The sequence below is a fragment of the Hordeum vulgare genome, chromosome 4H (assembly GCF_904849725.1).
Source record: "Hordeum vulgare subsp. vulgare chromosome 4H, MorexV3_pseudomolecules_assembly, whole genome shotgun sequence".
In the NCBI taxonomy this organism is placed as follows: Eukaryota; Viridiplantae; Streptophyta; class Magnoliopsida; order Poales; family Poaceae; genus Hordeum; species Hordeum vulgare.
In genome coordinates this window covers 20,109,801-20,181,889 of record NC_058521.1, presented here as the reverse complement: position 1 = coordinate 20,181,889, position 72,089 = coordinate 20,109,801, and the positions used below count along the sequence as shown (strand labels likewise).

General features: G+C 43.7%; 1 protein-coding gene and 2 pseudogenes across 1 annotated transcript; all 3 read right to left on the bottom strand.

Moving 5' to 3' along the window:
* Positions 1-35,533: 35,533 nt before the first annotated feature.
* On the bottom strand, positions 35,534-37,135 carry LOC123450203 (annotated as a pseudogene).
* Positions 37,136-43,149: 6,014 nt separating this feature from the next.
* On the bottom strand, positions 43,150-49,984 carry LOC123446348 (annotated as a pseudogene).
* Positions 49,985-67,719: 17,735 nt separating this feature from the next.
* Positions 67,720-70,303, bottom strand: LOC123447531 (actin-1). Its single transcript, XM_045124140.1, has 5 exons — positions 70,210-70,303; positions 69,572-69,638; positions 69,077-69,470; positions 68,212-68,825; positions 67,720-68,121 (listed from the first exon to the last, which is right to left on the bottom strand). The coding sequence occupies exons 2-5, from the start codon at positions 69,629-69,631 to the stop codon at positions 68,056-68,058; spliced, it is 1,134 nt and encodes a 377-aa protein (XP_044980075.1). The 5' UTR covers positions 69,632-69,638; positions 70,210-70,303; the 3' UTR covers positions 67,720-68,055.
* Between the last annotated feature and the right edge of the window lie 1,786 nt (positions 70,304-72,089).

Below are 72,089 nucleotides of genomic sequence, written 5' to 3'. Positions count from 1 at the left end.
AATGTGTCTTTTCATTGAATGAACCTCGCTGAAAAGACTAGAATAAATGTACAAAATACGTATAGAGGTGTGAAGTCCAGGACTTATACCTGATGGTCTGATTACACCATAAAAAACCTAACCGTGTGAGTTACGCTTAGTTTGTGAACGGTTTTATTTTTGATGTACTATTTAATGTTGTTTTTTAGAAGGCTAATATATTTTTCATTCCCAAATCATATTTGCTGGAACTATACCTTCGTTAAGTCCAAAACTATATGATTTATACCCTAAAGTTAATAAAACGGGGCTAATGTAGCCCTTGAGTGGTTTTGCGTCACCGTTAGGGTGGTTTTGCACCTGAGTTTTTGACTTGTAAAAATATCCCTACGTTGTCATTCGTCCATATGGCGCTTGCCATTCCAGCTCACTGAGTATATTGAAGATCTCCGCTCACCTTTCTCCGCTCTCTTTCTTTCTCCCTGCATTGCCTCACGTGCAGCTTCGCCAAACATAGAACGCACACTCATGACACCAAGCCACGCGAGTGCAGGACAAGCCATAGGCTTAGCAATCCTAGCCATCCCCGAGCGCATAGGCCGGTAATAGTAACATAATTAGCTCACCTTCCTCCGTTCTCACTAGTAGAAAAAGGGGCTTCCGTCCCAGCTCAATTTACACATTAGTCCCGGTTCCATTATGAACCGGGACTAATGATAGCATTAGTCCCGGTTCGAACGGCAAGGGTGCCGGTCGGTCATTAGTTTCGGTTCAAAAAAGACCTTTAGTCCCGGTTCGTGTCTCGAACCGGGACTAAAGGGTTTGGAGGCTTTAGTCCTGGTTCGTGTCTTGAACCAGGACTAAAGGGTAGACCTTTAGTCCCGGTTCGAGACACGAACCGGGACTAAAGGGGTTTTGTATTTTTTTTCCTGTTTTTAAATTTTATTTCTGTTTGTAGTTTCTGTTTTAAATTGCTTATATCTTTTAGGATATTTAATTTTCTTTGAGTGATTCTTTTTGCATTAGATTCAAAATTTTGTCTAGTTTCTGTTTGTGCAATTAGTTTTTAAATTTGAATGGTTTAAATTTGAATTTGTTCAAATTTTCTTCAAACCCAAATTATGAATAACTTGAGTTTACAAATAGTTTTTAATTTAATTCTTTTTCTCCTAGTCATCTGTTAGATTGTTATCACAGTAAGATTTATTTGGTTATTTTTAGAATAATTTAAATTTGGATTTTAATTAAAACAATATTGTTTTGCTTATATAGTTGTTTTAGTCATTTAATTGTTGTTTTTTATTATTTTTAGTTAGTACTTTCTGTAGATTTTGTTATAGTATGGTGCATATTGAATGCATAAAAAGTCTGGAATTAAAATCATTTTAATAAAATGCCTTTGTAGCAGATGGGTTTTCGTCTGAAACCTTGATACTTCGAAGGATGATCCAGTTTGTACACGAAGTGCATCCAGTTTTTATCGCAACTCTCTCAACTTTTTAGCACATGCCATGTGGGTGAAACTATGATACCATGCCAACTTTCAACCTTTTCAGAGTTCATTTGTAGTGCTTTTCAATTTCAGGGTCAATTAGCTCAAAAAAGTAAGTAAATGCATGAAAAATACCAAATGAAGTCAGAAAATATTGAAAATTTATGATGTGGCTTTAAATGGTGTATTTTAAACACACAAAAAGTATGGAGTTCAAATAAGTTCAAAAAATGAAATCCCTTTGCAATAGACGAGTTTTCGTTCGAAACCCTGATACTTCGAAAGAGATTGTTCATTTAGTACACGAAGTGCATCCAGTTTTTGACGTAACCCTCTCAACTTTTTAGCACATGCTATGTGGGAGAAATGATGATACGATGCCAAGTTTCAACCTTTTCATAGTTCATTTGTCAGGCTTTTCAATTTCAAGGTCATTTAGCAAATGAAGTTATAAAGGGTCGAAATTTAGGATGTGGTTTTGAATGGTTTATATTGAATGCACAAAATGCATAAAATGTCTGAAGTTGAAATAAGTAAAAAAATAAAATATCTTTCTAGCAGATGGGTTTTTGTCCGAAACCGTGATACTTTGAAGGAGATGGTCCAGTTTGTACACGAAGTGCATCCAGTTTTTGTCGTAACCCTCTCAACTTTTTAGCACAAGCTATGTGGATGAAATGATGATACCATGCCAAGTTTCAACATTTTCAGAGTTCATTATAGTTCTTTTCAATTTCAGGGTCATTTAGCTCAACATAGCAAATAAAGTTAGAAATGGTTAACTCTAGCTTGGTTAACCTTAGTTGTGATTCTGGCGGGGACGGTGCTAGCAAATGTAGTCGACGGGTATGATTGGACTCTTGGCTAAAGGGGGATTCTGAAATTTTCAAACTCTACCCTCCCAGGACCGTCTTTTTTAGTTTTGTACTCCCTCCGTCCCAAAATAAGTGTCTCAAGTTTGTACTAGCTCTAGTACAAAATTGTACTAAGCTTGAGACAGTTATTTTGGGACGAAGGGAGTAAAAAATAAACAAAAATGCTAAAATCTTCAAAAAATAAAATCCTTTGAGATGTAGTTAGGTTTTAGTGCCTAGTTGGTATACAAATTTTGAGATATGAATTTTGTCCGTTTTTTCAAAAAAGGGAAAAATGTAAAACGGCCATAACTTTTACATATGACGTCAAAAAAAAAGTTTAATATATCAAAAAAAACTAGAGAAAATTGGGAATCGATTTCACCGGGGCTTGCCCGGTGAAGTTTTCTCACATGCTCAAAATTCCAAATGTAAAAAAAGTTATGGCAAAAAGAAGTTTTTTCTACAAAAATAAGAAAAAATAATTTATTTGAAATCTTTAGGTTGTTTTCATTAAAATTCACTATTATTATTACTTATTTTGTTTATTTTAATAATTGTTTGAATTCAAAAAAATAAATCATGTGACATGACATCAAACCGTAGGTTGTTTAGGATTGATAGCTTACTATTGTCAGGAGAAAAACAAGTGCAGACTTGGCAACTAGGGGCGATAGAACGAGGAAGTTAAGTTAGACGATTTGAAATGAGTAATCTACGCTAGAGGAGTGAGGATGGGTGATTAGAGATTAAATTGTCAAATAAATCAAAGATTTAAAAATTTAAATAAAACATAAAAACAAATCAAAGAATATTCAAAAATAAAATTTGAAAAGTACATAAAAAAGGTACATTTTTGGGTCAAACAAACAAAATAAACACACGGATCCTTTAGTCCCGGTCCGTATTAAGACCTGGGACTAAAGGGCCTGCCCGTGAGGGCGCTCCGAGGCGCCCACGTGGAGCACCTTTGGTCCCGGCTTGGAACAGGGCCGGGACTAAAGGTTAGGCCTTTAGTCCCGCCCCTTTAGTCTCGGTTGGTGAACCGGGACTAAAGCCCCTTACGGGCCGGGACTATAGGCCGTGTCCCCACTAGTGTCTCTTTTTTTCTCCCTGTGTTAGCCTCACGTGCAGCTTCACCAAACATAGGACGCACATTCGTGACTAGGGATGAAAATGGAGCGGAAACGAACGAAACTAAGTGTTATCACATTTATTTTCGTATTGCTTTGTAGAAGTGGAAACAAATACAAAAATCCGAAAATGAATACGGAAACAGATATTATCAAAAACACACACGGAACAAATACAGAACGGATACAGAAACAGAACTGGGCATTGACCGAAACTTGAAAACTCCTTGAATCATAAAGTAATACACACAACAAAAAAATTAATCAATTGTTAACATGGCTACAAAATATATTGATCATGTTAGCAACATATTCTAGTATTGTAGTAGTACGTGACAATTATGTATAGGGTCTAGTTAAGTATTGTATATGATAGCATAAGTTGGGCCTCAAATGATCCATTATCCTCATTGTGTTATTGTGTCTTATTTGATGGTTGAAATACAAAGTAGCCATAGTCCTATAATAAAAAAATAGGAAATTCCATATTCATGGAAACGGGAAGTTTCATTTTTACGTATGTTCCACCGAAAAACACTCTTTCATTTTTGTGTCCGTTTTTACATTAAAATTTTCATTTCCTTCTCCGTTTTGCAAATTTTCATTTCCGCTTTCATATTTTCTCTCCATTTCCATTTTTCCTCCGGAAAAGCGAAAAGTTTCCACTCCATTTCATACCTAACTCGTGACACCACGTCACGCGAGCACACGACAAGCCATAGGCTTAGAGCATCTCCAACGAGACCTGTCAAACCCTCCTCAAACATCCGGGCAGGCCGCTTAATCACTGACCGGTCATGAAAAAGCGATCCAAACGGACCCTTTAAATCGGCGTCAAACGCCCAGGCTGACCGGCGCCCCTCATTTTCAGCCCAAATATGGGACGAATATGGGGAGCCCGGGTGCGCCCACGCATGCCCGCCTAGCCCGCACTAGCTCACGGTGGCCCGCGTCTACCGCATATATATTCGTCCCCATCCGCTTGTCGGACAAAACCCTAGCCACTTCACTTCACTCCCATCCACTCCCCTACGCCACCCAAGCTCACCTCCGGCATGGCGGGCAGCGGATCTAAGTCCTTCACCTCCAGATCCATCGACCACGAGCTCGTCCCACGCGGCCCCGAGGAGGAGATGGACGTCCGGCTTGCGTTCCGCCTCACTCGGAAGGCGGCCACACGACGACAGTGCTCGTACTCGCAATACTGGGAATCCATTGCGTCCGCAAAACCGATGCTTGGATCCGGCATTGTTGCCTAACCGGAGGGGGTGCGGTCCGTCTGGCGTCCGAACGCCGTGGCGGAAGCGCAACCCCTCCGTTAGCGTGCTGAGCATGAAGCGCAACCCCTCCGTTAGCGTGCTGAGCATGAAGCGCAACCTCATCGGGCACGGGATGTTGTGGAGGCCCTTGCGACGATGGATGTTGGAGAGGCAGAGTCACATTCTCTCGTGCCCCGTAGGGTGCACCAGTTCGGGCGAGGCAACCGCGTCGTGGTGGACGTCGGCTCCTCCTAGGAAGGGTCCGTCATCGACCTCACGTAGACTGACACCGTCCGGGATACGTGCTCCGACGAGGAAGAGTAGGGCATGTGAGACGGCGGGAGCTCGACTCCCGTGAGCCGTCTAGTGTCCCATGTCCTACTCTACCTCACCGACGACCGGACCGACAATGTGAGGGGCGCAACCAGCCGCCGGACATGGGCACGACGGAGCCGTACGAGCTCCGCTTTTTTATTATGTTGCATGTAATAGTATGGATTTGAGGTATTCGGATGTAGAATGCATTATTTGAGACATGACCGGTTAGTGTCCGCGGACGCATTTGAGGGGCTCGATTTGCAAGGTCCGGGTGTAGATGCTCTTCGCAATCCTAGCCATCCCCAAGCACATCTCACCCCCCCCCCTCTTGAGCTTTCCCGTCTCTCTATTACTCCTCTCGAGTCAACCTGACAGTCGGGTCGGCCCTACCCATGGGTCTCAAATTGGACCCATGCCCAAACCCGATGGGTCAGCCGACCCAATCAGGCACCCATCGGGCACACACGCAATAGCACACGAACAACGACCTAGTCAATTTATAAGGAGCTCCTATTCGCCGCTCGTTGTGGCGAAAGGTGCAGGCTTCGTACAGGGTCGACGAACGGCTGGGCCGGCCCACTAAGTTATACAGCGGGATGAAAAATGAAAGCTAGAAGTGAAGGATAGCACGATGCCAGGATTCGAAGGCGAGACGTGTTGCTTACGACTGTGACCTCATATTCACTACACCAGACTAATTTTACTGTATCGCAGCGCGTGACCTAAAAGTATTAACATAGAGAGTTTGAACAGATATTGTGGCCAACCAGAATTAAATACTATGGTGATATTTTTATTTCCAAAAATAGTGTACTTTTTTGAAGTCTATATTTGTAAAATCTGCAAGCGTTTTTAAAATTTCTGAAAAAAATCGGCAACAAAATATTTTTTGGAAAACAACAACAAAAGTGAAAACATGAAAGTATTTTTCGAAATTATGAACAATTTTTACAAAATTAAGAAAATATAAATTTCCCGCCGACATGATTTGTGTACAAATGTTTAGAAAATATTTTTCTTAAGTTCCCAAACATTTTAAATTTCTGAAAAAAATTTAAAAATGCAAACATTTTTCGAATTGGTAAACATATTTTGAAACACGTAAATTTTCTGAATGCGTGAACTATTTTTGAAAAACGGGATTTGTTTTTTGAAATCCTTGAGCAGTTTTTATAAAATGGGATTGATTTTCGAAAAAGGGCACAGTTTTTTAAATCCTTGATTTTTTTTGTAAAACAGGCACAATTTTTGAAAAACGGGAACATTTTTTTGAAATCCTTCACCATTTTTTTAAAACGGGAATGATTCTTGGAAAAGGGAACAATTTTTGAAATCCTAGAAAACTTATAAAACAAGGAACATTTTTTTAAATCCTTGATTGTTTTTTGAAAATCCAGAACATTTTTTGAATTTACGAAAAAAGTTTGACAAACAAAACACATTTTTGAAATTGGAACGGTTTTTGAAAATTAAGAGCAGTTTTTGAACACAAACTTAGCTTAAAATCTGAACAAAACTGTGATATTCTGGATATTTTTTTAAAATAGCAAAAAATTCTTCAAAATACCGAACATTTTTTGGAACTCTCAAACATTTTTTGAAGTTATGAATGGTTTTGAAAAACGGCAACTATTTGAAATTTGAAATATTTGTTTAAAAAGGAAAACCATATCTCGAATTTGAATAACAATTTTAGAAAATCCAGAACATTTTTTGAAAATCCCGAACCCTTTGTGAGACTCCAGAACATTTTTAAAGTAAAAGCATTTTTCAAATTTGACGAACAATTTAATAAAATCCCGAACAATTTTTGTAAATTTAGAATATTTTTTGACAAAGCAGAAACATTTTTAAAATTTGAAGAACAATTTATGAAAATCCTTTTTTAAACCCAGATTATTTTATGAAAATCCAAAATATTTTTTGAAAAAAGGAAAAACATTTTTAGCATTTGAAGAACGTTTTTTTGAAAAACCTAAACATGTTTTAAAAATCCAGAACATTTTTTGAAACAAAAGTAAAAAATAAAAAAAGAAACAGAAAAGCAAAAAGGAAAAAGAAAGCAAAAAATCGGTTCAGAGAACCTTCAAAAAAAAATTCCAAAACCGAAAAAGCAACCGAGATCCTTTAGGAGGTTCCTAAAACCCGAATCACTACAACCCGATAAATGGGTCAGCCCATTTAAAATTGCTCCCCTCTGCGTCACCGCTTTGTACAAAGCAGCGAATAGGAAATTCCCAATTTATAGCCTTTGCTCCTGATAAATCGCGAGTGGACATGCAACCACGCGAGGTCAGAATCACGCCAGCCCGTTCCCACGTGATTCATGCAATTCAAATACATCAAGCCTGTATAATGAGTTCCATCGACAGTATACAAGTTGTATAGCTTGTTTATTATCTATGAACACGTCACGAGATGACACCACAAGGCATGGTCGTGCATTGAAACAAGATGCGCATTGAGTACATGTCAGTCCTAGTGGCTATCTGCACCACACTCCCCTCACTCGGTTTAAAGTCCAGTTTGCTTTTTTCTCTTGCACAACCATTCTTGTTCGTGCTCACTCTCCATTCCTCGGTCTGTCCGGAGTTCACAAGCATCTGTTCATACATGTCCCAGCGCAACGCCACACCACCTCCATCAGTGTGAAAGCCACGAGCTTGGCCGGTGCTTATGGATAGCTGGATGTCATGCTGTAAGTTCTACATCGATTTTCTCTCATCCATCCCGTGTACACATTCCGACTAATTAAGAAAAGTTCGGTGCATGTAGGAGGATGAGTTCAACTTCTCCTTCAACATTACGAATTAATCAAGTTTTCCAGTAATATCTAACCATGATAATCTCCTGACAAAGACTAGTTGCACACATAAAACATCGAAAGCACATAAATATATAGCCATGATAAACTCCTGACAAATTAATCAAGATTCATCCATGATACAATTCCCACATGTTGCCGACATTCCTTGAAATGTTTGCCACCCCCGTCGTAAATGCATGGCACGCAATCAAGGAACCCTGGAATGATTAAATCATCATTTATCATAGATGAACCTCCATCTCCCACGATCCCCTAGAACAGTCTAAACGAGAATATCCACTAAAACCTCTCACATGCCAATACCACAAATCAAAAGAAAGAAACTTAACTCAACACTAATGCCATGCCAAAGGATCTAAATTAAAGGATCGAATTGAGTTTGAAGCTTTGTACTTACGTTCCCGCTGAACCCATCTCGCTTGGTGTCGAGCCTACCTGAATAGCCAGGAAGAACCTTCGAATCAGGGAAAACAGACAACTCTAACGTTCCCCTTGAGCACCCCAATGCCGGACTCCCCTTAAAAATTTCTGACATGCTAAGGGCTGGACAAGATCAACGTGTTCAGTCCTAACAAAATAAACAAAGGACTCTAGATAGAGTATAGTGTCGATACGTTAGCCTGTTAATCTTCATTTCTACTGAAGCCATCTCCTCTTGTTCCTTTGCTTTTCCACATGGCACAGCTTGAAGAAAAAAATAGAGTCCACACCACGAGCGAGGCCGGTGCTTATGGATGATTGCACATGTCGAGAGCAGTTATAATATACCCGACCTATGAGAGGAGCCGCTACCAGTGAGTGGCGAATCTTGGAAGCAAATGAAGGAGAGCCTGTCGAAGCCCCCCTCCTAGATTCGCCGCTGCTACCAGCCAAGCCGGTATTCATACGAATATAAATGGCGTCTGGCCCACTCATGTGAGGTATTCCACAACATATTTCCGTGCGACCATGAATAATGCGTCAGGTATTGAGCAATGCCCTATATTAAATAATAATCACGATGTGCTTGCAGACGTTCGGGATTTCGGTAGCGCATTACCATCATGTCTCAAAAATCCGTGTCCCTCTTGCTCCTCCCTTCCTTGCTACCTTGGCGAGGTGGTACTAATTCATTATGTGAATGCACCAGCGCATATGTAGCTAGTCTTATTTGCATGGGCCGACAGAAAAGGAGCAGCAAGGGCTTGCTACTGCTACCGCTACTGCTAGCGTGCTAGCGTCTTGCACAGGGCCGGCCCACACGGCGGGGCAACGGGGCGACCGTCCTGGGCCCGTGGGAGGTAGGGGCCCCGACCCAAGTATTAGTACAGTCCATCATGTAGGTAGATCGATCTCCTCCAGTTCGGCTCCTCTCCAGTCTCCTCGCCTCCTCTCCCAATTTCTCCAATCCGAAAGAAAAATGTCGTCGCTTTCGTGCACTTCCTCGAGGCAGAGAAAAGCACCGTTGTTCCTGTGCATCCTTTAATGGAGATCAACGATGCTATTCCTTTCCCCAATAATCTCTCTTTTCGTCCTCAATGTTCCCCATCAAGTAGACATTGGAGCCTTGGAGGAATCACCGCATCATACTCCCTCCTCCCCCTAATCGATTAGTACTCTTTTGATTCACTGTTAAATAGCCCGGCTCCCCAGCTCTGGTTTCTCCTTGCAGCGCTCCTTTGAACTCTTCTGTTTGCCCATATTCAGGAGCAACCAGCGCAGGTACATCTTCACGCTCCTGTGTTTGCCTGTTCTTCAAAGTCTTCAAAGCTCCATTGGCAGGATCGAGGGATGAGAAGGGGGAACGGGGAATGAGTGTGCAGCCTTGCAGATCTGGGAAGCTACATCAACAATTCCACGGCAGTTCAAGCCATATGCCCATATTCAGGTGCTGTCGTTATCTGTATTGACTGTTTTTCTGCATTTGTTTGGTGACATGTCTTCTAAAAAAAGTTTTCCTGTTTTGCAGGTGAGATGGTCTTTTTGTGCCACTTAGAAGAGCGGTCTTTTGTAGAACTATAATGTTTTCATACAACGATGATGTAGTTCTGTTGACCATTACGAATAAATAATTCGTGGCTTGTGTTTTTTTTGTAAACATCAATCTATGTTATGTACTGATTTACTTTTGAAATATAATATATTTAAAAAAAAAAAATTGTTTATAAGGACCCAATTTTGTTGTCTCGCCCCAGGGCCTCCAATGTGTACGGACCGGCCCTGGTCTTGCAGTACTATTTGGTTCTGTGATCTAGTAAATCAAAGTCGACTGTGTATTGAGTGGCTAGAAAACGGCAGCAGCGAGTGAACCATATTTGTCTAAAGAAAGCAGTGAGCCTTATGTAGTATACAGAAATAATTTAGCAGTGCAACACCAGATCACATAGTTTAGGGTCTTGTTATACCGAGACCCACATGTCCACATGTCAATTAATCGGGCAACCCATTGAACGACCCACAGGCAGGACTTTATGCCCATACCCAATTCATGATTAATCAGGTTATCCATCGGGCTTATCCATGGGTAAAGATAACGACCCATACCTTATCCATTCGGGTCTGATGCCTATGGACAGCCGACCGAGTTGACTCTTGAGCCCTTCGCTGTTCCAATTTGACCCGAGGGCCGCGCTCATGGGTCGGATTGCCGGGTTGACTCTTGAACCCTTCGCTATTCCAGTTTGACCCGAGGCCTCTTCCTTCGCCATCTCCAATGGAAAATATTGTTGTAGCCGCCACCGATGTTATCGAACCCCTCGCGCGTGTACGCGCTCGTGCATGTAGCTCCTCCTATGCCCTTATAACCTACTTCATGCTTCAATTGCAGGAGAGGTGGTCAATATCGCGTTTGATAGGTGCCATGAAGACTGCCGCGTCGTCCGCATAAAGCGAGGTTCGTAGAAGAACCCCATGGCCACGAAATTTATGAAATAGCCCTCTACTAGCCGCCACCTCGAGAATTCTTTGGAGTGGGTCGATTGCGATCACAAATAGCAAGGGGGACAGAGGATCCCCCTGCCGAAAGCCCTGGTCATGGAAGATGCGGCTGCTAACGACGTCGTTAAGAAGTATCCGCGAGGAAGAGGAGCAAAGTAGGGCAGATATCCAATCTCGAAAAATGCTGAGGAATCCCCTACGGCGAAGGAGGTCGATGATATACTCCCACTTGACTGAATCAAATGCCTTACGAATATCCAACTCAAAGAGAAGCGAATGTGTTTTGCACTTGCGGAGCCTCCGTGCGAGGTTCCTCACATACATCCTTCCTCTTTTCGGCGATGTCACTGGTCTAGCCACCAACTTTCACAAGAGCTCGATGGTCCCGATCCATTGTGGGCGCATCAACCTGTCGTACATCCTTCAAAACCTTCTGGCGGCGCGTGGATCCTTCCCCATAAAATACTTAGGCCTTCCGCTCTCTGTGTGGCAGCTCACGAAGGTGCACTTTCATTTCCTTGAGGATAAGGCGGTGACAAAGTTGGTCCCTTTGGACGGGAAAAACATCACGTCTATTGGATTCAGCGCCTTGGTCAAGTCGTTGCTTGCCTCCCAAGCCATCTACTTCATCACTACCCTTGTCGTCCCTCCAAGCAATCTTGAAAATCTCAACAAGCTTGAGCGAGCGTTCCTTTGGGAAGGAACGAACAAGACCACGGGGGCCAAATGCAAGGTTCATTGGGACACCATTTGCCCCCAATCACCAATGGGGGTCTTGGTGTGCTAAACACACAGAAATTTGCTAGGGCGCTTAGGCTTCATTGGATTTGATTTGAGTTGAAGGAGCCAACTAAGCTGTGGGTTGGCATGGGAAACCCATGTGGTGATGCAGACTACAACTTCTTCTATGACTCATCAACTATTATCGTGGGCAATGGTGCACGCACTCCGTTTTGGGACTCTCCGTGGGTGCACAACCGCAAACCCATGGATTGCCCCCCCCCCATCTATGCGACGTCAACGGGGAAGAATTGGAAGGTGCATGAAGCACTAAAGGATGGTGCTTGGGTTAAAAAGATCAAGATGCCGTCCAACTTCTCCATAGAGCACTTCAGGCAATTTCTCGAGCTTTGGGCCATGATACGTCTCCAACGTATCTATAATTTTTGATGGTTTCATGCTATTATCTTGTCAAACTTTGGATGTTTTGCATGCCTTTTATATATTTTTTGGGACTAACTTATTAACTCGGTGCCAAGTGCCAGTTCCTGTTTTTCCATGTTTTTGACCCCTTCCAGAGGAGGATTTTGAACGGAGTCCAAACGGAAGGAAACTGCCAAAAAGATTTTTTCCGGAACAGAAAAAGATCGGAGAGCTGGAGAATCAGGGCAGGGGCCCACCAGGGACCCCACAAGCCCTCATGGCGCGGCCAGGGGGGAGGCCGCGGCCCCCTGGCTTGTGGGCTCCCTGAGGCCCCTTTGCCCTAGGTTTTGCGCCTATATATCCCCAAAAATTCCACAAAAAATCGGGAGATCATCGAAAGTACTTTTTTGCCGCTGCAAGCTTCTGTCTCCACAAGATCCCGTCTAGGGCACGTTCTGGTGCCCTGCCGGAGGGGGGATTTGGACACGGAAGGCTTCTTCATCAACACCATGACCTCTCTGATGATGAGTGAGTAGTTCACCATAGACCTACGAGTCCATAGCTAGTAACTAGATGGCTTCTTCTCTCTCTTGGATCTTCAATACAAAGTTCTCCATGATCTTCATGGAGATCTATCCGATGTAATCTTCTTTTGCGGTCTGTTTGTCGAGATCCGATGAATTGTGGATTTATGATCAGATTATCTATGAATCTTATTTGAGTTTCTTCTGATCTCTCTTATGCATGATTTCATATCCTTGTATTTCTCTTCGAGTTGTGGGTTTTGTTTGGCCAACTAGATCTATGATTCTTGCAATGGGAGAAGTGCTTGGTTTTGGGTTCATACCGTGCGGTGACCTCACCTAGTGACAGAAGGGGTAGCGAGGCACGCATCATGTTGTTGCCATCAAGGGTAAAAAGATGGGGTTTTCATCATTGGTTTGATATTATCCCTCTACATCATGTCATCTTGCTTAAGGCGTTACTCTGTTCGTTATGAACTCAATACACTAGATGCATGCTGGATAGCGGTCGATGTGTGGAGTAATAGTAGTAGATCCAGAAAGTATCAGATTACTTGTCTCGGACGTGATGCCTATATGTATGATCATTGCCTTAGATATCGTCATGATTTTGCGTGTTTTTATCAATTGCTCGACAGTAATTTGTTCACCCACCGTGATATTTGCTATTCTAAGAGAAGCCTCTAGTGAACACTATGGACCCCGGGTCTACTCCACACCATATTTTCAGCCTTACACTTTTTACTTCGTTGCACTTTCCGCCTTCAGATCTCACTTTGCAAACAATCTTGAAGGGATTGACAACCCCTTTGAAGCGTTGGTGCAAGATCGTTTGTGTTTGCGTAGGTACTCTGGACTTGGCGAGACCCTCCTACTCGATCGATACCTTGGTTCTCAAACTGAGGGAAATACTTTTGTTGCCGTAGCAGGCCACCATTAGGGATTTCCACCTACAAGAGGATATTGACGATGTCATTGTTAGGAAGCAGTCTGCTAGTGGCCTCTACACGGCGGAGTCTGCCTACAAAGCGCAATTTCTTGGCCTAGTTCACTCTCCCTTGGAGCATGCAGTGTGGAAAATCTGGGCTCCACCCAAGGTAAAGTTCTTTACTCTGCTGGCCATCCAAAATAGAATCTGGACTGCCGATCGATTGGCCAAGCGTGGTTGGCCAAACTCTGGCCCTTGCCCTTTATGCATGCGTGAGAATGAATCGGTTGACCATCTCTTCTTCAAATGCCGGTTCACCATTCGAATATGGGTCTTGATCAAGGTGTGGCTACAACTCATTCACATTGATACCTCCACTTGGCCCTTGAGGCATTCCACCTTAGATTGGTGGCTTGGATTGATTGATGCTTCCATCCCTAACTGGAAGGCCATGGCCTCGCTCACCATGCTCACTACGTGGACAATCTGGAACAAGATAAACACACGGGTCTTCCGCAACAAGGCTTCTCCACCCACGGTTATTCTTAGCAGCATCAAAAGGGAGGCATCACTTTGGGTCGTCGCCAGAGCAAAATAACTAGGGTCCATCATGCTGATATGTCCCAGACGTATCTATAATTTCTGCTTGTTCCATGATCTTTTGGGTGACATTGTTATATGTTTTGCTACACTTTTATATCATTTTACACATATTTGGACTAACCTACTAAATCAGTGCATACCGTGCCAGTTTCTGCCTGCTCATGTCTATTTTGCAGGGGCTTTTACCCAATTTTACGAAGACCGAAAAAATCCAGACAAATATATATAAAAATCAGCGAAATAGAAGCTTTGGGATCACCGAAGGAGCGCCACACGGAGTCCAGGGGCCTCCCAGGCGGCCTGCTGGCACGGCCAGGACCAAGGCCATGCCAGGAGGTCGCCTGGGTGGGTCCCACCTCCTCCGGTGCCCTCCTTTGGCCTATATTTAGAGATCCGTGATGAAACCCTCGCAGACTTTCTCGAATCATGAATTTCTCCATCGTTCCGCCGCCGCAGCGCTTCCAAGATCGGGAGCGTCAGGAGACCTCTTCCCGACGCCATGCCGGAGGGACGATTGACCTCCGGGAGCTTCTCCACCGCCATGGACGCTTCCCGGACGTGCCGTGATTAGTCCTCCTTGGACCATGAGTCCATGACCAGTAGCTATGTGATGTATTCTCTCCAATCTTGTGCTTCAATGGTTAGTCCTTGTGAGCTGCCCTACATGATCAAGGCTTCTATGTAATTCTCTTGCTTTTGCTATGCTCGGTTTGTTGGGATCCGATGGGTTATGACATTATGTTCAGATTGTTATGAGTTATATATTTGATTATCCTTTTATATTATGTTCCTTAGTTATTCTTGCATGTTCTCCGTTGCTTTTTATTGCTTTGGCCAAGTAGTAGATCGTAACTCCAAGAGGGAGTGTTATGCATGATTGTTGGTTCGGACACATCGATTCTAGCTTGAGTGACAAAAACATGAGACTAGGGGATGTGCTTGTTGCCACCAAGGAGAAAACAACGGTGCTTGTGACCAAGGTTGGAAGGATTGTTTACCTTACGCATAGTTCGTTAACGTAGTTGTCCGTTGCTTTGAGTTTACACTTTGGGTGGGGCTCACAACTTAATACCGGAGAGATGTTCTGGATAGATATCTCAAGGTGGATGATTAGTAAGTAGATGCTGATGAATAAACGATCTACTTGTCTTGGTGTACTGCCCATTACTATTGAACCTCATACTATCAAGGAGCATAATTAGCATTGCAGTGCGATCATAATTCTGTCAATTGCCCAACTGTGATTTGTTTACCCTAGCATAGTTGTTTATCGTATTTTGGGAGAGAGACATCACTAGTGAACATCATGTGACTCCGGTCCATATCACCATCATTGTTTACACCTCCATCATTTACCGCTTTCATTTACTTTTCCGTTGCAATCACTATTACCTTCCCACTTGTGTTTTGATCCTTTGCAAACTACAAGGCCGGAGAGATTGACAACCTCTCTGTACTCGTTGGGAGCAAAGTTATTTGTTGTGTGTGCAGGTCCACGTCTTCGGCTAGCGCCAGGGTGGAAGACACCTACTTGTTGAGCCTAGGAGTCCTCCTGGTTCGATAAACCTTACAGTCTCCGTGTAAGGCAAATTTGCTGCTGACTACAAATCCACCTTCCACTTGGGGTATCCAACGAGGGGCGAGAAGTATATACATCATCTCGTCATCAAGCGAATTTCGGGCGCCGTTGCCGGGGACTCCAGTCTTCAAGATATGGGACTTGCACGCTATCCTTTACCTTTGCTTTTTAGTCTTGTTAGTTTGCTTTCTAGTTTTTGCTTGAGAGTCTTATACCAAAAACCACAAAAAAAATTAGTTGCTTTGTTCTTGCTTGTTGTTGCTACTATGGGTTCCACTGAGAACACTAAGTTGTTTGACATCACTAGTTAGGCTTAAGGAAAACTGCACTCTTAGTTCGCTGCTTGGGGAAGGCCGCTCTACCACACCCGTGGTAGAGAAGTCTCCTCCACCTACTGAATGTATCCCATTAAAAATACCACTTGGGATAATTGAAATAATTAAGAATGATTGTTATGCAGGAGATGGAATAGTCAATCCTAGTATTCATTTGTTGAAACTTACAGAACTTTGTGAGTTGTTTAAGATTTCAGGTTTGACAAGAGATGGAGTCATGAGGAAATTATTTGCCTTGTCACTCAAAGGAAAAAACATTGGAATGGTATAGGCTACTAGATGATTCTCACCTACGGGATTGGACAGAGATTCAGTCTCTCTTTTACGCCAAGTTTTATCCTCTTCATGAAGTCCATGTGGATCATGGTAACAATGCTTTATGTGATACTTATATTGTTGAGTTTATTCATGATCCCACTGAAAATTATTATGATAAGGGAACATATGCTTATAGATATTTCAATAATATCAAGTTTCCTCTCTTTATGTTGCAGGTTTTGAAGATGCACTTGTTTTGCCTTCCTATGTTTATTGCTTTGTGCTTTAATGAATTGTTCTATTGCAGTATTCCTATGCATAGGAAGAATGTTAGACTTAAATGTGTTTGGTATTTCCTTCTTGATGCTCACTTTTTTTCTACAACTCTTATTCCTATGAGAGCATCATTAAAATCTTAAGCCTATCTTTATGGCTATAAAGAAAGAGCTCTAGGGAGACAACCCTTGTTATCTTTCCTTTGAGTTTTTACTTTCAGTTTTAGTGGTCTTGACGTGTGCTACTACTGTAGCAACATCATTGTATCTTTATTTTGAAGCTTTGTGCCAAGTTATAGCCTCCGATTGGAAGAAAGTTTAAAAATTGTGACATGCTGTCCAGAAACAGATTATGTGTGCTTGACGGAAAAAATTCCAAAAATCACCAGATTATCTTTTTGATCTGAATTTTTTTGACAGCATGATCTATATAATTTTATTTCTGGCGTCTGTTCTGAGTTTTTGATTTGAGTTACAGAAGTGCCCCGAATAAATTATTTACTACATGTTGTTCTGTTTTTCACAGATTCTGCCATGTTTTGTGTTTTCATTGTTTTACGAATCCTAAGCTTGTTTTTTATTTTCAAAAACCTTTTGGCAATCATGAGAAGCAGTAGATTTTCATGAAAATCATTATTTCCAGCACGTATTGAATTATTTTATTAAGGGAACTAACCACTCTAATCAACTTATGATGAGTTTTGTATGAAGGGAGTTTTCAAGTATGCGATGGGAGAGATGATGAAAGAAGATACATGAGTGTCAAATGCTCAATCCTGATGCCCCATGCATCCCAAGAAATATTCAAGGATACTCAAGCGTCTAAGCTTAGGGATGCCTCCGTGCATTCCCTTCTCTATCAACAATCATAAGTTCGTCCATCTCTATGCTATATTTTTATCACTTCATATGATATGTGCTATGCTTGGAGCGTCCCGCTATTTGCTTCTTAGTTTGTTTTAGTTTTTCTTGCTATTCATAACAAGTCGAAACCTAGCCTACCTTGTTTGGGAGAGAGACACACTCCATTCCACTCTAGAAAACAACATAGCTTTTCATGCTTATCTTTTTATGTGTTCTTCATCTTTTCGTAGCTACTGTCATGCTTAGCTCTTAGTTTTCATGCTTATATTTTTAAGAGCTATTATTTAGGTTTATTTTGGAACTCTCTTGAATTATCATGCTTATATTGTTTAGAGATTTGTCTTGTTGCACTGAGTTGTGTGTCTTGCATGAGTAGGTAATTGAGATTGCTATTTAAGTGTAGTAGTAACCTGCAATAGTTTTGATGTATTGATTTGAGTAATGTTTGGACTATTGGTGCCAAGAGCTTGAGCCTATTAGTGATAGGTGTCGTATTTTGGGAAATCCATGTGTTTCTCAAAAACTAAAAATTAGTTGAGAACTCTAGCTACTAAATTTATCGCTAACCTCTGGAGGGGTTGGAATATATAGAGTACCCTCATGTTACCATGAGTCGAGGATGCGCAAGGATAACCAAACCCCCAAACACTCCTCCTCGGGGTACTTGTATCTTTGTGAATTTCCTAACTAGATAGAGAGTTACCGATAATAAGTGTATGAGTTCTTCGGACTAATGTGAGTATTCGATTGTTGGCACTTCCACCATCCATATTTTGCTAGCCTCTTCGGTACCGTGCATTGCCCTTTCTCACATTGAGAGTTGGTGCAAACTCCGCGAGTGCATCCAAACCCATGACATGATGCACTGCGTCATACATAAGCATCATTATATATTTCCTCAAAACAGCCACCATACCTACCTATTAAGGCATTCTCATAGCTTTTCCGAGATACATTGCCATGCAACATCCACCATCTCATGACTTGATCTTCATATCATACATGCTTTTGCTTGATCATAGAGCCTCATTATAGTTGAGCCTTGCACTTATTACTGCTACATGACGCACTAGTATCATTGCATATCCTGCTACACTCGCAGAGGCATACACTTGCATACATCATCATAGTTTTCACTTGTCTTTATGTTGAGTACTTCTTATAAAGTGTGATGATTTTTCTTTCTATTCATGTAAAACATAGAGTGTTGCCCTTAAGAGAAGAAAAGATCCCAAAGTGGACAAAACAAAAGATCCCAGATAGGACAAATGGGAGATAAAAATAAAGAGCCAAAGAGGCAACAAAAATAAAAAAAGAAAAAAAGAGAGAGAGAAGGGGGCAACACTACTATTCCCTTGAAAGATCCACACTCGTACTCCATTACTATATTGGTACTACATAGAGATTATAATATATGCATAACTATGTGGGGACCCTTACACTATAGAACTTGGTTTGCATATTCCAATGATGAGCCTCCTCAAATGAGTTCTAGGTCTTCATGAGCAAACAGGTTGGATGCACCCCCACTAGTTCCATTGGAGATCTTACCTTAGCTCATATGTGCATTCGTTACATGGCAATCCCTACTCCTCACATCATATCTATCATTTGGCTTTCTGTCGCCTATGGTTGTCCACATTGATGTGAGCCTTTCACACCTTTTTGTTTTCCTTCCCCATCATTATTCTATTTGCCATCCTAAGTGCCAACATATCTTGCTTACGCTCATCCATTGCATGAGTGCTCAAAATCGAAAGGGAGAGGATCATTTTGACTTGTGCCTGACAAGTGGTCTGGGGATGAGTCAAAATAAGATTCCGAAGGAGACTAAGTGTGAGGTTTAGTAGATCGAGTTCTCAATTAAAAAATATATTTTATCTCTGAACCCATCTCCCACTTCTTGCACGCAAACACCATTGGGAGACATTCGAGTCACGGACAGCGAGAGCTCTTGCACCTTTATGTTCTTACCTTGCTAAATTCAATACTAGATATAGACTCTTGCTTGTTATTGTCTTGACTTGAATTTCATATCTCACTTTCTTTACTTTGAACTTCTTATATGTGTGTTAGCATGTCACCATAGAAATTATTGTGTTATCATTTATCTACTCAAGGACGAGTAGAAATTAAGCTTGGGGATGTTGATACGTCCCAAACGTATCTATAATTTCTGCCTGTTCCATGATCTTTTGGGTGACATTATTATATGTTTTGCTACACTTTTATATCATTTTACACATATTTGGACTAACCTACTAAACCAGTGCATACAGTGCCAGTTTCTGCCTGCTCATGTCTATTTTGTAGGGGCTTTTACCCAATTTTACGAAGCCCGAAAAAATCCAGAAAAATATATATATAAATCAGCGAAATAGAAGCTTCAGTATCACCGAAGGAGCGCCAGAGGGGGGTCCAGGGGCCTCCCAGGCGGCCTGCTGGCACGGCCAGGCCCAAGGCCATGCCACGAGGTCGTCTGGGTGGGTCCCACGTCCTCCGGTGCCCTCCTTTGGCCTATATTTAGAGATCCGTGAGGAAACCCTCGCAGACTTTCTCGAATCATGAATTTCTCCATCGTTCCGCCGCCGCAGCGCTTCCAAGATCGGGAGCGTCAGGAGACCTCTTCCCGACACCATGCCAGAGGGACGATTGACCTCCGGGAGCTTCTCCACCGCGATGGACGCTTCCCGGACGTGTCGTGATTAGTCCTCCTTGGACCATGAGTCCATGACCAGTAGCTATGTGATGTCTTCTTTCCAATCTTGTTCTTCAATGGTTAGTCCTTGTGAGCTGCCCTACATGATCAAGGCATCTATGAAATTCTCTTGCTTTCGCTATGCTCGGTTTGTTGGGATCCGATGGATTATGACATTATGTTCTGTTATGAGTTATACATTTGATTATCCTTTTATATTATGTTCCTTAGTGATTCTTGCATGTTCCCTGTTGCTTTTTATTGCTTTGGCCAAGTAGTAGATCGTAACTCCAAGAGGGAGTGTTATGCATGATTGTGGGTTCGGACACCTCGATGTCTAGCTTGAGTGACAGAAACATGAGACTAGGGGATGTGCTTGTTGCCACCAGGGAGAAAACAACGGTGCTTGTGACCAAGGTTGGAAGGATTGTTTACCTTACGCATAGTTCGTTAATGCAGTTGTCCGTTGCTTTGAGTTTACACTTTGGGTGGGGCTCGCAACTTAATACCGGAGAGATGTTCTGGATAGATATCTCAAGGTGGATGATTAGTAAGTAGATGCTGATGAATAAACGGTCTACTTGTCTTGGCGTACTACCCATTACTATTGAACCTCATACTATCAAGGAGCATAATTAGCATTGCGGTGCGATCATAATATTCTGTCAGTTGCCCAACTGTGATTTGTTTACCCTAGCATAGTTGTTTATCGTCTTTTGGGAGAGAGACATCACTAGTGAACATCATGTGACTCCGGTCCATATCACCATCATTGTTTACACCTCCATCATTTACCACTTTCATTTACTTTTCCGTTGCAATCACTATTACCTTCCCGCTTGTGTTTTGATCCTTTGCAAACAGAAGGCCGGAGAGATTGACTACCTCTCTGTACTCGTTGGGAGCAAAGTTATTTGTTGTGTGTGCAGGTCCACGTCTTCTGCTAGCGCCAGAGTGGAAGACACCTACTTGTTGAGCCTAGGAGTCCTCCTGGTTCGATAAACCTTACACTCTCCGTGTAAGGGAAATTTGCTGCTGACTACATCTTCACCTTCCACTTGGGGTATCCAACGAGGGGCGAGAAGTATATACATCATCTCTTCATCACATGCCGAGAGAGTGATTCTTCCTTGTATTTCAAGTGGTGTTTGTAACACAAAATCTATTCTCTCTTAATTAATATACGTGGAAAATCTTTTGCCTGTTTTAAAAAAAAATGCAAGAGATACCGTCGTCTGTATGGATCCATCAAACAGGAACTGCAGGTAAAATGTATACTCCTCCTAATGTAAGTCTCTGTGGCCCACATTTAACCTTCGTGGGTCTTGACAAGTTGCTCGAACATGCCTCTCTCTCAAGTGGTTTGAATGACCCCACAAAAAATTGATTTGAATGAAGTTGCCGGTCAAGTGGTGATGGGTTCACATATAAATCACTAGGGCGAGACTGCGAGGGAAATTTTAAACCTATTGTGACGGTCTCTCGGCTAGGGGTTCTCTCATCATGCCGTCTTCCGGTCAGGTGAACTGGGCCAGGGACCCACATGTCTTTTCTACAGTGGGCCATGCCGAGGCGGCTCATGATGTATGAAAGGAAGGCTCTCGAAGAATTGACTTACACTCCAAGATATTAGAAGACATCTACAACATGTTCTCTTATACATAGCCAATTAGGATGTAGCCCTAGTCTCGAGGTATCTATATAAACCTAGGGATTTGGCTTATAGGCGACACACAATAATCTCGAGGTAGATCATCTATACTATGTACTCCACCCAAAAGCAATGAAATACAAGCATGAGGTAGGGTTTTGTCTATAAGGAGAGCCCAAACTTGGGTAAAAAAAACCTGCACGTGTTACCATCATGTCAAGACCCATAGTTCAGGACCCCCTACCCAAGATCTGTCGGATTAGACTCCGTCATTGGTGGGCCATATAGGTCACACTAAGCAGTCGTAGTGATTCAATGGGTATCAAGATTGCCGAGCATATCAACATCGGCATGACTTTCGTGTCAGTCCACGTCTCTATCTTTGGCCTCATCACCCTCTTCATCGATTCTGCTCGCCGCCTAGTTCATGTCAAAACCTTTGCTCTAGGATGAATCGTCAGATTGAACAGCCTAGAATACATCATGGACTCCCGCTTGGAGATGTTCTTCCAAAGCTGGGTGTTAGACCAGACGAAGGACCAACATAAGGCACGTGTTCCGATGCCGATGTCAAATATGTTTTTTTAAACGGTCACCGGGGGGAGAGGATCTCCACCTGAATATATTGCTCAATGAGGTGTAGACGCCAAGAGTCACCCCTTGAGCTTTGGTTGATCCAGTTTATAAGGGAAACCAAAACCTAAACAAGTTGACCCCGTTTATGAGGGAAACCGGGACGAAAACCGTATAGATAACAAGGTTACAGAAGATGAGAAAAAAAATCAAATCGAGGAGGAGACAAGACCTAGCTAGCAGGATGTGGGGTGTTGACGAAGGATGACAATACTAAGACTCTGCGAACAAACCTAACGCACCGCACCGGCGTGCGTACTGAGCCCCACGACACAATAGAGGATCAACTAAAACATCGAGTGCCAAACATAACACGAACCTTGACTAGGAGATTCTCCACGGACGGTCAAAACAATTAGTAGGTTGAGGGAGGCATCATTGCTTCGTCATTGAGCAAAGGTGAACCAAGACAACTCCAAGAGCCCGAGGCTCACCGCAGCACAACAACAACCATGGGAGGGTCTTGAGCATGCCAACATGACAAAAGCCACGCGAAGGACAGTCGAAGACAAAGAAGAACCGAGATAACGCCAAGAACACAAAAATTGCCACAACAAAATGGCAGCCATGGGATGTCTTGGCACAACAATAGGTACGACACCAAAGAACACCACCATAAACAAAACAAACCACCGTCGACCCATCTGGTTGCACCACCTCCACCAACAAACCGCAACAAGCACCAATGACACCTCACCCAAGCAGACCCCAAGATGATGCCTTCAAGAAGGGGCACGACGCCATCTGCGCTGCCATCTTCCGAACGAGGAGGACCTGGGATAGGGGTTTCCCCCGGGGTCTCAACTTCCGTCATCATCTGACCAAGAAAGGTGAGCCTTGAACGTTGTCCGTCTGGTCGCCACCCAACAACACCCCAAAAAGGGAAGAGGTATCGTACAGGAACGAGGTGGTCCAGAGAGGATCAAACTCCGCTAAGCCGGCTTCAGATGGAAGAACCAGAACCACTCGAAGGAGTGACTGAGCCAAGATGACACCACTGTCAACCCCCAACCAACTGCATCAAGACCATCAACAAACCCACCAACATCCCCTCAATGAGCAGCTACCCAACACGATAGCCGAATTGACTTCTCGATGGTGCCTTCGGGAAGGGTTGCAACGCATATTGCACCGCCATCATTCATTTCGGGCAACCCTGGAACCAAGGTTTCCCCCAAAGTCATGGAAAGATTGGCAAAGCAACAACCTACAACGACGCCTTCGAGAAGGTTCGCAGCGCCCCCAGGCATCACCATCATTGGCTCTATTCACAGCATGACTTTAGCCGAGTTGAGCATGCACAACCAAACTCCAAAGCATCGATTGAACTGGGTAAAGTGCTCACCTGAACCTTGTGACATAGAAGGCCATGGCATCCACTCCGCCACCCACGGTTTCACCGACGAGCCACAGCACGAAACACCACACCACCGCCACCACCAGCCGGAATGACAGTAGTCACACCACCACCACCAGCACCCTCGCCGGCCGGAGCACTACACGGTCCAGATCTGATCGCGTGAACGGCCACCAGCATAGAGCTAAGAACCCCGAGGAGCACCAAGCGATAAGAGACGAAGTGGGAGCTCCTGAAAGGTGCCGCCGGCCAACAAGCCGCCTCGCCGCCCGCACGCGCAGGCCCAGATCGGGCCTACACCATAGCACCGCAGAGGCAGGCCACTCGCTCAACCCCCAACTCTTCCTCGAGCCACAACCAGCGCCTTGAGCTGCCACCTCCGCGCCAGAGGAGTAGCCACCGTCGTTTCCAACCGACGACCGACTAGATCCAACACGCCAGTCACCCTCCTCTAGCAACAAGAGTACCGCGAGGAGCAGTAGGTGCACTCCGCCGCCACCTTCCCTGGAGGCGTGTGGCCTTCGCCGGCGTCCCTCAAGTGGCGGCGAGATCGAGAGGAGGTGGTAAGGGGGAGCGCGGTGATATGTCTCGAACGTATCTATAATTTTTTTATTGTTCCATGCTATTATATTATCTATTTTGGATGTTTTATATGCATTAATCTATTGTTTTATATTATTTTTGGGACTAACCTATTAATCTAGAGCCTAGTGCCAGTTTTTGGTTTTTCCATGTTTTTGAATATTGCACATAAGGAATATTAAACGGAGTCCAAACGGAACAAAATCTTCGGAAAGATATTTCTTGGACCAGAAGACACCCAGGAGACTTGGAGTAGGGGCAAGGCACTTGCCGGGAGGCCACAAGCCTTGAGGGCACGCCCTGTGGGGGTGGCTACCCTTGGCTTGTGGGCCCCTGTAGGTCTTCTAACCCTATTTCTTGGCCTATAAATTCCCAAATATTCCCGTAACGCCAAAAAGAGAGACGTAAATACTTTTCTGCCGCCGGGAGCCTCTTTTCCCGAGAGATCCAATCTGGGAGCCTTTTCAGATAATCTGCCGGAGAGGGAATTGATCACACAGGGCATCTACATCAACTCCATTGCCCATCCGATGATGTGTGAGTAGTTCACCACAAACCTACGGGTCCATAGCTACTAGCTAGATGGCTTCTTCTATCTCTTTGATCTTCAATGTCATGTTCTTCATGATCTTCATGGAGATCTATTCGATGTAATACTCTTTTGCGGTGTGTTTGTCAAGATCCGTTGAATTGTGAGTTTTTGTTAAGATTATCTATGAATATTATTTGAGTCTCTTCTGAATTCTTATATGCATGATTTCATATCTTTGCAGGTCTCTTCGAATTATTGGTTTGGTTTGGCCAACTAGATTGGTAATTCTTGCAATGGGAGAAATGCTTAGTTTTGGGTTCAATATTGCGATGTCCTCACCGAGTGAAAAAGTAGGGGTAGCGAGGCACGTATTGTATTATTGCCATCGAGGATAAAAATATGGGGTTTTCCTCATATTTCTTGAGTTTATCCCTCTACATCATGTAATCTTACTTAATGCGTTACTCTGTTCTTATGAACTTAATACTCTAGATGCAGGCAGGAGTGGTCGATGCATCGAGTAATAGTAGTAGATGCAGAATCGTTTCGGTCTACTTGATACAGACGTGATGCCTATATGCATAATAATTGCCTTAGATATCTTCATAATTATTCTCTTTTCTATCAATTGCTCGATAGTAATTTGTTCACCCACTATATTATTTTCCTTTATGAGAGAAGCCTCTAGTGAAACCTATGCCCGCGGGTCTATTTTCCATATTGTATTTTCAGATCTATAAACCATAAATACCAAAAATACTTTGCTGCAATTTATTTGCTTTTGTTTCCACAACCTTTTATATCGATCTCTATCAGATCTCATCCTTGCAAATAACTTTGAAGGGATTGACAAGCCCTTTATAGCGTTGGGTGCAAGTGTTTGATTATTTGTGTAGGTACTACTATTGGAGCCTTGCTTGTTCCTCCTACTGGATTGATACCTTGGTTCTCAACAAACTGAGGGAAATACTTATCTACTTCGCTGCATCACCCTTTTCTCTTCAAGGGAAAACCAACGCAAGCTCAAGAGGTAGCAAGAAGGATTTCTGGCGCCGTTGCCGGGGAGGATACATAGCAAGATCAAGCCTACCAAGTACCCATCACAAACTCATCTCTTGCATTTACATTATTTCCTTTTGCCTCTCGTTTTCCTCTCCCCCACTTCACCAATTTGTCGTTTTATTCGCCTTTTTTCTCGGCAGATCTCTTTTTGTTTGCTTGTGTTGCCATGTGCCCTCTATTTGCTTGCATCTTTGCTTGCTAAAAATCTATTGATATGGATCCTCATCCACTTGCTAATCTTTTCAAAAGTCCAAATGATGATGAACCAATTGCTAGTGAGTTGAGTGCAATTGGTTATCTCTATGAAGTTGTGTTTGAAAATCATGAATCTGAAAATTTTGATGAAGTGTTGAAAGAAGAAATTTATAAAGTGATTCATGATATCTCCTTGATTGAAAAACATGATTTCAATGATGTTACTTTCAATTATGTTAATGATATGCAAAACTACAAGCTTGGGGATGATAATTTTGTCATGTCCACTACTCATTGTAACGATCATGATTGGGGTGATGCTTCTTATGATCTTGAAAACTTATTTAATCCTCATGATGAATATGTTATTGATAATAAGGTTTGCAATAGTATAGAAAGTGAGTTTGGAAGAGTGTCAACATTAGGTAAAAAGAATTCCACATATTTGGGGAGTGCTCAATCTTATGAATTTTTTGATAAAAGTGGGTCTCGAGAGGTCATGACTTTAGTTAATGTTAATCCCACTACCTTGGAAGATTGTAAGACTTTTATGCATGTGGATCATGAAAATAATGCTTTATGTGATAATTATATTGTTGAATTCCTTCATGATGCTACTGAAATTTATTATGAGGGAGGAACATATGCTTGTAGGGATTGCAATAATATCAAGCTTCCTCTCTATGTGTTTAAAGTTTCAAAGTTATGCTTGTTTTGCCTTCCTATGCTAGTTGATTCTTGTTCCCATAAATTTTTTGCTCACAAAATCCCTATGCATAGGAAGTGGGTTATACATAAATGTGTTTTTCATGCTATTCACGATGCACTTTTGCATATCTCAATTACTACTTTTTATGCGAACATCATTGAAATCATCATGCCTAGCTAGGGGCGTTAAACAATAGCGCTTGTTGGGAGGCAACCCAATTTTATTTTTATGTTTTTATTTTTGCTTCTGTTTTTTAGTTCTGCACAAATTATTACCTTTGTAATAATTGTGTTTTCTTGTTTCAATTAGTGTTTGAGCCAAGTAAGACCTTTGGGATGGTCTATGGTGTTTGCAAGTTGATTTTGCTGAAAAACAGAAACTTTCGCTCTCAGTTCAGGAATTTTGTAAATTCACTCGAACATGATTTTGATCTAAATTTTGTACACAAGATTTACATACAAATTTCCCAGAGTTTCCTAATTTTTAAGAATTTTCGGAGTTACAGAAGTATTCGAAGTAAACAGATTTCTACAGACTGTTCTGTTTTTGACATATTTTGTTTCTTTGTGTTGTTTGCTTATTTTGATGAATCTATGGGTTGTATCAGGGGGTATCAACCATGGAGAAGTTGGTGTACATTAAATATTACATGAATATAAATAAATAATGAGGTCACAACATTATCTAAAGTGGTGATTTATTTTTCTTATACTAACAGATCTCATGAGTTTCCTGTTGAGTTTTGTGTTGTGAAGTTTTCAAGTTTTGGGTAAAAATTTGATGGACTATGGAATAAGGAGTGGCACGAGCCTAAGCTTGGGAATGTCCAAGGCACCCCAAGCCATATTCAAGGATACCAAAGATCCTAAGCTTGGGATGCCCCGAAAGGCATCCCCTCTTTCGTCTTCAATCCATCGGTAAATTTACTTGAGACTATATTTTTATTCACCACATGATATGTGTTTTGCTTGAAGCGTCTTGTATGATATGAGTCTTTACTATTTATTTTGCCACAATCATCCTTGCTCCACACATCTTTTGAGAGAGAGACACACTGACTCTTGAATTTATTAGAATACTCTTTGTGCTTCACTTATATCTTTTGAGCTAGGCAATGTTGCTCTAGTACTTCACTTATATCTTTTAGAGCACGGTGGTGTTGTGTTTTATAGAAATTATTAAACTCTCGTACCTCACTTATATTATTTTGAGAGTTCTTTAAACAACATGTTAATTGGTTTAGGTTATGAATTTAGTCCTAATATAATAGGCATCCAAGAGGGATACAATAAAAACTTCCATATTAAGTGCATTGAATATGATGAGAAGTTTGATTCCTTGCATATAGTTTTGAGATGTGAAGATGGTAATATGAGAGTCATGCTAGTAAGTAATTGTGAATTAGAAGAAATACTTGTGTTAAAGCTTGTGATTCCAGTAGCATGCACGTGTGGTGAACCGTTATGTGATGAAGTCGGAGCATGATTTGTTTAATGATTATCAACCTTTGTGTGGAGGTCGGGATCACGCGATGGTTAACTCCTACCAACCCTTCCCCTAGGAGCATGCGTCTAATACTTTGCTTCGATAGTTAATAGTCTTTTGCAATAAGTATGTGAGTTCTTTATGACTAATGTTGAGTTCATGGATTATACGCACTCTCACCCTTCCACCTTTGCTAGGCTCTCTAGTATCGTGCAACTCTTGCCGGTACATTAAATCCACCTTCCTCAAAACAAACACCATATATTTTCCTCAAAACAGCCACCATATCTACCAATTATGGCATTTTCATAGCCATTCCGAGATATATTGTCATGCAACACCACCGTCTCATTTTTATGACATGCACCATCACTTCCATATTGCTTATAGAGTCATACTTTGTTCTAGATATCGAGTTGTAATCTTTGAGTTGTAAGTAAATAAAAATATGATGATTTTGCATTATTAGAGCATTGTACCATGTGAGAAAAGGATGATGGAAGCTATGATTCCCTCGCAAGTTGGGATGAGTCTCCGGACTTTACAAAAAATAAAAGAGGCTAGCGAATCCCATGAAAAAAATAAAAGAGGCCGAAGAAGCCCATCCAAAAAATAGGAAAAAAAGAAAAAAAGGAAAGAAAAAAATGAGAGAAAGAGAGAAGGGACAATGTTACTATCTTTTTCCACATCCGTGCTTCAAAATAGTACCATGTTCTTCATAGAGAGTCTCCTATTTTGTCACTTTCATATAACTAGTGGGATTACATCTTTTGCACAACCACTTAGTTTTCTTTTTGAGCTTTCATACACTTATAGCTCTAGTGCATTTGTTGCATGGCAATCCCTACTCACTCACATTGATATTTATTGATGGGCATCTCCATAGCCCGTTGATAAGCCTAGTTAATGTGAGACTTTCTTCTTCCTTTCTTTTTCCAACCTCCACCACACTCTATTCCACCTATAGTGCTATATCCATGGTTCACGCTCATGTATTGCATGAGAGTTGAAAAGGTTTGAGAACATAAAAAGTGTGAAATAATTGCTTGATTTTCATCGGGGATGTTCATGATTTAGATACGTTGTGTGGTGAAGATGGAGCATAGCCAGACCATATGATTTTGTATGGATTACTTTCTAAGACCATGTTATTTTAAAAGGAAGCAATTGCCTTATTAGTGTGCTTGAAATATTATTGTTTTTATGTAAATATTAGACTTTTGTTTTGAGTCTTATGGATACGAATATTCATGCCATAATAAAGAATATTACATGGTAAATATGTTAGGTAGCATTCCACATCGAAAATTCTGTTTTTATCATTTACCTACTCTAGGATGAGCAGGAATTAAGCTTGGGGATGCTCATACGTCTCCAACGTATCTATAATTTTTTATTGTTCCATGCTATTATATTATCTGTATTGGATGTTTTATATGCATTAATATGTTGTTTTATATTATTTTTGGGACCAACTTATTAATCTAGAGCCTAGTGCCAATTTCTGTTTTTTCCACGTTTTTGAATATTGCAGATAAGGAATATTAAACGGAGTCCAAACGGAACAAAATCTCTGGAAAGATTTTTCTTGGACCATAAGACACCCATGAGACTTGGAGTAGGGGCAAGGCACTTGCGTGGAGGCCACAAGCCTGCAAGGGGCGCACTGGGGGGGTCGCGCCCCCTGGCTTGTGGCCCCCCTGCAGGTCTCCTAACCCAATTTTTGGCCTATAAATTCCCAAATATTCCTGTATCACCAAAAAGAGAGACGCAAATACTTTTCTGCCACCGGGAGCCTCTGTTCCCGACAGATCCAATCTGGGAGCCTTTTCCGGTAATCTACCGGAGAGGGAATTGATCACGGAGGGTATCTACATCAACTCCATGCCCCTACGATGAAGCGTGAGTAGTTCACCACAAACCTACGTGTCCATAGCTAGTAGCTAGATGGCTTCTTCTCTCTCTCCGATCTTCAATACCATGTTCTTCATGATCTTCATTGAGATCTATCTGATGCAATACTCTTTTGCGGTGTGTTTGTCGAGATCCGATGAATTGTGAGTTTATGTTCAGATTGTCCATGAATATTGTTTGAGTGTTTTCCGAATTCTTATATGCATGATTTCATATCTTTGCAAGTCTCTTCGAGTTATTGATTTCGTTTGGCCAACTAGATTGGTAATTCTTGCAATGGGAGAAATGCTTAGTTTTGGGTTCAATCTTGCAGTGTCCTCACCGAGTGACATAGTAGGGGTAGCAGGCACGTACCGTATTATTGCCATCGAGGATAAAAAGATGGGGTTTTCATCATATTGCTTGAGTTTATCCCTCTACATCATGTCATCTTACTTAATGCGTTACTTTGTTCTTCATGAACTTAATACTCTAGATGCAGGCAGGAGTCCGTCAGTGTGTGGAGTAATAGTAGTAGATGTAGAATCATTTCGATTTACTTGGTACGGACGTGATGCCTATGTGCATTATCATTGCCTTAGATATCTTCATAATTATTCGCTTTTCTATCAATTGCTCGATAGTAATTTGTTCACCCACCGTATTATTTTCCTTTATGAGAGAAGCCTCTAGTGAAACCTATGGCCCCTCGGTCTATTTTCCATATTATATTTTTAGATCTATAAACCAAAAATACCAAAAATACTTTGCTACAATTTATTTTACTTTTGTTTCCGCAATCTTTTATATCTATCTCTATGAGATCTCATCATTGCAAATAACTCTGAAGGGATTGACAACCCCTTTATAGCGTTGGGTGCAAGTGTTTGATTATTTGTGTAGGTACTCTTGGAGCCTTGCTTGTTCCTCCTACTGGATTGATACCTTGGTTCTCAACAAACTGAGGGAAATACTTATCTACTTCTCTGCATCACCCTTTCCTCTTCAAGGGAAAACCAACGCAAGCTCAAGAGGTAGCACATGGCGGTGTGATGAGGAGGAGTTTTCCGAGTCGCCATAGGGGGGCGACGCGGGAGGCAGGGCTTGTCTGGATGAATTGGCTTTGATAATGGTCTCTAACCCCTGCTGATGTCAAATGTGGCTCGGGACGACTGCGAGAGGTTTTTTTGACAAATCAAATCTTTATTTCTCAGATAATGGCGAGATCGTTTACAATATGATGAGAAATAAAATCTGGGATAGCATCTTCCCAAGTATCAGAGGACCTACTAGGAAGAGATGATTTCGCTATGCACTCAACTACACAATTTGCTTCTCTAGGGCACTTATGAACTTCATAATGTGCATAATCTAGACTCATCTCTTTGCTTTCCAGGAGAATAGCCGCTTCCTGCCATTTTTTTTCCAGTGTTGAGTGCTTCAACAACATTAGAGCTATCAGACTCAATTTGCAAGCTGTTACAACCAATCTTAGCTGCTAGATAGAGACCATTCTGAATAGAAGTTGTCTTTGCCACATCTGCTGACACTAGATGCGGTATGAACCAGCCAGCAGCAGCTATAAACTCACCAAGATCTTCTCTTGCCACAACTCCTGTACCTGCAGATATATTATCCGCGCTAAAGGATGCATCAACATTAATCTTCACCACTCCTCTCCTTGGCTTGAGCCACATATGATCACGCTTCACCACCGGTTGGTTCGGTGTTAGTGAACAGATGAAATTAGTCGCTAGGACTCGTATCGGTATAGCAGTTTGATTCGGCTTTCGGATAGTCTCACCTTTAACAATTTGCATTCGCTGCCACCAAATATACCAGCTTCCAACCGCAATTAGTTCACCCACCAATAGCGTGTCTTTTGTCCCATGCCGCTCCATAAGAGCAGCCATTGTGAAAGAGCCCGACCGGTCCTCTGCAACCACTTTCTGAATATCTTCCTCAAGCCCCAATTCTTTCCAGATATCCTTCGCTCATGACAAGGAAGTACTCCTCTTAAAACTTTCCACACGAAGTACTTCACCTTCCCAGGAATTCGAAGTTCCCAAATACGCTTCCAGATATCATTCGGTCGGCTCCCTTGAGCAGTATTTTGATTTTCCATACGTCCAAATTGGTGCTGGAATTGAACATAATAGGCCGATCGAACAATGAAGACACCCGATCGGTTATGATGCCAGGCCACAAAGTCTTCCATCACTTGCACCCGGAGAGGGATTTGAAGGATCCTATGAACATCAACTGGCCAAGAAACAACCCGTAATAGGTTCTCATCCCACTGACGGGTATATGGGTCCATTAATTCCTCCACCTTGGCCAACATAGTTGCTCCCCGTGGAGTAATAACTTTCCTTGTTTCACTAGAAGGAATCCACGGGTCATTCCAGATATTAATATGTGAACCCGTACCCACTCGCCAATTACATCCTCGCTTGAGTTACTCATCCGACCTAGCCACGGATCTGACAAAACCTCTCAGATACTATATTGGGCCAGGGAAGAATGCAAGGTAGCTCCTGAAACGAGATGTTAGATTGGATTTATAGATCCGCGATATGAAACGACTGGGTCTCGGTCTATAATCGGATCCGGGAGTGATCGGCGGAGGACGGATATTTTGGCCCACCCATCACCCATCTCGTCTCCACCATCGAGTTGATCAACGATGGTTCTGCCGATGAGTACAGTAAGGAATGTGTGCATCCAGTGAAAATCTGATCACAGGGCTGGTGTCGAGCCTAACAAACTGGGTCCTGAACATTACCCACGCATGGCACACCCCGACATGACCGAACGGTGGCCAGACTAGATCCGAGCACACCAAAGGACATGGTCCTCACAACGAGTACTGTCATGAGAGAACCAGTCTCTTAGAACCAATGACAGGAATGCAACACTCGTCATGAAAGCCCAAACCAAGGCCTTGGCGGCCAAGGAACTATCCGAGCTGCGAGCAAAGGTTGACAAAGACGGTGTCATCCTCTCCAAATGCTCGAAGTCCACGTCCTTCAACCCAGGTGATAAGGACGTCAAATTCCGGGTCCACCCTTAGGACCCATCTAAAACGACCTCCATCGGGACAAGCCTAGATGCCACACTAGAAGGCGCGTTATGTGACTTCCTTCGCAAAAACTAGGATATCTTGGTCTGGCATCCTTTGGACATGTTTGGTATTCCATGGAATCTCGCGAAGCATAGCTTAAAAATTATAACCGGGTCAAAGTGGGTTCGGAAGACATTGTGCATGTTCTCTAAATCTAAGCGTCAAGCCATAACCGAGAAACTCCACATGTTGCCGGAGGCTTGTTTCATTTGAGAAGTTAAACATCACAACTGCCTGACAAACCTAGTGATGGTGCCCAAGAAATAAAAATCATGGTGTCTTTGTGTCGACTTTAAGGGCATGTACAAAGTAGGCCCCAAGGACCCTTCACATTGCCATGTATCGACTAGATAGTCGACGCTGACAATGTCCTATGTTTTTCTGGATGCATACTATGAGACCATTAGATCAAGATGAAGGAATCCGACAAGGAGTTGACTACGTTCATCACCCACTATCGTCCTTTCTTCTTCATCACTTTGCCCATGCTCCCCACATTGGATCGAACCATTTACAACGCACCTGAGGCGAGCACATCATTCAACTCGCAACACACAAGAATGGACCCCCCCCCCTTCCCTCTTCAGCGCTTATAGCGTCAAATGCATAAATGGACGCAAGCCCGCATGGGCCCGGCTCGCTCACCACCAACCTGCTTTTATCCGCTCGTATTTGCTACATCTGGTGTGGCGTACTTCAAAAAACGCTCTTCACTAAAAACAACTTGTTTTTATTAAAAAAACTTAAACTTGGTAAACCTCATAAAGTTCCAAAAAATTTAACAAAACATGAATTTAAGAGAGAGAAAAAATTAATATGAATTTTTAGGTGCATTTTATAATAAAAATACAGAAAAAAGTTAATAAACAAAAACTGAACAAAAAAAAAATAACCTGGTTGGATGCTCATAGAAGCTTCACAAACCAGTCGAAAGCTCTTATGTGAGGGAGATGCCGAGATGGGCGAGCCGACTTAGAAACAGATGGGTGTGGCCCATCTACCGGGAGCAACTAAGCAAGAAGTATTCCTTCGGGAGCTACGCCACAAGTCCTGCTCACTCACCGTCGTGTCTCTCGGCCACCTCCATGTGTCATGCTCTGGACGCTCCCTTTGAATTTTATTTTGTTTTGTTTTTCTCCATGCGCTTGTTTTTTCGTTTTTTTGGATTTTTGATTTTCCTAGGGTTTTCTTAGGTTTTAGATCTAAAGGGAATTCATTTTTTTTCCTTCCACGAAAGACACGAATTTACTTTTTGTGGAGGGACGGATTTGCTTAAGTGAGAGGCACGACGGTGCATCTCGTAAAAATACACGTTTTTCAACCACGAGAGCCACGGATTTACTTCTTGTGGAGGCACAGAATTTCTTTTGCAAGAGGCATGGTCGTGCCTCATAAAAAGGGAGAAGCGTGCTCCTGGTTTGGGGTTTTTTCGTTCGATTTCTTCATGAAAAAAAGTTCGCTAAAACCTATCAAAACTAGGTACCAGGGCGCGCCTGGTGCCTAGTGGGCACCAAGGGTCCCCCTGTGATGGTTCTTTGCTTCAATATTTCTCCTTTTTCCAAAAGAATCATTAAAAAGTTTTGTTTAATTTTGAAATTTTTTATTTCTGCACAAAAAACAACATCCCGATAGTTCTGCTGAAAACAACGACAGTTCGGTTAATTCCATGCAAATCATATCAAAATCATTTAAATTGTTGTAAACATGATATAAATACTTTATAAATTATAGATACGTTAGAGACGTGTGAACTGTTCGCTGTGACTTCATTCAAGATACTGCAAACAGCAAGGGCTTGAGAGAAAAAGGGTTAGCCTAAGACGAGAATGCATACTCAAATCAAGTGAGATATATAGCAGAAGAAATCTTTGTTAAAGATGCAGCCATACCTATCCTACATGGGCACATGAGCGTCCATTGGGGCGACCTATTGTGGTAGCCGCGAGAGTCCTCCTCGAGTCGTTGCCCGATGGGCTTGGACAAGGCATGGGATCGGCAGTGAAGTACAAGCAGCAGCTCTCCTGCGGCGAGCTCTCGGTCACCGCCTTTGCCTTCATCTTGGCGGTAGGATTTTCTTCGTGCGACCTGGGGATGGGATTTGGGACAGGGAAACGTTGATGTAGGAGACGAACGACGAGAAGTATCTCCCCTAATAATAAAGCACGAAGTGCTCCCGTCGTCCGTCGCGGCGTTTTTGTAAAAACATCCCTGTCGTTTCAGGTAATTAACCAACAGTCCTTCTATAAGTTGAGTCGAACCGTTTTTTTTCTTTTTTATGAAAACCCCCATTTATTTAATCCGGACTAACCCGCGGTCCTCCCGTGGTCAAGGTAAGCAGGGAGCTCGCCCTCCTTCGATCCAAATCGAGGCGGCGGGGATGTGGACGACGTGGAGATTTGACGAGGCGAGCAGCTGCAGCCCGGCCGCGGCGGCCAGCAGCTTGACCTCCAGGCCGGGGCCGTCGACGAACCCACAACACTGCAGGATGGAGGCGGCGGAGGAGACGAGGACGGCGAGGTGGAGGAGGAGGCGCGACAGGCGCGGAGGATGCGAGGACGGCGAGCCCGGTGCGGGTGAAAGCTGAAGAACCGTAGGATTCCGTGGTGGTGCCATCGGTCATCGTCGCGCCGGCGCTGTACGCCGCGAGGTGCGCGAACGGGTTGCCCGGCGTGGCGATCTGCTCCTCCCCCTCCAGCATCCGCACCACGTTGCCCATGAACGGTCTGTCCTCCGGCCGGAACTGCACGCACCACAGGGCCGCCTTGCACATCCTTGCCGCCTTCTCTGTGTCGTCCAGGTCCCCCGCGGCCATTGCGCGCGCCAGCACGACGTCCATCTCGCCGGCCTCGAACCGGTGCCACACCCATCGCGGGTACCACACCTCGCCCTCGCGGCTGTGCAGCCCGAGCTCCAGGTTCCTCCGCCGCCCGAGCATCTCGAACAGCAGCATCCCGTAGCTCTACACGTCGCACTTTTGGGTGACCGGCAACGGCATCCACAGCTCCGGTGCCGCATACCCGGGCGTGCCCCGGGCGCCAGTGATGGTGAGGTGGGTGTCCTCCCTGTCGCACAGCTTGGCGAGCCCGAAGTCGGACACCTTGGGCGCCATGTCGGCCCCGAGCAGCACGTTCTCCGGCTTGATGTCGTAGTGGATGATGCAGTGCTGGCACTCCTCGTGCAGGTACCGCACGGCCTTTGCCGTCCCGACGGCGATCTCGTGGAGCTTGTCGAACTCGATGACACGGCCATCGGGCACCGGCGTGCCGAACAGGTGCCGGTCCAGCGAGCCGTTCACCATGTACTCGTACACGAGCGCCTTCACCGCGGCGTCGAAGCAGAAGGCGTAGAGGCGGACGAGGTTGATGTGGTAGGTCCTCCCAATGGTGCCCATCTCCGCCATGAACTGCTCCTCCGCGCGCCTCCCGAGCGTGCTGTTGAGGACCTTCACGGCCACCGGCGTGCCGTCGGGGAACCTGCCCATGTACACGACGCCGAAGCCGTCGGAGCCGACCTTGTGCGCGAAGCCCTGGGTGAAGCCCCGCAGCTGCTGCGAGCTGAAGCGGACGGGCCGCTCGTTCTAGACGCCCTCGATGAAGAAGCTCATGCTCCCCATCTCGACGTCTTCGGCCTCGTTCTGGGCGGCTCTCGGCGTGCTGCCGGCGGCTGCTCCGTTGCCGAGCCACGCGTCCCGGTGACCGCCCAGCTTGTCTTCCTTGTGCAGATACATCTGCACGGCGACCTTGGCGCACAGGTAGATCGCGATCGTGGCCACCACTGTCACTATACCGGCCACCAGCACTCCAACTGCAATATGTAAACCCAAAAGCACCTGAGAATCGAGAACAAATCAACGAATTAATCTAGCTAACAGCTGAGTATATCACACTTACTGATTGACAAGGCGAGGATGCCACTGCTAAGCGCCATGGCGATCGAGAAGCAAGTGTGGGGGACGGCAGGAAGCAAGGATCGATTATGTGTCCGGGTATGAACGTGTTGTTTCCTTTACTTGCAGCTGTATGCATCATTAATTCGACATTTCTGATATATCTCGGTTGTCAACTCTATGGGTGATCTGACACGTACGTCTTGAAAGTGTGTAGACAATGGCAATGCCTCTCTCGAATAAAACAATCGTCTGTGTCAATCCGTTCTAGAAATTTTTAGTCTTGATGACAAGGAGGGAAAAATTGGATTACCAAGGCTAAAGGTAAATTTACAATTCCTGTGAGAGGAACCCAGTTCATACATGGAACAAATCAATACCTGGATCAAATATCTCAGGTTTCCTTTATTATATTATAAATTACCCAAACTAAAGGTAACTTTAGATTGCTTAAAACATCAAAGTAAACGAGTAGTTTCTAGAGAGTGTGTACATAAAAGTAGAACTTAACACATACAGATTCTAGACGCATCAATGCTTAATAGGAATATGCAAAACACAAATAACGGCTAAAGTTCAATGGACTGCATTAGCTTCCACAACTAAAAAACCTCTACCATTGCTCAATATCATTCGAAACATATGTTTCTCTGTTTGTCCAGATGGTACCAGATATTGCATTTGGCTCTTGCACTAGAGTTGTTCTGGATGTTGGCTGAGAATCGGCTCATACAGCAAAGCTTGAAACAACCAACATTGAACAAAAAGTCGCTTCATACAGCAAAAGCTTGAAACAGCCAACATTGAAGAAAAATACAAGGTTTTTACTCAAATCATGCCTCAAGCTCTCACATTGATGACTGATGTTTTTGGATATTATGTTGTTCACAAGGTATTGAACTATTGACAGCAATTATTTGTCCCGGTGCTATAAACATCCTGGCCTTACCATAAACTTTTGAACCAGTGTTTTGAGCATGTGAGCACGGCTCAGATAAAGGAGCTAGATGATCAGCTAATCGGGCAAGTCTTAGCACTCAGCCTTCAAATGTATGGCTGCCGAGCTATACATAAGGTTCTTGATGTCTTCTAAAGTACAATAGCGGACCATATTATCATCTTAAAAACAATTACAAGTAATCATATGGTTTTAGCTGGGATATCGTTCCTCCGTGAAAAAATCATTTTAGTTCGATATTGCCAAACTGTGTTTTTCCGTAATTACTTAGCCAAGCCAATATAATTCCTTTTCCCTTTATTGGCTCATGTCTATATTTTTTGCATTAAGATCTGCACGTGATGTGAATGCTAAACAAGTTGTGCATACTATGTATGCTTAGTTAGTGATGAAATATTTTTGATATGTGTGCAGAAAAGCGACTTGGGCTCCAACCGGCTTGTGTGCTGCGTGAAGACTAAACATCTCTAGCTGTATAATCTGTTTGCATGTTGGCATCTCTGTTTTTCCATCTACAAGGCACCGGGGCTATGCATGCCCTTTCCATCAAAAATAAAAAGAGTAATAGGAGCCGTAGAGAATGTTGATTATGTAGCTAGCCAAGTAAAGATGTGGAGAATGGGTAATTACAGGCTTCTTGTTACTCTGTTGTAGAAATTTAGAACTAGAGAGAGGGTGGACACAGAAAGTTCTTAGTTGTAATCTATTTAAGACTGAAAGCCGTTAGAGTTTTTGTTGTTGGCAGATGTAATGGCATGTTGTAGCATAACATATACACATGATGATGGTAGTACTTAATCTGGTTTTGTGCAATGCTGGAGCTATTTATCTAAGCTTTGTTTTTTATTTTATTCGCTGATTGTTTGCACTCTTTTAATAACAACATAATTAATTCTGCATGGTCATCATAATATGAAAAGTTTTAGATATATATGAAATTAGGAATAAAAATGTTCTGTCTCCAGAGAAAATTAGAGAAATAAGAGATTCATATTGTTCTCTCGCTTTACTAGAATGCATGTTAGTTTTAAGCAGTTGCAACTTTCATCTTACAACGCCAAATATCCTATGTGCAAATTACCTTGAAAATATATTCTTACAAAAGACAAAATATATACGCTTGCTTTACTCTACAAATAGCCTTGAAAATATATTCTACAAAAGACAAAAATACTTTGTGCATGAATTAAATATCCAAGTTAAAAATATCTTAGCAGAAAGGGGAAAATATATAAGGTACTTTACGAAATGAATCGAGAACCTTGATTATAGTTATCCGTTTTCCGTCACGTTGTTGGAATATTCTGAATTTTCCAGATTTTAGACTTTCCCTTTATTAATTATATGTTATTTCTATATTTTCTCCTGTTATATGATTATTAGTTTATTTCAAAAATATATGTATTCGGACAAGTTTGACATTTTAGCAAAATATTTATTTATGATTTTCCCTATTTTTTGAAGTTTATAAATTTACTATTTAATATTTCGTGCGGTGCAAGGCACGGGCAATTATACTAAAAATATTTATTTATAATTATTCATATTTTTTGAAGTACATAAATTTACTATCTAATATTTCGCCCGGTGCAACGCACGGGCATTTGTACTATATAACTAAAAAATGGATATGAGTAGGAATAGGAAAGAATCAGAATAGGTAGAACCTTATGTGTTTTTCAGTAAATAAAGATATTACTAAGTAAATTGATCGCGATTGATCGTGATTGATTCTTTCACATAGATAAAATACTGAAAATTGCACCTGCATGTAAATTTTTGATTCGTTTAGATTTTTTTTCTCATTATGTGGTAGGTCAAGCGGAAAAAAAGAGCGGGGGTAGTGAGGGGGATGGTGGTAAGTGATTTGTTTCAATTGCACCTGCATGGATTTTTTTTTTCAAATTCATTATTCATTTCTTTAAAACCCTTATTTTGTTTCCTAAAGTAAATTGCATTGATGACTGAGATCGGTTGGTTTGGGTAAGTTAGGAAAGTTATATCTATGATATTTTGTATCTTTGGAAATTGTTGGTTACAAGAAAATAGTGAAGAGAAAAATTAACCGGTGGCAGGGGGTAATGAGAGGGGATGGTGGTAAGTGCGACGAAAAAATCTCAACAAAAATAATCCTGGAACGAAAGCTAACAACAGAGAAAGGTGAGAGGAGAAAGAGAGAAAGAAAAATCTATAACAGAATGTTAATTAATGTAATTTAGTGATGTATGAAAATATTAATTAATATGATTGAGCAATTTATGGTAAAGTTAATTAATTCAGATTTTGTCTTTAAAGATTCATTAGAAATTTATCTTCATTGATTATTTCACATAAATACATTATTAAATATAAGATGATGGGAGGAGGGACAAAAAAACCAGACAAAAAAACCGACAAAGGAGGAAGGTAAGACAAAAAAACCGGAACGGATACTACCAAGTCCCCCTTTAGGAGTAGAGATTAGATGTAGTTTTGAAAATCTCGACGTAACGAATCCAACGATGAAAACGATTCGTGATTTGAACGCACTGATTTAGAAATATAATGTTTTGAATGAACAGAACTACAAAAAAGGATAAGCTTATATGTTGCGACAAGTATCGCGTTGCATGTATGCCATTTATCGCTATCTAAAAAAGTGGAAGTGACTTTTATTAAAAGTACTCCTTACTCACTGATTTCGCCATCTACCATCAAGCCCTCGAGGCATGACTTTGGGCCGACTCATGTGGTGGTGGGGTGCCCCTGTTTTATTTTTCTTTTCGTTTTTTGTTTCTTTTTTTTTTGCTTCATTAAAAATGTCTTGGGATTTAAAATAAATTCGAAATTCGAAATCCTCATGTGTATCAAAAAATGTTCTCAGATAAAAAATAATCATAAGTTTGAGAAAAACTGTTCCCGAATTTAAAAAATGTTTGTGAATTAAGAAACTATTTACGATTCAAAAAATGTTTGCAAATCAGAAAAAAAATCACAAATTCAAAATATATTTATGGGTTTGATAAAATGTTCTCAAATTGACCAAAGTAATCTAATTTTTGCTAAAATGGTTAAGATTTCAGATTTGGTATGGATGAAGCACTTTTGAATTAGATGGTCATTTTATGATTTAAATTATAATTTTCAAGTAATGATGACCATTACTTTATTATTATGTTTGATAAACATTTTTTGAATTTGGTGATATTTTTAGATTTCTGATTTTTTTATTTCAATTAACGAAAGAATGTTCACAACTTTCACGGAAATGAAAAATAAAAAATGAAGGAAAATAAAATAAAGAAGGAAAGAGAAAATTACATGAAATAAAGAAAATAAAATGTGTCTACGAAAGGTTCTAGAACTTCTGCAAAACCAGAAGTGTGATCGCGCTAATTAGTCAGGCCCAGTTAACGTAGCTACAATATTTCCTTGGTTTGGTTATTTAAATAAATTAGATTTTATGTTTACCGCTAAAAAAGGTTTTATTGCTGTTTATATTTTGGAAAAAATAGAAATACATATATATGTCAAAAAACTTAAAAGTTGCATAAATGTTCACCACAAATTATATAAATGTAATACAATTCAATTCTTTTGTTAGTGTAATCTAAACAATTGGTGATAGTATGAAAAAATATTCATGACATTAAAAAAATCAAGCATTTTAAAAAGTGGATCTGGCATTTATGAAATATAGAAAAAAGTTCGTGTATAACAAAAAATGTTTGATGGCATTAAAAATAGACATTACATGTAAAAAAAATGTTATCATGTTTTGAACACACATGTATAAATTTTTTTATATATGTATACCAAAAATGTACAATGTGTTGATAAAAATAGACATTTAAGCAAATATTTATAAAAATGATAATCATGTATTTGAAAATGTTATTTTTGAAAATGTTTCTAATGTATACAAAATATGTAGACATGTATTAAAAAACTGAAAGACCGAGAAAGAAAGAAAAGGGCAAATAAAACCGCATCGAAGAATGAAATATCTGTAAAGAAGAGAGAAAAAACTCATGCTGCAGCCACAGTAATGGGCCGGCCAAGTAGCGCACTTGCCTTACGCAAAGCGCTTTTCAGCACGAAATTTAAAGCCATAGACCTAAAATGACTCGACTTGTATATTGCGGCCCATAAAATTAAATCTAAATAACATGTGGGATAGCCCATGGAGTCAGGCGCCGACAGCAGCCCCCCAACTCGAAGCACCTCTTTCCTTTGGCGATCAACTGGAAATCTGAAGATATTGGCACAGGACATAAGCTTAAGGTAGGTTTGCATGTCCACATCCAATTATCAATGACCTACTACTATGATGCAACATGAAAGAACCGCGCCTACCAACCAAGGTCTTCACCTGTGTCTATTCGGACAAGAATGTGTAGGCAAATAGAAGTGGGTTGTTTAGCTGCTAAGGGCCTCAGCCAACACAAAGGATGAATAATAGAAGACAAAGGCCTGTCTCTATGTGCAGGAGGTTGAAGAAGCCCTTCAAAGCTACCCAACCACATGTTGTCGTGAGGATCAATAGAAGCCGCATATTTTGAGCGCAACTTTGACATGGTTTAGCTAATGGGGCAGCACCACATTGAGCGCACTGGCTAGCTAGCTACATTGTAGGTGTTCACTCGACTAGTACTACTATGTATCCATAAAACCAAATGTGTTGTACATTTCCCAGGGCTGAGAATTCCCTAAGAAACTAAAACATAATACAAATAAAGTGGATCTCTATCGCTTCACATCCACAAGGATTTGGATGTCACAATCATCTAAATTATCTGCATATGGACCAGTTGGAGGAAAGAGATAACGGAAAGGGTTGCGCATTGCCAAGCAAACAAACATACCCAAGCTTGGCGTACGTAGCCGTGTTGAAGTAAAAGAAGCAGGAGACGACAAACTTACAACAGCGGGAAAGTACGACACAATAATAGAATACCTAACGCTATCAAGCAAATCACCAGTCCTTAACGTTATATCAACGAATTATCTTACTAGTTAAAGGTGGCAGCACGACAGTTCATTATTTCCATGTGTTTATGTGGGCATGTTTGTAAAACTTGGGACGGCAAGATGAAATTCCCGGCATACCTTTCTACACTACTTAAGCGCCTTCAAGAGCTTCAATGCACCAGTAGCAGTAGTGATGAAGCGCCTTGTGGGTTGATTATTTCTAATAATTAGTGATATTCTTCCCACTGGACAAACTATATTTGGAGTTGGAGTAGAACCATTGGCCACTGAGTTTCTCAGAGAGGCATGGAGTTCCTCAAGATCTGTCCTTGCATAGGTTGGATACACCTTCACAGGAAACCGGGCTTGTAACACTGATCTCCAGTATGGGAAAAATCTTCTCTTTGCATATGTGGGATCCCATCCTCCGCCTGCTTCCTTTCTCGCAGCCTGTCACATATTTCAATAGAGATACAGCATAAGAAACCAGATACATCCATATTCCAGCATGATCAGCCAGCATCTCTCACTTGAGATATTGTTTGTTGATCAATACACAAATTGGGTTTCACTAAATATCAATGGTATAACTATAGTGTAGTAATTAAGTAGCATGCTTAAGAAACATAATAAGCTGTTGAGAACCACCACATGGCATGGCACAGACATAGCAACTGAAACATACTTTTGTTATTGCCTCAATGATTATACTGCATCTTGTTTTATCAGAATCTTTCTTGCAGGCACCAAATAAATTTCAGATGCAACGAATCATTCAACATCAAGGTTTTTAAAATAAGAACAATATTGTGCAAGTCCCCTTGGTGAAGTCCAAATGTTGATGTTACTTGGAATCTAAACAGTTCAGCCAACTTATTAAGCTAATTATGCCTACTTTTTATTTCAGTTATACCTTTTCTTTGGCGAAGAACCTGCTGGGAAACACACTTAATCTCCATAACATTAGGATGACAGAGATGAATCATAGTTGGAATGTCATGGCATTGCATTAGTCTTGCGTATTTGGAGCAACTCAAAGCAGTGTCAAACTAGCTATTTCTTTCTGCTTCAAAGAAGGAAGACAAACCAACCATGGTGGCTTAGCCAGCAAGCAAGGCAGTGAAGATTGCTGTCAAGTGCGTCGGATATGGGGAATTGCATAGATAAATAGAGTTCTCACCCATACAGACAAGTCTTGATGACTGTTTTTTGCTTGGCTGTCCTATTAGCAAAATCTAGCTTGCATACATGTGTGTGTGAACATGCACTAGGTATTATAGGCTAAAATTTTGTAGCTCATTTAATTTTATTTATTTCGAGAGAACGCAAGAGAGCTTGTTTTTCACTTTCATTGCATTGAATGGAAGCAGCTGCTCAACTTTCATTTAATTTTGTAGCCAAAGTCCATTAGAACACCAATACTTGTACTCTATAAATGTGGCTGAACACACTACTAGAAAGCTGCTCAGCTTTGCAGAACCAAAACCATCCCTTTTTGCTTTAATTAGTGACCCATTTTGTGCTGCCATAAGGTGTAGGAAAATCTGCTTGGTGCTGCTGCACCAAAATCAGCATTTAGGTCTAATGGTGTGTTTGTGTAGTGTGCTGCCGTGCCATAAGGGAGAGGCCGTCATATCCAACATTAGTAACCTGGATACGAGATTAGGGCAAGTCGAGCACAGTCAAAAGCCAAAAAAACACACCTTAAAACAAAGATTCTACTATGTATCCAAACGCGTTCATGGATTCGTCATTTTGGAAATTTCCACTTCACATAATTTTAGAAAAGTAATGTGTAAAAAAAGGGAAAAAGCAGAAATTCTTATATCCTCCTTTCTTTTTGCTGCCACAATATTATTACTCATTACGAAACACCATCGGCCTATCCAAAAGAAGACTCGTTACCTTTTCCTTTGCAGCATGTAGGTTGGCCGTTTTCATAGCTGCCTTCTTTGCATCTGTAGACCCTATTATCCATTAAAAAAAAAGAGGACAGATTAGACTCATGTTTGTTAAATGTAACAAGAATCACTTGAGCCTGACACAACTGTACCACATGACTCTCTCTCCGACATTTTGCAGTCATAAGGCTGGCTTCAAGAAGACAAAATAAAATAATCAGCAAAATGACCATTTATTCGGATAGAAAATTACTGTGTGAAGTAATACAAAGAGTAGTACAGGTTTAAAGTGTCCATGGAATCTCCGGTGGGGCAAAATCCGTACTCCTTGAGGATAGATGAAACATGTTCCAAGACCTCCACATGGGGCACCTACATGACATACAAGGTGTTGTATAAGGCAATATATGGTTAACATATATCTACCGTATATACAATTTAGCAAACATATAACCAAGTGTAAGCAGCGAGATGATGGAAACAATTGTTTGGAGGAGAAAACTGCAGTTATACAATATGAGTTGGAGGCAATAGAAATCTCTAACACAACAGGGGCGCTTAAATCCTTTTTTTGAACTGAGAATCCACAACAGAATTAAGTTATGCTGGCCATGCTATAGCCACTCAATGTAACCAGACCCAACAGAATTAAGTTATCTTGAGGAAGTGTTACTTTTTATGAAGTTCATTTCTGTGTAGATTTGTTAAACAGAATGAACTCTTGATGGATTTTTAGCACCCGGGTGTCTAGGCACCAGTCTATCACTACCGTTCGTGTAGAATCTAGCATGTAGAGATCTGCGCCAGGCTCTGTACCACCAGTTTGATTAGCAGGCCTAGAGTTCGCTAAGTGTGGCGTCAAAAAATATATGAAAAGAATCTGGACCTAGGCTCCTGCTACCGGCCAACTGATGTGAGAGGAAGAGAAAGATATTTCTTACAAAAATTGAAAAGAGAGATAGAATGTGACTGGTGAGAGAGAACTCAGCTTCTTCATAGAAGTGAGAGAAAGAACACTATTTTAGTGTTGAAGTGGAAAAGGCAACCTGAAAGAGAGAGAGACGTTATATCTTACCGTCAGAGAGCGTGTCGTTGAGGTGCATGCAGAATTTGCATGTGAGATAGCTTTCAATAGAGAGTAAGAGACAAGAGGTAGAAAGAGAGATGTGACAAATCTTATGAACAGTAGCCAGACCTGTTGCCGTTGTATCAAGAAACGCCTTTGTTAGAATCGTCAAATGGCCTGGTCGAGCATGCTCCAACAGTAAAAACTCTGCAGCTTGTCAGTACGGAGCACGAATCTTGACGAGCTGGACGGACAGGATAACCGAGGGTCGGGACCCCCGGGTGCTACCACACCTTTTCGATGAAGTCTTATAACAAAGTTGTCAGTTGCTACCTCTGTCCGTGTCTGTTAGGCCAGCGAGCAGCTTAGGCCCGTCCGTTCCTATTAGGCTGCGTGATTAAGTCTGCATTAGAAGGCACAGATTTTCCCTTCGATCTCCTTCCTATCCTGCGTCGCTCGAGGGAAACAATTGGCTGGCTGGATAATTAAGAGAAAAATCTGTAGCTCATAAGTATCAGGAGCACGCAAGTAATGTACGCGGGGCATGCACGTCCAGGAGCGAGCAATTCTTGTTAGTAATTACGTGAGCCAAAACACCCATGCGCTTTAATCGGATGTGAAGCACCAGAAATCTGTGTTGTGCCTTGGTCCTAGCTTTTGGCCCACCAGCCCCGTAAACCCAGACGGAGGGAGTAATAACATATTGTTCTTTTCAGTTGACATCAGATTATTAACATTCTTCTTACTAAGACTAGGGCATGCATTTTTATTACTCCATCCGTTCCATAATATTAGTTTTTTTAGAGATTTCACTAAAAGACTATATACGGATGTATATAGACATATTTTAAAGTATAGATTCACTCATTTTGCTTTGTATATAGTCCCTTAGTGAAATCGCTTAAAAGACTTATATTTAGGAACGAAGAAAGTAAACAACAGCACTAACAATAATAAAATACAAATATTAAAATATTAAGTAACAGACATCTGAGATACCACAGCTGGAATGTACCAAAGACGTATACCTCAGAATGTGCTTGAATGTATGCAGAAAGAGGTTCACCGACACGGGAAATTACATCAACAAGCAGCCCTGCACAATGAAGTGTCTTCATTTCCTCCACAAGTTTCGCTGCCATTTCATTTGAACCTTTCCCGCATATCAACGAAAATGAAAGCCTCAGTATACTGCTCTTGATCATGTCAAACCCATCTTTCTTACTACTGGAGGAACAGCCTCCACGGATCTGCTCTTGAGCGGCCAGTAGTAGAATTGCAGACTCGGTAAGTTTTCCATCCTCAATGTATTTCCAGAGCTCTCCAAGTAGTTTATTTGTTTTTTCTGCAAGCAGTCTAGTTGTATCCAAGAAGATCTTCTGTAAAACAACAATGAACGAAAACCTAAGTGCATTTAGCATTTGTATGCAAGCGAGTAGTGTTGAATAACTTTCTATATATTGCTTTGTTTCCTCCTATCAAAGTAAATATGGATCAGGGGTGAATCTCCAAGGCAAAGAAAACGAAATTAGTTACTAGCAACAGTTTTTTAACTTCAATGAAGATTCGTTCTCCGTTACTACAACTCTATAAGAACATGCACTAACAAACAGACTATTTTCTCTGACAAATGGAGATGAAAGGATGCCCGGTCCTTAGTATCACTAATATTATTATAAAAACTGTCAGGGATCTATGGTATGAGCAATGTTAATTTCATGTCATGCTGCAAAAGTAGTAATTCGTAGAGGGAGGGAAGTGAAACAGACCATTTCAGCTAGACACAACAGACGGATAAGGTTGTAGATATAATCCAGATGATTCTGGCTGGGAGAAAGATTGTCCTCCAGGTACTTATGCAGACAAGTATTCTCAACTGCGACATGGAGCGGGAGTAGATCCTCAATGATCTCATTGCCAACTGTGCGTACACAGGACCGGCCCAGAGATTTAGGGGGCCGTGGGGCAAGACATCAACACGGGCCCCTTGTTCACTCGAAATCTCAAAATGTTTTCTAATTTTTTGAAAAGCAAAGTAAATATCTATTCCGTCTGTACCTAAATACTTGTAGTTCGAAAGAACTAGAATTTAGGTAGAGTAGTCCATAGCATAGACAATGATCTTTGGACTTTGAAATTAAAAGTACAATTTATTCATTGATATAAGGTGAACCACAACATGATATTAATGAAACAATGTAATTACACACAAACACGATTTCCTGGATTTGAAAAATGGAGACTTCATTTTGTTCTGCAAAACCTATAACCCTATCCAAACTGGTTGCTACTTACAAATATAGAGTTACTTAAAAATGGAGACTTCATTTTGTTCAGAGAAGAAGTTAGCACATGTACGTACATTAGTTTCTGAATCTTTTCCAATCAGCCATGTTCTTCACTCCCAAAAAATTCACCCGGGTAATAGAAGAACTACTATGGCCAGCTCCAGGGGTTCTCTAGAAGAACTACTAGTTCTGAAATTTTGGTCAATTGATCCCTTTTGGGTTTCTACCAGTTCATCATTGAGCTGACTTTTACTGTTCTTTTTTTACCAGATAAACACTTTCTAGATGACATGACACTAAACAAGAACAGTTAGCATAAAATGATCAATATAGGGAACAAACACACCTAAATATGGATTGATGTTGATGTAGGTTGCCAGATCCGCAGGTTGGAGTAGTCAGCACGAACGAGAAGACGACGCCTAGAACTGAATAATTTCCCTCATTTTGCAGTTCTCCTAATCGCCTGACTCCCGAGGATCCTCTCAAACTTAGATCAAGTGAATATCAGAAGAACTGCTATGCAGGTAGATGTGGCGGTTCAGGATTATGGGAAGGAAGAAAAGAAGAACACCAACCGTCTCCATGTCTCCAAGGTCTAGTTGATGGGGAACGAGAAGAACATTGAGAAAGGAAGGAGAGCTGATTTGGGAACAGATTTGTGTCATTTATCTCCATTAATGTCCGGTGGCGACCTTGGAATCAGAAACGCAGAGGAGCGGCGGCGCTATTATGGGAATCAGGATTTTGCGAGGTGGAGGAGTCGAGGAGAAAAGAGGAGAAAGATTGATGGTGGGTTTTCCCCCATGGTGAATGGGCCCTCTGTTTTGTTGATATATTGTTTGGGCTTTACTAGTACGAAGGAACTACCTCGGTTGGGGCCCCTGCCTTCCGGGGGGCCCAGGGCAGGCGCCCCGTTTGCCCGGCCTATGGGCCGGGCCTGTGCGTACATTGGCTGATGCACCATGACGTAAAAGCAGCTTGATCATGTCAACAGAGAACCTTTCAGCAGCTTCGTGGAGCGAGAAGTATCCATATTTGTTTATGCAGTTGGGATTGGCGTGCATCCCATGGAGCTCAGGTGCCTCGCCCTCCAATATAACTTGTGCACATTGCAAGCATTGAAACTGATCATGAAGGTTAAGGTTTGTGCGGTGATGGTAAGATTCCATGCCATGCCCCTGCTCTCACAGCTCTTGAATAATCCGAGGAAGCACCGGACACTATCCTTCAAAAAGATGGGCTCCAATTTGGCATATTTGTCGAAGAACATATCACAAACCCACTAGATTGATCCATCACAACTGAAAAAGGTGAAAGGCATCAGTTATCCAACTAAAAGCACAACAAAATTAACTGCCCACTAGATGGAGCTGCATATATGGCAACAACAAAAAACTTGTTACCCAAGCAAGTTGGTGTAGGCTAAAGATATCAAACATGAGGCACCAACAAGGAGGAAAGAGAAAGCAAGGGGGTCTAAAGCTATCATGGTTCCCAACTTCCTATCTAAGGTTCATATATATGACAACAATAAACATATTGTTTCAGTAGACGCAAGTAACCAATAACATTACAGGGTTAAACGAAATAACTAATACAGTATAATTGAAATGACTCGTAGAACAGATTATGTAAATGAAGGTAACAAAAACCTTGGGAGTAGGGTCTGGGATGATTATGTCATTTGCTATGGACTTGGCCATCGAAACAGACATTTCTTCCATAAGCTGGAAGAGAAAATGCCAAGAGTCAGCACTGGGAAAGAAAAAAGAAGGGGGAGGAATATCACACAGATGGATAGTTATCATACCTCCTCGATCTTTCTCATATCGAATCCCTCGGTATATTCAAAGTGAGGGCCACGGATCAGTGGATACCCACTTCTTACTATAATTGATCCATCTTCACCATTAACGTTATGTTTGTCTAGGACAGCTACCTCCTCAAATTTCAATTCCATCCTTTCATTTTTCTGAAACAAGGAAATGCATTTTGAGTATCATATTTACTTCACATATAAAAAAAGCACATCATGACTCAGTGGTCTTACATACAGCTCGCAGAGTAGATACACATGCAGATGGCTAGGGAGCAACTGAGACTAAGGGGATGTTTAGTTTGAAACTAAGTTTGCCACACCTAAGGTTAGGCAAGTTTGACCAACCTAGATGGGTGTTTGGTTCAAGCCACACCTTAGGCAAGCCACACTAGGGCCCCACATTACATATACACAAAAAGTATGGCAAGATTCCCTTAGGCTTGCCAACTTGTGGCTCTCAGGGGCTGTTTGGTTCTATGCCTTGGATTGCCACACTTTGCCACACATTTTTGCCAAGCTTGCATAAGGTTAGGGGCTGCTTGGTTTAACAAAATGAGGGGTTGTTTGGTTCCTAGCCACATCTTGCCACACTTTGCCACAACTTACCTTAGGCAAGTTTGACCAAGTTAGGTGGGTGTTTGGTTCTAGCCACACCTAAGGCAAGCATTTTTAATGTGTACTAAACCCCACATGTCATAGACACAAAAAGTGTGGCAAGATTCCCTTAGGCAAGCCAATGTGTGGCTAACAATTTGAGCAACTCAAGTAAGGCAAGTGTGGCAAGTGCGGCAAAAATAATATGGTAAGATATGGCAAGGATAGTCACAATCCAAACAGCCCCTGAGAGCTACGGGGCTGTTTGGTTCATGACTAACTTTGCCACAACTAACCTTAGGCAAAGTGTGGCTGCCACAGAAAGTGTGGCTAACAAAATGGACACCACAAGTGTGGCAAGATTTGGCAAAAAATTAAGTGTATGACATGTGGACCATATAACTAGAAAAAGTGTGGCAAGCCACAAGTGTGGCAATGAACCAAACACATGCCTAAGATATTGTGGCATGACTAAGGTTAGGCGTGGCAACCTTAGGCTGGGAACCAAACAGCCCCTAATGTGGGGCCCTGGTGTGGCTTGCCTAAGGTGTGGCTTGAACCAAACACCCACCTAAGTTGGTCAAACTTGCCTAACCTTAGGTGTGGCAAACTTAGTTTCAAACCAAACATCTCCTCATTTTGTTAAACCAAGCAGCCCCTAACCTTATGCAAGCTTGGCAAAAATGTGTGGCAAAGTGTGGCAATCCAAGGCATAGAACCAAAAAGCCCCTAAATAGTGCTCCGACAAAACGGGGTGCAAGAAAATTAAGCTTTTCAGTCAGAGGTTCAGATTTGACATTTTGATATGAGGAACACCATCGAATCTGAGGGTTGTAATCAACAGATGTTGATCCCAACTTTAAGGCAGATAGCGGTTTCAAACTTTAAGAAACTTGTCACTCAACAGTCAGAAAAAAATCAGCAAGACTTACGATATGGGGCGAGACATATTAGTTGAAGAGATTATGTTCACCCTTGATTGATTATGTGACAAGAGTACACTTATATACAAGAGGTCCACTAACCCCTACATGATAGGCACGCAGGCCATGATCCTATAATTGTGGATCTATACATCTATGTTACATGCATGTGTACAAGATTCTAACACCCCCCCCCTCAGCCGGAACGCCATGTGCGAGGACGTTTAGGCTGGACCGAAAGTCATGAAATATCGGTGACGGTAGACCCTTCGTGAAGATGTCCGCATATTGGGAGGATGATGGAACATGTAGAACCCGAACTTCTCCAAGTGCTACGCGATCTCTGACGAAGTGGAGATCAATCTCGACGTGCTTGGTGCGCTGATGCTGTACGGGGTTGCTGGCGAGGTATGACGCACTAATGTTGTCACAATAGACAAGTGTGGCACGGCGAGGAGGATGGCGTAGCTCGTGAAGGAGTTGTCGCAGCCAACAGGTTTTGGCAACGCAGTTGGCAACACCGCGATATTCAGCTTCTGCACTCGATCTGGAGACGGTTGGCTGTCGTTTTGAAGACCAGGAGACGATGTTCGAGCCGAGGAAGACACAAAACCCGGACGTGGAGCGGCGAGTGTCTGGGCAGCCGGCCCAATCGGCGTCGGTATATGCCACAAGATCAGGTGAGGAGGCTTTGTAGAGCTGAATGCCGAAGTGAGAAGTGCCCTCGAGGTAACGTAAGATGCGTTTGACGAGCTGCATGTGGACGTCACACGGTGCATGCATGAATAGGCATACTTGCTGAACCACGTAGGAGATGTCAGGCCTGGTGAGGGTGAGGTATTGCAGGGCGCCGGCTAGGCTCCTGTATTTGGTAGGTTCGGAGAGAAGTGCACCGGAGGATGAAGACAACTTGGAGCTAGTGTCAATGGGTGTTGAGACGGGCTTGCAGTTTAGCATTTTGGCTCTGTCAAGGATCTCGAGGGTGTATTGCTGTTGGCAGAGGAAGAGACCCGAAGGGTTCGGCGTGACGTTTATCCCAAGGAAGTGGTGGAGATCGCCCAAGTCAGACATGGAGAACTCTGCCTTGAGTGACCGAATGACGGAGTGTAGTGTTTGTGGCGAGCTGGCGGTGAGGATAATGTCGTCGACATACACGAGTAGATATGCAGTGGTGGAGTCGCGATGGAGGATAAATAATGAGGAGTCACTTTGTGATGCCCGAAACCCTAGGGAGAGCAGAAAGTGTTTGAAGTGGAGAAACCACGTGTGTGGTGCTTGTTTGAGCCCATAGAGAGACTTACGGAGGAGGCATACATGATCGGGACGAGAAGGATCAACGAAGCCAGCAGGCTGGGAGCAGTAGACTGTCTCGTGGAGATCTTCGTGGGGAAATGTGTTCTTGACATCCAGTTGATGGATGGGCCAAGAGTTGGACGTGGCGAGACTGAGAACAACCCGAATCGTAGCAGGCTTGACCACCGGACTAAATGTTTCGTCATAATCCACACCCTCTCATTGAGTGAAACCACGAACCACCCAACGAGCCTTGTACCGAGAGAGAGAGCCGTCCACGTTGAACTTGTGCCTGAAGATCCACTTCCACGTGACCACATTAACACCTGCAGGCTTAGGCACCAAAGACCACGTAGAGTTGTTCATTAGAGCATTATATTCGTCTAACATCGCTTGGCGCCAATGGGAATCTTTGAGAGCAGATTTATATGTGGGTGGTATGGGTGAAATGGAGGAGGAAGTGGTGTTGGCGAGGAACATCCGTTTGGGCATGCAAAAACCGGCCTTTGAGCGTGTGTGCATGGGGTGGTTGTTTTTAGTTGGAGCGATGGGAACGGCTTGGCGTGGGCGACGTGGAACAGGCGGAGTGGGCGGCTCAGAGCTCGAGGAGGATTGTGTGGGACCCGGGACAGGGGAGGCAGGTGCGTCAGGTGCGGATGACGAGGAAGATTCGGTGGGCGCGGTGTGCGGCGCAGACTGCGAGGAGGAGGCGGGAGTGGTGGCAGGTGCGGGAGAGGGGGTACGTGGTGTGCATGCGTTGGTTGGTGGCGATGCGGGCGTCGCCCGAGCCGCCGAGGAGTTGGTGGGCGGGTGATCCAAGGAGATTGCGTGGGGCCGGCGAGGAGAAGGCGCGGCAGGTGCGGGTGCAGGATCCAACGTGGCCGAGGTAGGTGGGATCCATGCAGCGGGATTTTCTGTGGACGTAACAGAATGCGGCGGGTGTGTGGGCGGCTCATAAGGAAAGACCGTTTCATCAAAAATAACATGCTGAGAGACGATGACACGGCGATTTTGGAGGTCATAGCAACGGTAGCCTTTGTGCTCGAGAGGGTAGCCTAAGAAAATGCAGCGAATGGCGCGGGGGGGAGAGTTTGTGGGCGGCCGTTGCGGAGATGTTAGGGTAGCAGAGGCATCCGAAGACCCGGAGATGATCGTATGCCGGCGGTGAGCCGTAGAGGAGGTAATGGGGCGTGTTGTTGGTGATGGCTCGAGATGGTCGGCGGTTGAGGAGGTAGGTGGCAGTGTGAAGGGCTTCCACCCAAAATGGTGGGGTGAGACGTGCGTGAAATAGGAGGGTGTGTAGGACGTCATTAGTGGTACGGATGAGCTGTTCGGCCTTGCCATTTTGGGGAGAGGTGTGAGGGCAGGAGAAGCGGTAGATGATACCATTGGTGGAGAAGAAGGAGCGAAGGGTGTTGTTGATGAATTCGCCACCGTTGTCACATTGCATGCTTTTGATGATGGTGTGGAATTGTGTGTGGACGTATGTAAAGAAACGAAGCAAAATGGTGGATGTTTCTGATTTGTTACGCAATGGGAAGGACCACGAGTAGTGGGTGTAATCATCGAGTATAACCAGGTAATATTGAAAGCCAGAAAAACTTATAACGGGTGATGTCCACAAATCACAGTGAATTAAATCAAATGGGGCTGAGGAGCTGCTAAGAGAAGGAGAAAAGGGGAGCCGTGGTTGTCGCCCAAGCTGACAAGCATTACAAGGAACATGCGGTGGCTTATTACATGAGCTAAGAAAGTCCCGAGAGATGGTGGAGAACGGCGGGGCGCCTGGGTGGCCGAGACGTTGGTGCCAAATATCCGACATGGAGATGGTGACGGCCATCGCAGTAGGCCGGTCGGTGCGGGAGCCAAAGAGTGGGTAGAGGCCATCGAAGCTAGTGGAGATCAGGAGCACCTTCCGCGTGCGAAGATCCTTCACAATGAAACCATAAGGGTAAAATTCAATAGAGCACAAATTGTCGCGAGTAAATTGCCGAACGGAAATGACATTTGTGACTATAGTGGGAGAGACTAGGACGTCGCGGAGTGCGAAGGGGGTGGGAGATAGAGTGGTGGAGCCAGTGGCGGTGATGGGGAGGCGATGCCCATTGCCAACAAGAACGGTAGATGGAACAGAATGCTTTAATGAAGAACTAGACGGGGAGAGGATACCTGGGTTGCCGGTGATGTGGGAGGTCGCACCGCTGTCGAGGAACCAGTCCGGTGGTGGGGTGGTCGAAGGAGCAACGTGGCTGTGGGGGGGCATGAAGCATGGCGACGTGATCCCATGACGGTGGTGGCGGCGGGTAGTAGAGCGCCTGGGGGTAGTGCGCGGCGTGCGGCTGGGGCACGGCGTGCTGGATCTGGTAGGCATGGGCGTGAGATCCCGGGCGAGGCCCGAGAACACGAGCGGCGTTGGGAGGTACCCAACCAGGGCATGGAGCAGGGACAACCATGCTGTACGGAGCGAAGTAACCGGTGAAGGGAGCCGTAGGCGGGGCGGGAGCGGGAGTGCGGCCACGCCCTCGGCCACGACCGCGATCGCCACCGTCACCGTTGCGGTCGCCACGACCCGCCGGAGAAGGAGCATGCGGGGCGGGCTGAGAGCGGTCAAAACCACGATCGATAGACCGATCGCCCTGACCGCGGCTGCCGCCGCCAGAGTTGGAGGAGGCGGAGGAGCCACCGCCGTGGATGGCGAACGCCGAGGCGCCTTCCTCGGCGGCACGCTGGGTCATGGACTCCTCAACGAGAGTGACCCGAGAGAGGACGACGTCGAAGGTAAGGGCTTGGTCGCCCAGCACGACACGGATGGTGTCGAGACGCTTGTCGAGGCCGTGGAGGAACTGCGTGGTGAGGTCGATCTCAGAGATGGGGTGATCAATGTCGGCGAGGCCATCCGTGAGGAGTTTCATGCGGCGGGCATACTCCGGAACGGGGAGGTCACCCTGTTTGAGATTGCGATACTGGCGGTTGAGGATCATGAAACGCGCGGCGCGATTGGAGAGGAAGTAGTCATGGATCTTCTTCCATATGGCAAAGGCGGTGGTGGCACCGACGACGTGATCGACCATGGAGTCGGCGAGGGTGGCGTAGAGCCATAAGGCGACGTGGGCGTCGAGCTCAAGATACTGAGCGTCGGCGTTGGGTGGAGGAGGTTGATCAAGGAGATAGGTAACGCCGTAGCGGACGAGGACCATGAGGAAGAAGGACTTCCATTTGTGATAGTTGTGATCTGCAGGATTGAGGAGAAACTTGATGTGGTTTGTGATATGGTCATTGAAAATAGGATGCCGCGGTGGGGGAGGAGGCGCCGGAGGTGTGGAGGAGAAGAGGGGCGCGAAGGTGGACCGAGGGGCGACGGAGCCAAATGCCGGGGAGGAGGCGCTCGTCTGGAAGACAAAGGGGTGGGAGGCGTCGGCGACGGTCGTCACGGAGGAGGCCGCAGAGGCGGCGGCGGTGACGGGGGCGGCCGGGGTGGTGAAGAGCAGAGGGGCCGGGGAAGAACCGTCGGGGGTGGTGGCGCCGATCGCAGGGGAGGAGGCGGCGCCGATCGCAGGGGAGGAGGCGTGCGCGTCCATGAGAGGTGCCTGGTGTCTGATACCAAGTTGGAGAGATTATGTTCACCCTTGATTGATTACTAGCAAAAGGGCCCGTGCGTTGCAACGGGAGAAAAAATACCACACGCTTTTAATCTTTTTATAATCATTTTGATTTATTAAAATAATAAGCTAACTAACTAATGTAGTCAGTCCTATCCTATTTTGTTGAGAAATCAACCCGTCCATTGTTAATTCCACCATGATGAGAAATTGAGCGGGACAAGCAAAGCAAAACAAGTAGGCTACGTGAATTGATCAATGGACTGTTATCTTATTTCACTCATGGGGTAGAGAATGTGGGATCAAATGACAAACTAAAGGTGGTGTTCCGTTCTCTCTCTCTACAACAATGCAATCTTACATTCAATACATTCATTCATCAGCAAACAAAATTCCATAAAACAAAATTTCTTGCCGGTGCTTGGCACACGGTTGGAGGCATGGGGAGGGGATCTCACCATATGATGAGTTCGTGCCGGAGGAGGGGATACGATGAGGGTTAGGCGCCTCTATCTGGCCATAAGGAGTCGTCGTTGTCGCGCCATAACCTCGGAATTCCCCGTGTGAGGCATGGAGGCCCGCCTCCACCTGCAAGTACTTCGCTCCGCCGCGCCTTATCCGCATGCCACCGCCGTTCTGCATCGAGCAGACGCATCATCCCAAGTCGTTGTAGTTGTCGCGTTGATTCGATCCAGAAGCTGTGCTCGAGCGCCGAAACGGGGGCAGCAAGCGGGCAGAGATACGACCGCGGAGGCAGGTGGGTTGAGATCAACAACAGTGGTGGTTGAGGTCGGCCACGGCGGCGAGTGGTGTGGCAGCGGCCTGGGCACAGGCCAGGGTGGACCAGGGTCGACGCGATGCGCTCGAGCGCCGCAACGGGGGCAGTGAGCGGGGAGAGGTACATCCGCGGAGACGGGTGAGTTGAGATCGGCAGCGATGTCGGTTGAGGTCGGACGCGGCGGCGAGTGGTGTGCTGGCGGCCTGGGCACATGTCAGGGTGGCCAAGGGTCGACGGGAGGAGGCGATGCGTACGGGTATAATTTTTGCAGCGAATCGTTTTTCCTTTTGTGTTGCAGATAAATGATGGAGGCGGGTTGAATAACAAAAATTACAGGAGCTTTTTATAAAAATACCGTGGTGGGTTTTCCAACGGAAGCAATAGCCGCTTTATTATTAGATATAGATGTGACAAGAGTACACTTATATACAAGAGGTCCATTAACCCCTACATGATAGGCACGCAAACCATGATCCTATAATTATGGATCTATACATCTATGGCCCTGTTTGGATACTCTAACTGGGTTAGAGGTTAGAGTTAGATTCTAACCCTCAACTAACCCTGAACTAACTCTAACCCAAGAGGTGTTTGGATGAGAGGGTTAGATTGGCAATAAATGCTCTTTTCCAATCATTTGGCTACTTTTGTCCATGTTCAGGGATTTGGTGTGGCCGGTCGTTGTGTGGCCGGCAGGGCGCGGCGGGGCGGCCCGGCGGCGGGGCGCGGCGGGGCGGGGCGGGGCGGGCCGCGGCAGGGCGCAGCGGCCGGCGGCTGGGGCGCGGCGGGGCGGGGCGGGGCGGGGCGGGCCGGCGGGGCGCGGCGGGGCGGGCCGCGACAGGGCGCAGCTGCCGGCGGCTGGGGCGCGGCGGGGTGCGGCGGGGCGGGGCGGGCCGCGGCCGGCGGCTGGGGCGCGGAGGGGCGGGGCGGCCCGGTGGCGGGGCGCGGCGGGGTGCGGCGGGGCGAGGCGGGCCGCGGCCGGCGGCTGGGAGGGCGACGGGAGGGACAGTGACGGGAGGGACGGGGGGTTGGTGGGATCTGGTGCGGGCTGGATGGAGTAGCAAGTGAATTTTTTTTGTCCCCACCTAACTCTAACCAAAAAAGCACCTCTTGGGTGGGTTAGAGTTTTTGGGTGGGTTAGAGTTTTTGGGTGGGTTAGATGCATCTAACCCAATCTAACCTTACCTGTTTGTATTTTTGAGGGTTAGATAGCTCAACTCTAACCCAATCTAACTCTAACCCTGGGATCCAAACAGGGCCTATGTTACATGCATGTGTACAAGATTCTAACAATATTGGCTCAAGTACCGTCAGAGTTTTATACTGTAGGTCGGAAACCAGATTAATCAAGAAACGAGTAACAGTAATAATTTGGCTAGGCTTTATAATCAGCTCTAGTCTACCGTAAATGTATCAGAGAAGGCCTGAGGCCGACTAACAATTTCATCAGTACACTATAGGGCAAGATTCGGCACAGTTCATCACAGACAGAAACCATACGTAACAACAGATCAGATATCAAAGGACAGCGGTGTGCGTGTGTCGTGCGTGCGGCAGGACAGTACCTCGTCCACGGCTCACCGCGGATCTGGAGGGAGGTGACGGCTAGTCGGCGGCCACTCCCCTCGCCCCTCACGGTATCCGGCGGCTGGCTGCGTGTGGGTCTGTGGATGGGAGCTGGGGTTGCTATCGCGGCGGCGCTCACCGTGGCCGCCGGCCAATCAAGCAAGAAAAAAAAGGTAATAGCAGAGCCTTTTGAGGAGTCTCTTGGAATCTATTTTGGAGCCAACTAGGGCGCGGCGCCGCACCCACGTATTTCTGTGCGGCGGCTGCTATATGCATGCACAAACACGATCAAAACAAGGGGCCTACAAACTGCATGCACATCATCACATGCATCTTCTTGCCATATGTATTGACATGCACAAGCTAATTCATCATCTCTCCAGCATACATGCATGCAATGATGTCATCAAGATTTTCTTTGATGTTTGAAATTTAAAAAGTTTTATCTACAAAATCGTTAATCCAATCGATGATCCGTTTTCATCATTGACTTTCTCGCGACGAGTTCTTTGAAACTAGATCCCATGTCGACATGGTCCATCAACTGTTTTTTTCTGTCCATAGTTGCCACATTTTTTTGACTCACTTACCATATTATTAACCACTTACTTGCCTGGAAAAAAAACTCAATTGACACTTCTTAATGTGATTTCGCACAAAGCTTGTTGGTGCTTTTAAATCAAGTTGCCATAGTTAACAAATTATTAGTGGCAATCACCTCTAAACATGACAAAAATTGCATAGTTATAACTACCAAAGGACAACAAATCATTTATAGCATCTTGACAACTAAGTTTTTATAAAATTGGCAACTATGCAATTTTAAACTGCTACTAGTAGTATTAGTACTAACCAGATGCATTTAGCTTGTGAATACGGTCTACCAACACATGTTTTGTGTGTAACACTTTTTTTACGAATTTTTGTGTGACGCTTTGTATGCAATGCATATTTTTGTGATGTCATCTGCATATGCTTCTAGCCCACGCTGCTATGTGCTGAAATATGGATACATGCGGCACATGGTTCACATCGAGAAAAAAATGGAAATTAAGTTATTTTTTCTGGCAAGTAAGAGGCTAATAATACGACAAGTAAGTCTAAAAATATGGTAATTATGGATGGAGAAGAAAAGTTCTCGTAACATGTCGACGTGGGTCTAGTTTTGAAGATCTCACCGCGACAAAGCCAATGATGAAAACAGATCGTCAATTAAATTAATGGTTTTAGAGATAAAACTTTTTAGATTTCAAACCAATAGAGTCAAGCTGCTGCCGTGACATCTCCAAAAATATCACTGTTTCGCTACAGTAGCAAATAGTTCACGCATCCTGCTTTTTCTTTATATAATACTGACACCTTGCTTTGACGGCACAATGTACTCATCCATTCTACACCGTTCGGCTGAACTATTTTTACTAGACTTAATCACATGGGTCTGTGCGTCCGGCCGCCGCACGAGAACGCGATGGTGCGGCGCAGTCAGTTAGATTTTCCCATCTATTTTTACTAGTAAAAAGCATGTGCGTTGACACTTGGCCATAGATTATTTTATGATTGCATATATAAACTTTATGTATGTTAAATTTTACATATATAAAAATGATAGCCCATGAGAATAAAAAAATTGTAATCCACTTCACTTCTACTATACTCCCAGGATGACAACATGTCAATTATGCTTGGTAGACCTTTCTTGAATACCGCAGGGGTTGTTATTGCAATAAAAGCAAATTCATTTTGTATGACAACGGTAAGGAACATACAGTGCATTTTCCGAGGAAACAATTTCAAGTGAATGGTGTTAATGTAATTGAAAAGGCTTCAACTATCACCAATGGAAGTTTTCAACTACCTCTACCTACTGTCAAAAATAAATATGAGATACTCATTATTGGTGATATGCACATTCCCATTGAGGTAACTTAGTGTTTTACGAAAATTCTTTACGAACAAGCTAATTGGAAGTGGTTGTTAATAAGACTTGATCAACCTTGTTAATGAATCATTTTCAAGAAGCATGACATTGATAAATTCAGTAGGCACAACTCTTCGTACCCACTTTATTTGCCATGTTATATTTATTTTAATGCAATAAATACCATGATTATCCTGTTTTTTGATATATATATTTTTTGTGCAATAAAAAAATGCCTAAAAATAAAAGTTCTTCAAATGACCTGAAATTTTCACACGATTTTTTCTGAATATTTGAGAATATCTCGCACTAAAAACACTGCACGGGGCTGTCCTAGGTGGCCACTAGGCAATAGGGCGCGCCACCCCCAAGAGGCGCGACCAAGTATCTAATGGGCCCCTCAGGGGTCCCCTCACTTATTCCTTCAACTCACTTCATCACTTACCTCCAAAAAAATCCGTGTATCTCTCTCTCTCTCTCTCTCTTGTTCTTGCTCTCAAACCTGATCTCTTCGCTCGAAACTCCGTTTCTGGAAATGTTTTGGGGGCTTGCTCCTTGGTACGTCACTCCCCCACTCCTCCAAATAGTTTTTGCTTTAGTGGTTTATATTAGAAGTAATAAGCTACTCTAGGTGCTGTTGTAGATGAGCTTGCATGTTGAATTCTTAAATTTCCAAGTAGTTTGAATGCTTGTTTTAGGCTCTAGGCATCCTTATGAGTAGTTGCTATCATTCTTGTGAATTTTTGCTAACTTTAGTTTGTGACCCAAAAAAGTTTAGAAATTTGTTCTTGAAAAAATGAACCTCTTCAGGAGGAGTTCATCCAAGAAGAATCCCAAGGGGTTTCTTAGTGAATCATCTACTACTCGACTCACCACCTCGCGCTCGACAGAGGTCCGGTCGTGCGAATGGCCACACACTCCCTTCATGGAACAAGTCGGATTCCACCATGAGTCTGCGCAATTCGTGGCAAATGCTGGGTTGACTAACTTCATCGCAGATGAGTGTGACCAATACCATACCCTCACTAATTCCTTTGTTCAAAATTTCTATTTTTTTTAATAGGCATGACCCACCTTCAGTGCGGTTTAATCTATATTCTGAAACACACCAAATGTCGTTTACTGAATTTTGTGAGATATGTTTAATTCCCTCTCACTGGGAGTTAAGAGAACCCAAACCGGTTGAGTTTGAGGATTTTCTGCTCACTTTAACAGTCGATGAGACAAGAGGCGTGTCAAAAGCCACTATCACTGGCCTGCAGTTTCCTTCGGTGCATTACTTTGCTTTATTTATCATGAAGTGTTTAACTGCTAGGGAGAAGGGTAGTATACTTAGCGCCCGTGACCTTGCCATTGTACGCCGAGTGATCCATAACGATCACACCTTTAATTTGGGAGCTATTATTGCTCGACATTTACATACTAACAGATCTAAGGGTAAAATCCATGGTGGTATTTATGCCACTCGCTTAGCGAAACGCTTTAACATCCCTCTTCGTCATGATATTTATCTTTTACCACAAGCTTATCTAGATCGCCAGTCTATGGTTGATCACCAATTTATTGACAGTGATGATTCCTTAGATAACCTTCCTTGTAACTTAGTTTTTAGTGAGGTTACCCGAGATATTATTCCGTTGTCTGCACCTGCTTTGTTTGATTCTATTGTAGGTAATAGATACAGGATCATGCCTCGGGATATTATTGCCTACTGAAACTCCCATGCAGCGGCTGAGCAGGAGCCCACGTGTGGGACTCTCTGGTGCCGCCGCCCAAACACTTTGGCATGAGGTCGGACGGCTACTACGGGTGGTGATTACCAAGCTAGGCCAAAAGCCTAAGTTTGGCGGGTACGTGCTTCCACCGACTTTACATTCATCCTCACGTATTCTAGTTCTCGGTGCTCACACTCTTGCACTGTATTACCGTGTTAGATTTATTTTCTTGCTTTATTCTTGTGTGTTTGAAAAACTTGCAGAAAATCCAAAAATATTTCTCACTTCTTTTTGGTTTTTCTTTCTAGCGTAATTTAGTTGTAGTATTAAAAGAAAATCCAAAAGATTTCTCTTTTCTACTTTTAGTTGTTGGGAGCTTTCCCGTGCAAATAGTTCTTCTCATTTTAGTTATCCCTTCTTTAATTAGCTTTCTTCTAAATAAAATTAAAAAAAACCCAAAATATTTTAGTGTGTTCATCTAAATTTCTTTTCCCTTTATTGAAGTTGTACCCAAGGGGAAGACCAAGATGAAAATATTGAGTGGCTCTCATATGCATTGTTATTGATCTAATAAACACCCCATACTACCTTGACTTTTCCTTTTGAATAAAATGTTGGAAATCCCAGCTTAGTCCACGGCATTTTTGCACTATTGTTATTTTCATATCGTTAAGTCATGCAAGTGAAAGGCAATAATGACGATATTTGATGAAGTGACTGTGGCAGAGAGAAGGGGGTATGAACCTGCTACCTCTTGAGCTTGCGTTGGTTTTTCCCTTGAAGAGGAAAGGGTGATCCAGCACAGTAGCAGTAAGTATTTCCCTCAGTTTGAGAACCAAGGTATCAATCCAGTAAGAGTATCAAGGCAAGTCTCCAAAGTACGTGCGCAAAAACAGTAAACTTGCACCCAACGCTACAAAGGGGTTATCAATCCCTTCACGGTTAACTGCAAGGTGAGATCTGAAGGCGGAAAGTGCAACAAAGTAGAAGTGTAAGGCTGAAAATATGATGTGAAGTAGACCCGGGGGCCATAGTGTTCACTAGAGGCTTCTCTCATGATAGCAAATATTACGGTGGGTGAACGAATTACTGACGAGCAATTGATAGAATCGCGCAAAGTCATGACGATATCTAAGTCAATGATCATACATATAGGCATCACGTCCGAGACAAGTAGACCGATACTTTCTGCATCTACTACTATTACTCCACACATCGACTGCTATCCAGCATGCATCTAGTGTATTAAGTTCATAACAAACAGAGTAACGCCTTAAGCAAGATGACATGATGTAGAGTGATAAATTCATGCAATAGATATAAACCCCATCTTTTTACCCTTGATGACAACAACACGATACGTGCCTCGCTACCCCTTCTATCACTGGGTGAGGTCACCGTACGGTATGAACCCAAAACCAAGCACTTCTCCCATTGCAAGAATTATAGATCAAGTTGGTCAAACGAAACCCACAACTCGAAGAGAATTACAAGGATATGAAATCATGCATATAAGAGATCAGAGGAAACTCAAATAACATTCATAGACAATCTGATCATAAATCCATAATTTATCGGATCTCGACAAACACACCGCAATAGAGGATTACATCGGATAGATCTCCATGAAGATCATGAAGAACTTTGTATTGAAGATCCAAGAGAGAGAAGAAGACATCTAGCTACTAGCTATGGACCCGAAGGTCTATGGTGAACTACTCACGCATCATTGGAGAGGCAATGGTGTTGATGAAGAAGCCCTCCGTGTCCGAATCCCCCCTCCGGCAGGGCACCAGAACGTGCCCCAGATGCCTCTAATCATTGACCAACTATAATTTGTTCACCACACCACATTTATCTGCTTGGAGAGATGCCTCTAATGACCCTATGGCCCCCTCGGTCTATCTTCCTTTATGGAATACACGTTGCAATTTCTTTTCTTTGTTGTATCATTTTATTTTGATATCTATTTATTAATTCCTACCATACCATACAATTTATCCTTGTAACTAACAGGACAAGAAGCTTGACAACCTTCTTGAAGCGTCGGGGGTAAGTCTGTTTTGTGTTTTATGTGCAGGTACTCAAGAATTTAGTTACAGAAGAAATCCCTAGTGGTTCGATAATTCTTGGTGCTCAATTGAGAAAAATAGTCATTACTAAGTTACTTCACCACTACAATTGGGAGCTACCCAACCACTTGTATGAGATAGCAAACATGCTCCATGCACGGCAACCACGATCGGCACAAGCAAGCACGGCCGCTGCAGGCTAAAGCCGCCGACAGATGGGTCTGTCTGGCCCATTGCACGCGGGGCAACGTGGGACAACACACGTGGGTGCGCCCGAAGCCGTCCCACGACAATGGTCCATGTGCTCCCGCGGTCCACCCGTCATGGATCCCCGAGGCGTGTCGCTCAGGTGCACGTCGTCCACGCGGATTAGACGTTGCATGGAGCCCCTCAGAGGCCCCTGCGGCATGCGGTCGTGAAACAGGCGGCGTGGAGAGCATTATTCTCTACGAAGACACCGAGGAGGTGGGTACTCTATCATCTTTTGTAGAAGTAACATTTTCTAGCATTGTGGCGCACCTCATATATACGTTGTGAGGGGACAAGACTTTGCTAACACTAAGAATTTATGTGTGGATGCTAACTTTGTTAATAAAATTGTACATGGTCTTATAATGGATTCAGGAAACTCGGTACGAAAGGAAAACATGTGCATATGAATATATCTCCAAAGTCTTTGGATCAATAACTAATCTTTAATTTGCTAACTTCAATGAATTATGGTTGGGCATGAAAGACAACTAAGTGAACATGGATATGTGATCACAGGTTGAAAATCATTACACACAAGCCCTCCGACAAGCATCGTTTACTTAGAGCCTTTCTAGCCAAAACTATTTGTGTTAAGCATGAATTTTGCTTTTAGATCCATAACCTCAGCCCCACAAGTGTTCACTATACCTGCCTATGTGACTCAGTAAGTTCACTCCAAGTAAATTGTCATCGTCGCATGCAACACATCACTAAAACTTACCCGTTTAAGTTTTTATTTTGTGGTAATGACAATTCTCCATGAACTTTGATCGGGAGAAGGGATAAAAAACAAAGCAGACACCATCACAAGTGGCAATGGGAAATTATCGTTTCAATGTACTAAACTCTTGAATGTTCAACAAAAAATGCATGACAATCTCGGCTTCCATCTGCAGAGAGCCTTTCTTCTACTTTTATGTTGAGTCAATCCTTTCTTCAAACCTATTGTTTTAGCGTAAACTTTGCTTGTTGGAGTGAGACCTATGCCTGATGGTTACTATGACCATATGCATAGCATGTTTACCTAAGTTGACATAATCTTTATGATTCACGTGATAAGCCAAAGCAAAGCATTTCACTCTAAACTTTGATCTTCTCATGCCTAGCTATAACCTTGCATTCTAAAGATTTGCTCACTTGAGTGATAGTCCTTATTGAAAATGACAAAAGAGATGGTTGAGCATATGTCACTTGCTTATTTAAAGCTCCGTCATAGACCTTTCTTGGAGAATTAAGATGAAAGAAATCATTACATGATCTAGATTATGGTCAAACCTCTTGCATAACATCCAAACTTAAAGTATCCGGTGCTTGGTAAAACTGTAATGACCTCAAGATCGGGTGCTTCTATTTTTAGTGTTGTTGTGTTAGCATGTGTAAAATGCTTTTGTAATTTGTGATTGATGCATGCTCGTATTTTATTATCGACCTCTTACTTTTACATGAGGGCAAGCAAAGGTCTAAGCTTGGGGGGCTGATACATGCATTTTGCATCACATTTTTACAAGATAAATACTCTATGTCATTTCAATTATTAGTGATTAACAAACAAGGTGAAACGATAATCGCTGAAAATCTTCGAGATGTACATTTTAAGCGAGGATACAAATGAGTGTAAAAACCACTCACCAACATCCCCAAGGTTAAACCTCGATCGTTCTCAAGCGGGCAACATCGATCGTAGGGAACTCGGCGTTTAACGTGTAGATAGCACATCGCTTCTTTCACCTGAAAACTTAGCATAGCTAGAGGCAAGGTTATTATACAAGCTTTGTTAGTCCAGGACGGTTAGAATAAAATATTCATTGGCATAAATAAAGTAGTCCCTCCGTTCCTAAATATAAGATCTTTTAGAGATTCTATTATAGACTACATACGAATGAATATAGACATATTTCAGAGTATACATTCACTAATTTTGTTCCTTATGTAGTCCACGCTGAAATCTCTAAATTGTCTTATACCCCCTCTGTAAATTAATATAAGAGCATTTAGATCACTACTTAGGAAAGGAGGTAGTAGCTAGCTAGCTACCATTCTATTTCATCTACCTAACACTTGCTTGCCCGAAACAGTTGAAATAACTTGGTAAACTTGTATTAGAAGAATGAAGGCATGTCAATAATAATAAAAGCATAGCATAGCGTTAGAGTATCGCATTAACAACTCACAGGTATCATCAGTAGATAAAGACGCTTCTCCTATTATATTTTTCTGAACTTTCTATCTCTGCAAGACCATGTCAAAAAATGATATGCCAGGCCGGCAAAAAAATTAGTCCACATTGGACCAGATCAGGTCTTTTAAGCGATAGCATACCTGTCAAAGCGATGACAGCAGATAGAAGAATCATCCCAATTGGCGCCAACCTGTGAGATTCCAAGTATTCCTAATAAACTAGCAACAGGTGCAAATCATGGCATCACATTCAAATGGTCCCGTTCTCCCCTCGCATCTTGCTTGAGGAAAAGAGAGAAGATTCCACTTTTTACAGGAATGTCTTGTACGGCACTACGACAGGCCAGGCAGCAAAGCGGAATCATGTAGCCATGCGCTGCTAAAGCCAGGCAGCAAGAGAATTCTTTGCCATGACCCATGAATATTCCAGCACATCGATCAAGAAAAGATGGCATCAGATCAGATCTAGTGGGGTGGTAGAACCCACTGTGCAAAGGCACACTACAGATCACAACACTCACCATTTCAAACAGATTGCTATTGAAAGCTACTCACTCTGTCCTAAAATGCAAGACGTTTTTTGACATTATCGTAGTATCAAAAAACGTCTTACATTTCACGACGGAGGGAGTAATTAGCAGAGGATTCCTTTCAAAAAGAAAAATAGCAGAGCATTTGGTTGTAGGGTCGAAATGAACTCAACAAGATACAACATTGCTTGCACAGCAAAACCTTTATGGGACAACACCATGTAGGATCAAGACAATTCATATTATTCATTCATTTAACAGGGTAGTGATGACACATGACAAATGAAATCAAAAACACCAGCCGTATTTCTCTAGTAGCCTCACCAGGCATCTGATTAAATTTGATTGAATAAACCGAACTCATGTGTCCAAAATCACGAGGGACAAGCACAAGTAGCAATAGATATTACAGTCTTTGAATAGGAGAAAACGGTAACCGGTAGGCCAGCCGAAAACTTTGTCCACGCTAACGAAGAAACAGCAACAAAAGAGGGAGGCGAAGCGGCAGGAGGGTCGCGATAAAGGCTCCTCCTGGCTTTCATTCTTGGGTCCGAAGAATTAGAAGCATTTCCTGTGCACGATGGATGGGCCAGACTCGTCGTACTCAGCCTTTGCAATCCACATCTGCAACAACAACCAAGCAACACTGTAAGCAAAGAAACGAAATATCCATGAATGAAATGAATGAAGCACGATGCTGTAATGTTTATTTACCTGCTGGAAGGTGCTGAGAGATGCCAAGATGGATCCTCCGATCCAGACACTGTACTTCCTTTCAGGAGGAGCAACAACCTTAATCTTCATGCTGCTAGGAGCCAAGGCAGTGATCTCCTTGCTCATCCTATCAGCGATTCCAGTGAACATAGTGGTACCACCACTAAGAACAATGTTGCCGTACAGATCCTTCCTAATATCCACGTCACACTTCATGATGGAGTTGTAGGTGGTCTCATGGATACCTGCAGCTTCCATCCCGATGAAGGATGGCTGGAAGAGGACCTCAGGGCAACGGAAACGCTCGGAACCAATGGTGATAACCTGCCCATCAGGAAGCTCGTAGCTCTTCTCCACAGAAGAGCTGGTCTTGGAAGTCTCCATTTCCTGGTCGTAGTCCAGTGCAATGTAGGACAGCTTCTCCTTCACATCCCTCACAATTTCCCGCTCAGCAGTGGTGGTGAATGAGTAACCACGCTCAGTGAGGATCTTCATGAGGTAATCGGTGAGATCACGCCCAGCCAGGTCAAGACGGAGGATAGCGTGGGGAAGAGCGTATCCTTCGTAGATGGGGACAGTGTGGCTGACACCATCTCCCGAGTCCAGCACAATACCTGAGGAGTTCAATGAGGTACATCGAGTTATTGATAAAATTAAAAAATGTGTTGAATTGACAGTGTGGGAGAGGATGACAATTAACTGCCTATCAGGTTTGGTTGAAAAATATTTACCACATGTCATAGAACAAAACTAGTGCTACACAAAACAAATTGACAGATTTTACAGATTAATCTCGTCTACATGTGAACATGCTAAATTCCAGGATTCCTAATTCAAAAGAAGAGCTGAATATAGATGAGCTCACCTGTGGTACGACCACTGGCATACAGCGAGAGGACGGCCTGGATGGCGACATACATAGCAGGAGTGTTGAAGGTCTCGAACATGATCTGGGTCATCTTCTCACGATTGGCCTTGGGGTTGAGCGGCGCCTCAGTGAGAAGGACGGGGTGCTCCTCTGGGGCGACACGGAGCTCGTTGTAGAAGGTGTGATGCCAGATCTTCTCCATATCGTCCCAGTTGCTGACGATACCGTGCTCAATGGGGTACTTGAGAGTCAAGATACCCCTCTTGGACTGCGCCTCGTCACCGACGTAGGCGTCCTTCTGCCCCATCCCGACCATGACACCGGTGTGGCGTGGGCGGCCCACGATACTGGGGAAGACAGCCCTGGGAGCATCATCTCCAGCGAACCCAGCCTGCAAGCATCATCACCACCACAAGTGTTATGTCACAAAGAGCACTGCGGCATTTCCCTGAACCAAAGATGCAAGAACGCTCGTGGGATGCAGCGGCTCACCTTGACCATACCGGTACCATTGTCGCAGACGAGGGGCTGGATGTCCTCGGCGTCAGCCATTTTCTACCTACAGCAGAAGCTCGCAGGAAGCCACGGTTATTATTACACATCGATCGGTCGATCAAAGGAGAATCTACGCATCCTAGCAGTGAAGGACGCTGGCTAAATAAATGCAGAGATTATTATTTTTCTCCTTCGAAGAAACATGATGAGTAGTACTATCAATCAGTTCACGAGGAACCCCTAACCGCAATGGCTGGCATGTTAACCGCGAGGCTTAGCGACAAGAACAGTTAATAAGGGAACAGAGAGAGCATGGTTCTCTGGCACCGCGGCGCGGATCGGAGCGCTCCGGCACCCGAAACGGCCCAGATCGCGGGCGGCAGATCTACATTCCCGCGGCGGCACGAAAATAAAAAAAAACGCGGCGGGCGCTCGCTCGCTCCCATTCCGCGAGATCCGGTCGGATCCGCGGCGGGAAGAGGGGGAGCCGGCGCCGGGGCCCGCCGCGAGATCGGATCGATCGGGCCTGATGGTGAGCGCAAGGGGGCGCGCAATGCGGGGCGGATCTCATCTGGGGAGAGAATGATCGATCGGGGCGGGGAGGAGGAGGAGGGGGGGCATGAGATGGTCGTTACCGGGGTGGGGAGGGCGGGGCAGCGGCGCCGGCGGTCCGGTCGTGCGACGACGGTGGTGGTGGAGGATGAGGAGGAGGAGGGGGCGAGGGTGAGCGGTAGGGTTGGGGTGGTGGGGAGGGGGGTATGTATAGCGGGGAGGCGGGCGACGGGGTGGGTTTTGGGCAGGGGACGGCCGCACTCGTCGCCCCGGCTGGCTCTCGCGGCCCCACGACCCGGCTGGCGTTCGTTTTTGTTTTTTCGGGGGGGAATGGAATGGAATGGAACGAACGAACGAACAAGTGGCCTCCCTCGCCGAGCGATCTGACGGACGACGTGCGCCTGTGCGTGCGGACAACTCAGGCCCGCGCGGCTGGCACTACCTGTTTGGTTTCGGGTGGTGGCTCGCTGCTGGCCGAATGCGCCACCATGATTTCCTTCCCCCACATGTGCTACGCGGTGAATTGGTCATGCTGTTCTTTCTTTCCTTTTTTTTTTTGTGTGCGGATGCGCCATGGATTGGTGTACCAATTTCATAGAAGTGGTGGTGAAGAAGCCGGTAGCACCGCTTAGGCGTAGAGCGCTAGATAGGCGCTAGCCGGCCATCTCACAAAGGGGCGCTCCTCGCTAGAACGTGCAGAGAACGGCGGCAGAGCACCCATGGCCGCGAAACGTCCGGTAAGAAGGAGTCGGCTTTCCACCATTGCTTGCCCTTGTGACGGACGAGCCTCAATGATGTCTCGTGAGGAAGGTCTCGCCCCATTGAAGATGGCGTTTCGGTGGAATCAATCGTGCTAGAACATGAGGATCACCGCTATCCAGAGATCTTTCGCTTCTCATCGCAACGGCGTCTGCTCAAGATCTTTGATGTCGCGGGCGGCATATGCATGTTGCAAGGTTCCACCACCAAGCACCTCAAGTTAAGGAGAGCGAGTCGCCACACGGTTAAGGAGTATTGTTGCGGGGTTTGAGGCTTCTTATCACAAAGAAGGCATCACAGGTGACGGCGCCATACACGTGGGGGTGGATCATCGACGGGAGCGCGGCATAAGGCCTGCTAAAGGGCTCACAAGGCCAAACACAGAGGGGAGGCCAAAGGGGAGGATAAGCACCGGTGATCATCTTGACCTCCAAGTTGATGGCGACACCTTCCTAGATCGCATCCCCCTTTGTAAAACCCAGCCTCCACCATGTATATAAGGGAATGCTAGGGAGCTCTCATTCTCATATATTCTCAGATAGACCAAATCTCGGTAGACATCTTATCTACATCATTGTAACCACTCACACGAGGTATAGCTCAATCATGAATAGCAAACGCAAGCAAGATGTAGGGTATTACTCTTCGGAGGCCTGAACCTGGGTAAATTCCCTGTGCGACCTCCGATTTATGACCTCCGGCTAAATAAGGGGCCCTACCAAGGGATATGGTGGTTTGCTGCACCATCAATTGGCGCGCCAAACACGGGCAGCGTTGGTTGGAGTCTGGTCTCAGATCATATCTTCCCTAGCCTCCGGTGATGTCCCGTCGGGGAAGAGCCTCACGTATGGCTCGCTCACCTTCACCATCGACGGGGTGGGTTGGCTCAAACATCAACCCATCAGCCCACCTTGTTCACACGATCCACGTCGGCGTTGTGTCTGATACATCTCCAGCATATCCACTTTTCCAACACTTTTCCTCCTGTTTTGGACTTTAATTTGCATGATTTGAATGAAACTAACCCAGACTGGCGTTGTTTTCAGCAGAACTACCATGGTGTTGTTTTAGTACACAAATAAAAGTTCTTGTATTGGGCTAAAAATTCACGTAGAATGTTTTTCAGAAAAATATAAGAACTATTGGCAAAGGACCTACTAGAGGGGCCCACCAGGGAGCCACGAGCTCACAGGCGTGCCATGTG

Coding starts and splice junctions, on each gene's coding strand:
- LOC123447531 (XM_045124140.1), bottom strand. CDS start 69,631: ATGGCTGACGCCGAGGACATCCAGCCCCTCGTCTGCGACAATGGTACC. Junction 68,826..69,076: donor TGCCAGTGGTCGTACCACAG/GTGAGCTCATCT, acceptor TGAACTCCTCAG/GTATTGTGCTGGACTCGGGA. Junction 68,122..68,211: donor CTCTCAGCACCTTCCAGCAG/GTAAATAAACAT, acceptor TTGTTGTTGCAG/ATGTGGATTGCAAAGGCTGA.